Source organism: Dryobates pubescens, chromosome 13 (assembly GCF_014839835.1).
Source record: "Dryobates pubescens isolate bDryPub1 chromosome 13, bDryPub1.pri, whole genome shotgun sequence".
Lineage (NCBI taxonomy): Eukaryota > Metazoa > Chordata > Aves > Piciformes > Picidae > Dryobates > Dryobates pubescens.
In genome coordinates this window covers 22,640,201-22,708,862 of record NC_071624.1, presented here as the reverse complement: position 1 = coordinate 22,708,862, position 68,662 = coordinate 22,640,201, and the positions used below count along the sequence as shown (strand labels likewise).

General features: G+C 57.7%; 1 protein-coding gene across 2 annotated transcripts; it reads left to right on the top strand.

Moving 5' to 3' along the window:
• The first annotated feature begins 12,999 nt into the window (after positions 1-12,999).
• Positions 13,000-44,610, top strand: TMEM132E (transmembrane protein 132E). Of its 2 annotated transcripts, none has more exons than XM_054166582.1 (9): positions 13,000-13,079; positions 27,460-28,357; positions 29,562-29,702; positions 33,850-34,042; positions 34,846-34,989; positions 40,933-41,138; positions 42,008-42,287; positions 42,373-42,564; positions 43,550-44,610. In XM_054166582.1, the coding sequence occupies exons 1-9, from the start codon at positions 13,007-13,009 to the stop codon at positions 44,576-44,578; spliced, it is 3,156 nt and encodes a 1,051-aa protein (XP_054022557.1). In that variant the 5' UTR covers positions 13,000-13,006; the 3' UTR covers positions 44,579-44,610. The 2 variants fall into 2 exon arrangements, with proteins under 2 accessions (XP_054022557.1, XP_054022558.1); XM_054166583.1 differs by having other exon boundaries at positions 43,582-44,321.
• Positions 44,611-68,662: the final 24,052 nt, after the last annotated feature.

The following is a 68,662-nucleotide window of genomic DNA, read 5'->3' as shown; positions in this document are numbered from 1 at the left end:
GGTGGAAGGGGTAGAGAGATGGGGGAGGGATGGAGGGATGGGGTGGCTAGGCAGGGAGAGGGTGGAGAGGGATGGATGGATGAACAGGTAGATGAGAGGCAGGGAGAAGGGATGGAGGGAAGGATGGATGGATGGATGGATGGATGGATGGATGGATGGATGGATGGATGAATAGGGAGATGGAGAAGCAGGGAGAGGAGATGGAGGGATGGGGTGGCTAGGCAGGGAGAGGGTAGAGAGGGATGGATGGATGGATGGATGGATGGATGGATGGATGGATGGATGGGTAGATGGAGAGGCAGGGAGATGGTATGGAGGGATGGGGTGGCTAGGCAGGGAGAGGGTAGAGAGGGATGAAGGGATGGATGAACAGGTAGATGAGAGGCAGGGAGAAGGGATGGAGGGATGGAGGGATGGGGTGGCTGTCAGGAAGAGGGTAGAGAGGGATGGATGGGTGGGTGGATGAACAGGTAGATGGAGAGGCAGAGAGAGAATAGCCAGGGAAGGATGGCTGGACAGGCAGCAGCTGACTACCCCAGCAACCATCTCCAGAGTTAGATGGTCCTTGGCTCTCTCTGAATTGGCCATTTTCATGTTTCTTACAGTGGAATGGAAAGAAACATTTGCTCCATGGGGCTCCATGGGGCACACAGCCAGGGAGGGACTGGTGAAGAAGCCTCTCTTGCCACACTTCTCCTCCCCTGCACCTCACCATGGCTCTCCTCACTTCAGAAAGGGACCTTTCAAGGCTGAGGTGTGGATATGTCTGTGTCAATTTTCTGTCTTCTTCTTCCCAGTTCACAATGAAAACCATCACTGGGGTAACCACCCAGTGCCAGCCTTTGCTGCATCCCCTCAGGACTGGTTTTGCAGGGCCTGGATTGTTTCTCAGCTGCTCTTGGCGGGGAAGCACTTCCCTGGAAGGGATTGCTGGAGGCAGATGAAGCTGGCAAGGGGGGAGCAGGGGGATGCAGTGGGCACAGGGCCAAACATCCTGGCCAAATAGTCCTTCCCATGTCATTCCCAGTTTAACCCACCCTGGGAATGGCAAACCACCCCCCCAGGAGGCAGCTGCTAATGGGGCAGGCTGCTGAGGACCCACAGCTCCCCACATCAATGAGCCTGATTTGGGGCTGCCCAGGATGCTCTTGTACCACTCCCCCCTGGCAATAAGTCCAACTCCAGACCAACTTCTCCACTGCCCACAAATTGCCCAGGGCTGGCTCAAGCCTGGAGCATCTCAGCTGGGGAGACAGAGATAGGGGGGGGGGGGGGTGGAAAGTGGCTTGAATCCTGCCTCACAAGGCACTGGGCTGAGTGGAGTCAGTGTGTGCACCCTGGGGGGGCTTGGCCAGGAGCTATTTGATGTGATGGAGAGGACAGCAAGGCTGTGCTGGGGCTGTGGGAAGGCTGTGCCCCATGGTGAGCTCATCTCCACAGCACCATTAAGGGCTGCACAGCCCCCAGTCCTTCCTCCACTGTGGCTCTTATCTGATTAGTGACCAGAAGAAGAGGCCTAAAAGCCTGCAGAAAATCAAACTCCCTGAGCTGAGCCAAGCAAGGGGGTGACTGGGAAGCCAAAGCAAATGGGCTTTTCTCCTCCTCTTAAGTGCTTTTCCCTGTCTGTCTTTCTACCTTGGCCACAGAGGCAGGGAAGGGGGAGGGAGAAGAGGATGGGGGGATGAGTCGGCACAGATGGGTGTCCCCCTGGCAAGAGTGGGGGGATGCCAGTGGATCCCCATCCTGGCCACATGGCCACCACAGATCCTCCTGCACCCCTGCAGTGTCCCAGGCAGCACAACCTGGGGAGCAAGGCTGGGAAAGAAAGGATTCTGCATTGATTTTTCATGCTTTATGTATATATATATATATCCCTCTGTATAGGTGTGGTGAGGCAGTGAGGTGTGGTGAGGTCAAAGCAATCCAGTGTCCTATCCCTCCCATCTTTGGGAGCATCCACCTGAGCAGCTCCTCTTTTTTGGACACTGGGAAGCCCAACTATGGATTTACTAAGAAGTTACCCTAAGAAAACATTGAGGGATGTCCAGGCAGGGCTGAATCTGGCTTCCCACATCACCCCCAGGCAGCTTGGGGACACTTGCCCTGCCTCCTCCCTGCCTCCTCCCTGCCTCTTCCCTGCCTCCTCCCTGCCTCCTCCCTGCCTCAGGTCTAGAAATAAATGGTTGCAGCTCCAGAGCTGTAGAGAGATGATGAATGTCCCTCCTTGCCCCCACAAACCCCTGACCATCCCTTGGGGCTCATAAGAGAAATCAGCTGCAAACTCCTCAGCCCCACAGGAGGGAGCAGGGCCAGGGGCAAGGCTCTTCCTGCCTGACCCTGCCTGCAGCTCTGCCCCTCCTGATGAGTAAGGCCTGGATCAGCAATAGTGTAGCCAGAAGGACCAGGGAAGGGATCTTAGCCCTGTATTCAGCATTAGTGGGGTCACACCTTGAATCCTTGGTTTAGTTTTGGGCCCTTCACTCCAAGAAATGCATTGAAAGGCTGGAGCAGGTCCAGAGAAGGGCAATGAAGTCCAGCCTGTCACCCAACACCTCCTGACAACTAAACCATGGCTCCAGGTGCCACATCCAAGCCCCTCTTGAACACCTCCAGGGACAGGGACTCCACCAACTCCCTGGGCAGCACATCCCAAGGGCCAATCTCTCTTGCTGGGAAGAACTTTCTCCTCACCTCCAGCCTAAACCTCCCCTGGCACAGCTTGAGACTGTGTCCTCTTGTTCTGGTGCTGCTTGCCTGGGAGAAGAGACCAACCCCCAGCTGGCTACAACCTCCCTGCAGGGAGTTGGAGAGAGCAAGAAGGTCTCCCCTGAGCCTCCTCTTCTCTTCCCAGTGTCTGCCCATGTCTCGCTCCCCTGTTGTCTGTTGAGGGCTTGGTGTCTGACTTAGGTGCTGCAAATTCCCTCTCCCCTCCTCCAAAGTCACAACACAATGACAGGGGCTGGTCCTCACCCTGCTACTCCCCACAGCACCCAGCACCAGGTGCTTGAAGAATTGTCAGGGTTGGAAGGGACCTCAAGGCTCAGCCAGCTCCAACCCCCCTGCCATGGCCAGGGACACCTCACACCACAGCAGGTTGCTCACAGCCACCTCCAGCCTGGCTGCAAACACCTCCAGGCAGGAGGCTTCCACCACCTCCCTGGGCAGCCTGTGCCAGGCTCTCACCACCCTCCTGGGGAACAGCTTCTTCCTCACAGCCAATCTCAATCTCCCCATTTCTAGTTTTGATCCATCCCCCCAAGTCCTATCCCTCCCTGACACCCTCAAAAGTCCCTCCACAGCTTTCTTGGAGCCCCCTGCAGATCCTGGAAGGCCACAATTAGGTCTCCTGGGAGCCTTCTCTTCTCCAGCCTGCACAACCCCAACTTCCTCAGTCTGCCCTCACAGCAGGGCAGCTCCAGCCCTCTGCTCCTCCTCGTGGCCCTTCTCTGGACACCTTCCAGCACCTCCAGAGCCTTCCTGGCACAGAGACTCCAGAACTGGCCCCAGAGCTCCAGCTGTGGTCTCAGCAGAGTGACCTCAGTGTTACCTTCAGCACCCTGCTGCTCTCAGAGGAGCTGCTTTGGAACTCCCCCAAGTGGCTGCATCCTCCCCCAGATTTCCACTGCTTGTTTTGTTTTGGGGGGTTTGTGGGTGGGGGGAAACAGCAAACACAAAGCAAGCAAAGAAATGCTGCTTCTGGCCTCCCTGGCTGCCAAGAGAACCACCCCCTCCTAACGAGCTGCTGTAATTAGGCAGCTCAGCTCCCCAGCCCTGCAGAAGCTTGGGGTTGCTGTGGGGATGCTCTGCTCCCACTTCAGGTGGTTCCACACGCAGCAGATGCTCCTCAGGTGCACCCAAAGCACAGCCCAGCTCCAGTCACAGGGATTTATCCCACTGCTTCTGCCCTGCCAGGGAAACTCAAGCTTTGGCATTCTCCTTCCCTCCTCTCCCCACTCTCCTTTTCTCCCCCCACTTTTTATCTCTTTTTTCCTCCTCCCTCTTTCCTTTTTCCCCCCCTTTCCCCTTTATTTTCCCCATTTCCCCCCCCTTTTCCCCACTTTTCCCCACCATTTTTCACCTTTCTTTCTTCCCCCCCTTTTTCCCCCTTTCTCTCCTTTTTTTTCACTCCCCCCCCATTTCCCCACCAGTTTTTCCTCTTTCTTGTTTGCCACTTTCCCCCTTTCCCACTTTTATCCCTCTTTCCCCTACATTTTCCCATCTTTTTCCTTTCCCCCTCTTTCCCCCCATTTTTCATCCTTTTTCTCCTTCCCCCCACCTTTTCCCCCTTTCCCTCATCTCCCCCCATTTTTTTCTCCTGTTTCCCATCACTTCTCACCTTTTTTTCTTTTGTTCCCACTTTTCCCCTTCCCCCTCTTTTCCTTCCCTTCTCCCCCCTTTTTTCCTTCCCTTCTCCCCCCTTTTTTCCTTCCCTTCTCCCCCCCTTTTTCTTCCCTCCCCCCCTTTTTCTTCCCTTCCCCCCTTTTTCTTCCCTTTCCCCCACTTTTTCCTCCCTTTCCCCTTTCCCCCCCTTTTTTTACTTTTCCCCCACCTTTTCCCCCTTTCCTCCCATTCTCCCCCCACTTTTTTTCTCCCTTTTCCCATCATTTTTCACCTTTTTTCTTTTTATCCCACTTTTCCCCCTTCCCCCCTTTTTCCTCCTCTTTCCCCCCCTTTTCCTCCCCTTCCCCCTTTTTTTCTCCCCTTTCCCCCATTTTCCACCCTTTTCCCCTTTTTCTCCTTTCCCACCCTTTCTCCCCCACATTTTTCCTCCCCCATTTCCCATCACTTTTCACCTTTTTTTCTTTATTCCCACTTTTTCCCCTTCCCCCCCTTCCCCCCTTTCCACCTTTCCCTATATTTTTCACTTTTTTCCCCTTTTCCCCACCTTTTTCCCCTTTCCTCCCTTTCCCCCCACTTTTTTCTCACCCTTTCCCCATTATTTCCACCTTTTTTCTTTCTCCACCTTTTCCCTCTCCTCTCCTCTCCTCTCCTCTCCTCTCCTCTCCTCTCCTCTCCTCTCCTCTCCTCTCCTCTCCTCTCCTCTCCTCTCCTCTCCTCTCCTCTCCTCGAGTCTCCTCGAGTCTCCTCGAGTCTCCTCGAGTCTCCTCTCCTCTCCTCGAGTCTCCTCTCCTCGAGTCTCCTCTCCTCGAGTCTCCTCTCCTCGAGTCTCCTCTCCTCGAGTCTCCTCTCCTCTCCTCGAGTCTCCTCTCCTCTCCTCGAGTCTCCTCTCCTCGAGTCTCCTCTTTCCCCTCTTTTTTTCTTGTTTAATGTTATTTGTGTGTGTGTTCAGAAACACAGCCCCCCCCTCAAACGTGGGACTGGAGGAATGTCCCCTTGGGGGTACGAGTTTCTGAACGGGAGAAGGGCAAAGCCATCAGTGCTGGCCTGTGGCGATGCTCCTCCGTGGAGCCCGCAGGGGTTTCTCCTCCCGAGGCCATTCCACTCCCCGCATTCCTCTGCCTCCCCCTCCCCGGCACCTTTGCCAGGGCTGGCTTCCGAGCTCGGATCAAACACTGAAAGCCTCCAGACACAGCCCCCACATCAATAATTGAGCAGCATGCAGAAGTCGAGGCAGAGACAAATGCAAACAGTCAGACTGAAACGAGGCAGTTCCCCGTCGCCGGGCGGGAAGGGGCTGCCTGCCTCCCCTCGGATTTGCCCTTCCCTTCCTTTTGTGTGCTGGGGAAATAGTCAGCTTAATCCAATAAATACTGCAGCCAATGCCTAATCTGCCTCCATGCTGCGGGGGGCACCCCGAAGGCAAAAGAGTTTGCTGCTTCTGGGTACCACAGGGGCATGCCCAGGACCTGCAGCGTCTCGGGAGTGCCTCATCTCGGCCTGGCTCTTGCTTCTCTGACCCATTTTTCACTCTGCTAGCATCACCCCAGGAGGATGGAGCCCAAGCCATGGGGTGGGGACCAGTGAGGGCAACAGAGACAGGATGGAAGAGAAGGAAAAGAGCCATGGAGCAGGGACCAGTGAGGGCAACAGAGACAGGATGGAAGAGAAGGAAAAGAGCCAAGGAGCATGGACCAGTGAGGGCAACAGAGACAGGATGGAAGAGAAGGACAGAGCCATGGAGCTACCATCATAGAATGGTCCAGGCTGGAAGGGACCTCCAAAGGTCATCCATTCCAACCTCCCCACACTCACAGCATCACAGCATCATTGAATCATAGAATGGTCCAGGCTGGAAGGGACCTCCAAAGGACATCCAGTCCAACCTCCCCACACTCACAGCATCACAGCATCATTGAATCATAGAATGGTCCAGGCTGGAAGGGACCTCCAAAGGTCATCCATTCCAACCTCCCCACACTCACAGCATCACAGCATCATTGAATCATAGAATGGTCCAGGCTGGAAGGGACCTCCAAAGGACATCCAGTCCAACCTCCCCACACTCACAGCATCACAGCATCATTGAATCATAGAATGGTCCAGGCTAGAAGGGACCTCCAAAGGACATCCAGTCCAACCTCCCCACACTCACAGCTTCATAGAATCACAGAATCCTTGAATCACAGAATGAAAGAATCACTGAGTCATAGAATGACAGAATCACAGAGTCAGAGAATCATGGAATCATAGAATGGTTTGAGTTGGAAGGGACCTCCAAAAGTCCAACCCCTTCTGCAGTCAGCAGGAACATCCCCAACTAGCTCAGGTTGCCCAGAGCCCTGTTGAGCCTCACCTTGAATATCCCCAGGGAAGAAGCCTCAACCACCTCCCTGGGCAACCTGCTCCAGTGTTCCACCACCCTCATAGCGAAGAACTTCTTCCTGATATCCAGTCTAACTCTGCCCTTCTCCAGGTTGAAGCCATTGCCCCTCGCCCTGTCACTGCAGACCTTTGCAAGCAGTCTCTCTCCATCCTTCCTGTAGCCCCCTTCAGGTACTGGAAGGTCTCTGTTAGTTCTCCCCAGAGCCTCCTCTTCCCCAGGCTGAACACCCCCAGCCCCCTCAGCCTGTCCTCACAGCAGAGCTGCTCCAACCCCCCTGATCATTTTCATGGCCCTCCTCTGGACCCTCTCCATCAGCTCCACATCCTTCCTACACTGAGGCCTCCAGACCTTCACACAGCACTCCAACTCACAAGCCATGAATCCCTGAAGGAAACCAGCTGGACAATTAATTACAATAAAAGGCCTTTTTGTCCCCCCCCCTTCCCCCCTTTGCCTCTGAAATAACAACATTAAATGAATTTATGGCAATGATGGGATTTCTGTATTGATGTCAGTATCAGAACTACACAGGGGAAGGCAGAGGGTACAAATGTGTTCCAGGCACTGCTTTGAAGGGGAGGGAATTGATAGATATTTTTAATCATGTTGCAGGATCAGCCACTTGACTCCTGCCTGGAGCCGGCTGGGGCTGGGGAGCTCACAGCTCCAGCTGCTGGCAGGGAGAGCTGCTGGTGCCTGAGGAACTTCCCCATCTGCATTCATCCTTTTTGGAAAGGCTTGAGCTGAGGGTTTTGCTGTCCTAGAGTGTTTTCTTCCTGGTTTATAGGTGATTTACTTTCTTTGGAGGGTCCTTGGGGGTCCCAGTGTGAAGAATAACAGCTCAGAGTGCAGACTCCCAGCCCTGGCTCTCAGTTTTCTGTTTAAACCATCACTGGAGGTGTTTAGGAGACTGGATGAGGCACTTGGTGCCATGGTTTTGTTGATCAGATGGTGTTGGGTGATAGGTTGGACTGGATGATCTTGAAGGTCTTTTCCAACCTGGTTAATCCTTCCCTTCCCTTCCCTTCCCTTCCCTTCCCTTCCCTTCCCTTCCCTTCCCTTCCCTTCCCTTCCCTTCCCTTCCCTTCCCTTCCCTTCCCTTCCCTTCCCTTCCCTTCCCTTCCCTTCCCTTCCCTTCCCTTCCCTTCCCTTCCCTTCCCTTCCCTTCCCTTCCCTTCCCTTCCCTTCCCTTCCCTTCCCTTCCCTTCCCTTCCCTTCCCTTCCCTTCCCTTCCCTTCCCTTCCCCACAAGCCCCCTCTGCTGTCCCTGGCTCCACCTTATCATCCCAGCAAGCTCCTTCTATCACCCCTGGAGACAGGCAGCATCCCTCAGACAGCCCAGATGTGCCCTGGGGGACATTGTCCCTGCTCCTGTCTCAGTTTCCTCACGCAGACAAAAAGGGGGATCCCTGCTGGACCCCTTGCCCAGCACCTAGGGCTAGTTCTCCGCAGCCCCTCTGCCAATTGCCCACCTGCCTGGGCAGCCTGGCTCGGCTCCAGCACCTCCGCCACGGCTCCCACAGGGATTAGGGCGGGATTCGGCGATTAGCGCCTCCCGGGCACTGTTATCCCAGCTGTTATCCCGGCATTAGCGCTGTCCCAGGATTACAGGCAGGTGAAATGCAGGCCAGGGATTACCGGGAGAGGCTGGGCTGTCCTGGCACCGCGAGGTGTTCCTTCCCACAGGCGCTCTGGCTCGGGCTTGTTCCTGCAGTCAGGATTTATCCCCGGGGAAGGCAGTGGCTCCAAAGTGCCTCCAGCCTGAGGGGTTTGCATCAGGGAAGGGAAGGGAAGGGAAGGGAAGGGAAGGGAAGGGAAGGGAAGGGAAGGGAAGGGAAGGGAAGGGAAGGGAAGGGAAGGGAAGGGAAGGGAAGGGAAGGGAAGGGAAGGGAAGGGAAGGGAAGGGAAGGGAAGAGAAGGGAAGAGAAGAGAAGAGAAGAGAAGAGAAGAGAAGAGAAGAGAAGAGAAGAGAAGAGAAGAGAAGAGAAGAGAAGAGAAGAGAAGAGAAGAGAAGAGAAGAGAAGAGAAGAGAATTAACCAGGTTGGAAAAGACCTTCAAGATCATCCAGTCCAACCTATCACCCAACACCATCTGATCAACTAAACCATGGCACCAAGTGCCTCATCCAAGCTCTTCTTAAACACCTCCAGTGATGGTGACTCCACCACCTCCCTGGGCAGCACATCCCAACGGCCAATCTCTCTTTCTAGGAAGAACTTCTTCCTAGCATCCAGCCTAAACCTCCCCTGGCACAGCTTGAGAATGTGTCCTCTTGTTCTAGAAATCCTTCCCTGTGTAGAGGACCAAGGGGCTGTTGCAGTCAGAGCAGATACAGTGCCACAGGGAATGAAGCCAATGCCACCAGGGTGAGTGGTACATGTGGTGGGAGGTTGCCAGTGCCCAACAGTGTCACCAAGCTGCCTGGGGATCATGTATGAAGGCAGACCTGGGACTGCCTGGACATCCCTCAGTCTTTTTTGGGGTAACACCTTGGGAAATGTGGAGCCCAGGGAGGTGGTGGATTGCCCATCCCTGGAGGTGTTCAAACAAGGCTTGGATGTGGCACTTGGAGCCGTGGTTTAGTTGTCAGGAGGTGTTGGGTATTAGGTAATAGGTTGGACTTGATGATCTCTGAGGTTTTTTTCCAGCCTGGTTGGTTCTGTGATTCTATGAAACCCATCCCTGGGCTTTCCAGTGCTTCATACATCCAAAAGAAACAGGAGATGCTCAGGTGGGTCCCCATGAAGACAGACAGAAGCCTGTGCTGGTGTTGGATTTTGACCTTCCTTGCCTTGACTCCTGCTCAAATAAGAGGATTTGCTGTTATAAACCCTGGAGGTTCTGAAGGCCCAGGCTGGATGTGGCTGTGAGCAACCTGCTGCAGTGTGAGGTGCCCCTAGCCATGGCAGGGGGGTTGGAACTGGCTGATTCTTGAGGTCCCTTCCAACCCTGACAGTTCTCTGATTCTATGATTCTGCTCCTGACATCTCCCTGGTCCAAGGCAGCAACCTCCCAGCACAGCAGCTTTGGCCCTCACTCGGGAAGGAGAGCTCACAGCCTCCTGCTCTTGCCCTCCCCAGCCCCTCTGCCTGCCAAAGCCAGAGCCATAAATGAAACCCAGCTAGGGTAAAGATGCTCATTTCTGTTAACAGCTGAAAAGTATCCCCGTGGCGGTGCCAAGATCCCGCCAGAGGTGCTGCGGGAAGGCAGGAGGAACAGCACCCACACACTCTGCTTTAAAAAGCCTCCTTCCACCGGTGGGAAGAGGCTCCTGGGATGGGCCACAAAGCAGTGTGGCTCCCATCATCACCCCCCAGTGTCCCAAGGCTTGTTTTAGAGAGGGGAAACTGAGGCTCTGCCTCATTGCCCTCCAGGCGAGATGAGGGAGGATGAATCAGGGCCTGGCCACTGCCTCACTCTCTGCTGCTCTCCCATCCCTGGGGATTCAGGTCCGTGAGTCAGCCCTCCCCACCCCAAAGCAATCTGGAGATTGGCCTATAAATCATGGGATTTTTATGAGAGCAAGCAGCAGTCTCCTGGGCAGTGGTGTGGGGCCACTCACCACGGCAGCCAGGCCATTTCCAGTCACCAAAACCCACGCTCTGCTGCTCCTGCAGGGCTCTGGCTGGTGGGGGTTTGGGGCAGACCCCATCTCCCTCCTTTTCTTGACCCTGGTCCCCTTCTGCCACCCCCCAGCCTCATTTGCAAAGGCCTCCCAGCAGCACCCAGAGGAGCCAGAGGTGTGCAGGGGCTTGGCCCCGAGGCTGTCCTCCCACCTTGGCACCGCTGGGCTGCTGCTTCTTGGGGGCATCTTCAGCTTCTGTCGCTGCTCAAGGTCAATCCCATTAATTGCTGTGAATTATTTTGGCACTAATGGAGATGTCTTATGCACTTCCACTGTAAATGAGGCTGCCAGGATGAACACACCAGCCAATATTTCCTGGTGAAGGCAGACAGGGAGATATATGGCAGCAGAGCAGGGAGGGTGAAGGCACCTGGGGTGCTTGTGGGCTGCTGGAGGTGGGAAAAGCCAGCCTGGGGCTGGGGCAGCTGTGCCAGATGTGAGGCATTGCTCGCAGGGAGGGAACGTGTGGCCCATGGGGGGAATGGCTGTGATGGGATGTGGGTTCCCAGACATCAGCATCCCTGCTGGGCACCCTGCCTGGGGGGAGTGTGGCATTCCCAGGGCATGAGGGCAGCAGTGCTCCACAAAGCCACCTCTCCCATGGCTCTGTACAGGCAATGGCAAGGCCAAGGCACCAGGGACCCCTGCCAGCCATACTGAGGGCAACTCTGAGCCCTGTGGGACAGAGCCCCTGGCTGGGTGGTGTGGAGGGTACCAGGCAGCTCACAAGGGACAGGCATGAGGCAGTGCTTGATCCCCTGTTCCCAGGGGAGCACAGGGGGTCCCCAGCCACCTGCAGCCATGTGGGGGGGGATGCAGCCAGGTCCTGCCTGTGTGCATGGTGCTGCAGGGATGGAGTAACAAGGTTGAGACCCCCCCCAAGTTGGCACTAGCAGAGGGGAACGGGGAGGAAGAGGGCCCCAGGGCTACAGCAAATCTGGGGAAGGGACCCAACCCTTGCCCTCCCCATCCCGGGGGTGGCTGGGCATGTGCTCCCTGTGGTCTGCCCCTCCCTGCTCCCACCCCGCCGCCATCCTCGGGGTTCCTCAAGTCCCGTTTGTTTGTTATCCCCTTGCCTTGCAGCAGCGGGGTGCCTGGCAGGCAGCGGGGGGAGCAGGGCCGCGCAGCCTCCCCGGCGCACCTCGGGGCGCTGGGTGTGCGCTGGGAGCCTGCCGAGGAGGGGCGAGAAGCGAGGGAGGGGAGGAGGTAAGGGCTGCCTCGGATTGCACCCCCCGGCATCGCAGCTACCCCATCGCGGGGCTCCGCTCGGCCTCTCCCTCCCCGCCCGAAGAGGAGGAGGAGGATCAGGAGGAGGAGAAAGACCCCTCCCCCTGCCGCCCGCCCCTCGCTCCCCCCCATCGGAGCCCGATGCGGCTCCGGCCGGGCGAGCGGCCACGGGAGCGCCCGGCGGCGGGCAGGGCGGGGGGGGGTGGGGTGGGTGGGGGGCAAGGGGCACAACCCCCCAGATCTGCCGCTTTCCCCGAAGCTCCGGCATCCCTCCTTTAATTCTGTTTGCGAGCAGGAGGCGGGGTGGGGGTGGTGGTGGTGCACCCAGCCCTCTTTAATCCGAGGGGGGGTGTGTGGGGGGGAAGACAGGAGGGGGGCGGAGAGGAGGCGGAGACCCCCCTCTTTTGCACGCCCATGGCCGAATCCCCCTGCTTCCAGCCCCGCCGGGATGTGCAGCGGGTGAGCCCCGGCCCCGCTCCCCCCCAAACTTTGCCTTCGGATGCGGAGCCCCCTCCGCCGAGCTGCTCCAGCCGCTGATTAATTGCGTCTGCCTGGGATTAATTATTCACCCGCCTGCTTTGGGCTGTGGGTTTGTTACAGTTGGGTTTTGGTTTGGTTTGGTTTTTGTTGTTGTTGTTGTGGTGGTGGTGGTTGTTTTCCTGGGGGGAGCGCTTGAATTCAGCTGGGATTTTTGGTGCGTTTTGGGGCTTTTTTTTTTGTGTGCTTTTGGTTGTGGCTCTTTTTTTTCTCCCCCTTCTTCTTCATCTTCCCTTTTTCCCCCCTTCTGAAGACGGCGCTTGGAAATCTTGTTTTTATTCTTGTGTACTGGAAGGGGTGGGGGGGTAAGGAGCGGGGGGGGGTTGGCAACCTGCTAGCCCTGCAGCAGCATCCATCATCAGCGCAGCTTTTCTTCGCTTTTTTATCTTTCCGGGAGGGGGGTTACACGTGGTCTTCCCTCCCCCGGTTCCTGGGGAGGAAGAGGAGGAGGAAGAGGAGGGGAACCCGCCCCCGCTGGCTGGGCGCTCCCCGGTCGCCCTGCAGGCACCGGGGAGGGGGGGGGGGTGGGTTGTTGCGGCAGGTTTGGGGTGCGGGGTGGGGAGGGGTGGGGGGCCGGAGATGGGGCGCCCTGCTCGCTGAACTGGGGGGGGGGGGTTCGGCTTTGCCTCCTCCCCACCCCCCGCAACCTGGAGCTGAGCACCCCCCGTTCCCAAATTCCTTGGCTGGCTGCGGGTCCCGGCTCGCACGTGGTTGGATTTAGGGGATTTCTGCCTTTTGGTGGTGGTTTTTGTTTTTCATTTTTGGGTGCTCCGTTTGGATTACTTTTATTTATTTAATTATTTTTTTTTTGCCACGGGGGGTGGCTCCGAGCCTCCCCCCCCACACCCCCCACCACCTCCCACCCCGGCTTTCTGACTATCCCCCACCTTGCCATGGCCTCTCCGGAGAAGATGCGCCCTGGGCCGGCCGCGCTGCTCTGCTGCCTCTGCTCCCTGCTGCTCCCCGGTAAGTGCGGGCGGGGGTAGAGGGGGGGAATGTGTTGTATGCGATCTGTCTGACTGCACCCCCCAGCACCCCCCCTCCAGCCCCATGAGCCTACCCCCAGGGGCAGCTGCCTACCCCTCCGCGCTCGGCTGGGACACCGCCCGGCTCCCCCAGCCGCCGGCTCCCGCAGCCGCCGCCACCTCCCCGGGTCCTCTGTCGTCCCCCGTCCCCCCCCCGCCCCCGCCAACGAAATGGGTGCAGGTTGGAGTTTATTCCTGGCTCAGTGAGATGCCAGCTTGTGCCGCCAGCGCCTGCGGCGAGCTTGTCGCCGGGCAGCGAGCGAGGTGCCAGGGGGGCACATGAGGCGAGGGGGCGATCCGCTTCCCCCCCCCCCCCCCCTCCAGCTCCCCCCGGCTCTTGTCTCCGTGCTGCAGAGCTGCTTCAGCAGGAGGATCAGGGCATTTATCCGCTATTATCCCCTCGCTTATCCCCCAGACCTGCGTCCGGGCACTTTCCCAGCCTGTGCTGAGTTTACAGGGCAGGCGCTACCGAGGCGGCATCATTTTGGGGGGGGGGGGGGGGGGTTGGGGGGGGCGCAGCTTCTCGTCCCTCCGCTTCTTTTCTGATCCCCTCCACCGTGGGGTTGGGGGTGGCCGGCGATGCCCCTAGCTGGCTGCGGCCTGGGCGGCGGTGGGGGGGTTCCCCGCTGCCCTGCACCGAGTCGCATCCAGATCGCTGTCGTGCGATGCCTGCTGACAGCCCTGGGGACAGTGGCACCTGCTGCTGGAGGCTTTTTTTGTCGGCGGGCGAGGCCGGAGAGGGGTCACGCATCCTGTGGGGCGCGGGGCTGTTTTCCCTGGCTGTTTTTTTTTCCGAGGGGTTTCGTGTAAAACAAGCCCCCCCCCCCCCAACCCAGATGCTCCACTTAAAGCGGCTTTCCCCGGCAGCCGAGCAGGAAGCGGGGGGCTGCCTGCAGTCGGCGCGGGGGAGGCGGCGGCGGAGGCACTCGGACCCCCTCCTTCAGTCCAGCTCTGCTCGCGGCCTCATAGTGTCCCAGGGGCTGGGAGCTGTGCTGTCCAGCTCAGATCCCCCCCCCCCCCCCCGAAACTGGAGCGGTCTCTGATCCCTGCCCAGCTCCGTTTGGCACCGGCAGCTCGTAGTCAAGGTGCTCCTGAAGCTCGGACAGGGCTTTCCTGGGCATCTGCAGCCCACCCCCCCACCCCACCCCGAGGTTCTTTGGGGAGCTGCTCGCCCACAGTGGTGAAATGAGGAGGGGGGATGCTGGGAGCATCGCGGGGATGTGGCAGGGGCTTTTCACCCTTAAAACCCTCTGACTCCACAAGAGGAGCCGGAGCAGACATGCTCCGGGCTGGTGAGCCGCACAACCTAACGCAGACGCTGCCCCCCTGCCCCCCCAGGGCTGGCTGTTTCCCGTGGTACTGCCCAGGCAGGGCTTGGTGGGCACAGCTCCTCTCTGGGAGCGGCGGGGAGGTGGGTTTGCAGGCAGGGCTCGGGCCGCCGGTGGGGTAGAGCAATCTCCTCCTCCTCCTCCTCCTCCTCAGCTTGCCTGGGTGAGATTCATCCATCTCGGGCTGCGCGGCAGCTTTGCTGGCAGAGAGGCTGGGAAATATCCCTGTGCAAGTGAGCCACCAGGAACTGCTGCTGGTGCAGTGGCTGGGTACAGCCCCCCTCCGCCCGATCCTCATCTGGGTGTTTTTTAAGCCCCTGTGTTGCTGCAGGGGCATCGGCAGCCCCCCACGGCTCAGGCTTCTGCTTTATACCAGGCTGGGATCTAGGTTCCGGGCTGCGGGTGGGGTGCCATAGGTGGGAGGGGGTCCCTGTGGTGGCAGTGCCGGTGTGAAGCGGGTGAGGGGAGGGGGGCCCTGTGCTGTGGCTGGGGCTCACCACGCTGCTGCAGGAGGGTTCCTGGGCAGGCAAAGAGAGAGGAGCCTCTGGCAGGAGTTTTGAGGCTCCTTTCAGGATGTGCAGCTGCCCTCGCTGCCGCTTCGGCCTCTCCCGGACAAATAAACCTCTTGGAGGGAGCCGGAAAAGGAGTCTGTGAGCCTCGGATTCTCTCAGCCTTCCCTGCAAACCGCTGGGGTGGCAGCAGGGGTCAGCTGGCAGCGGAGCAGCTCCCTGCTTTCCTGCCTGGGGGTGTTTTATTCTCTTTTTCCCTCGCGTTTTTCGTTTGAGAATGATCCTCGGTGCCAGTCTCGACCCTGCCGCGCTCCCCTGCTGGCTCCCGGCAGCCCTGGGAGCCGCTTGGCTGCCAGCCCTGCATCAGCCGGTTCCAGAAAGGGTGGGATGGCCCCAGGGTGTCCCCAGGGCTTGCAGGAGGGACGGATGGACCCTGGGGCCACAGCACGGTGGAGGGTGCCAGCGGGGTGTGTGTGTGTGTGGCATGTGCTTGGCATGGTTGTGCTGGGAGCTGCCGGATGTGGCAATGGGGAGGGGATTTAGCCACCAGTTTGCAAAAGAGCTGGCACTGTCCATGGCCTTGAGCCTGGACACCTGCATCTTCTCTCTGCCCACGGAGCCTTGTCCCCATAGCATGCCTCAGTTTCCCCCTCCCAGAGGCGGTACTAGCCCAGAGGCAGTGGTCCAGGGATGCTGGGGCTGTTCACGTTCTGTCCTGGCTTGCAAGGCAGGCTTGGGGTCCTATGCTGGACCCTACAGCCTCAGCACCTCCATCCTGCTGTCGGTGGGAGTGGGGCTGTGCTACTCTCCTGTCTCCCACAGCTTGTTCCCTTCCGTGGGCACGTCCCAGGCTTGGGGCTGGGGGTGAAGAGTGGTGCTGTGGTCCGTGGCTCCATGCTTGGTGGTGGTGGCGGGGGTTTCAGAGCGGGGATGCAGCCCACCCTGCATCCCTGTTTCAGCTCAGAGCTTCTCGTGGCCGGGAGATTTTCAGACCAGCAGGTGGAGATGCGCAGTAACCTGCTGCGAGCCGGGGACGTACGCCCGGCGTTTGCTCACTTAACGACCGAACCGGGAATTGCACCCGGGCTTTGCTCCTTTAACCACCCCCCATCCTGCCCATGCCGATGGGATCTGAGCCTCCGAGGGTCCTTAGCTCCAGCCAGCAGCGGAGAGGGGGCAATAGAATCTTCCCTTGCCCTGGCAGGCAGGTGAGAGGGCAGGAGCTGGCCCGAGCTGGGTGAAACCTGGCTCAAGTTTTGCCTTTGGTGCTGCAGCAAAGGGGGTCGTGCCAGAGGAAACAGAAAGGGGTTTGACTCCAGGATGTCCTTGCGTGACCCCAGGGCTCACTCCACTTCCCTCCCAACCTCAATACCTTAAATCCCAGCAGGGTGTTTGTGCTGGGATGTGGGGGTGTGAAGTTGAACACCCCACCGGGAAATTGCCTTTTCCTCTCCCCCTTTTGTCCCCTTGTGGATGGAGAGGAGGATGGGGAACGGGGGGGAGGGGAGGAACGGGGAGGGGGGACGGGGGGGTGTCGATGCTGTCAGTGGTGGGCTGGAAATCCTCTGAGGGCTGATTTTGGCAAGCATCCATGGCAGGGTCTGGCCCTGGGGATTTCGAGGTGCATTGGGTGACTCAATAGCCTTGGCCAGGACCATCCCATTTGGGCTGGCACCTGTCTGTGTGTGTGCACCACGCCACACCCCGGGCCCAGCCCTGCTGCATTGCCAGGGGAAACTAAGGCAGGGCAGCAGGCAGCAGCAGCCCCCAGGCTGGGCATTGCTCAGCGATTTTTCCTTCCCAGAAACCTGCCTATTTTGGTGGATTTTTTTTCTTATGTGCTACACTTTACTCACCCCACCATGACTGGCTGCTGAGGTCCCTCCTTGCCCAACCTCCCTGCACCCTAAATAAAAAGAGGAGGAAAGGAAAAAACCAAGCCAGCCAAGTCCCTGCAGAGCATCCCTGGTGCTGCACCAGCATGTTCCAGCTCTGTTCCCTCCTGTAGCTCCCCAAGCTCGGGTAGGGAGGTGGGTGGCAGGACGTGGCCTTGTTCCAGGAGATGATGGGTGAGGGAAGGGTGCTTGCATGGCATAGCCTGGTTTATTTTCGTGGCATCTGCCTGGCCAAAATAGCCCTCGATGGGCGTGGGGAGGGAGGGAGGGATCCGCCAGCTGTCGGTGCCTGTCACTGCCGTCCTAGGAGCGTCTCATTCAGCTGGAAAAGGTCACTCTTGCTAATCTAATCAGTCTTTTAGTATTAAATACAAGGCTCTGCTAACGAGCAGCCCCCCCCGGGGTGGGACGCGTTGTGACAGGGCTGGGGACCCCCATCGGTGCCTCTGGGGACGGCGTCCTGCCCCGGGGAGCTTGTCCGTGCGCGACGCCGGAGGGAGAAGTGGTTCAGTGGTGTGAAGTCAGGCAGGTCCTGGCGCTCCTCACCAAGGGGAGAGGAGCTAGAAGCTCATCTTTGTCCTCCTCCCAATGCCCCCGAGTTGAGGACGCAGAGGCTGGGGGCTTTCCTAAGCTGTTACCTGAACCGTTGCTGCTCCCCGCTGGGCACAGCTCCCTCACTGCTGGCTGGGTGCTGGGCTGGCCTCCCGGGAGGATGCCCTAATCAAGGCAATTCACAATGGTGTGATGAAGCCTCTGTCTCCTGCTGGCAAGCATTTTCCCATTAATTGGACAATATTTGCCATCCTTCATTTTTCAATAGCCCTGCTACAAGCCCAGGGGGATGCTGTAGGTGGCTTTCCCTCGCTCGCAGTGCGCCGTCACCTCCCGAGCCCTGCAGGACTGAACGGGGCAGGTTTTGCCCTGATGAAGCCAGCTTGACTGGGCTGGGGTCTTCCCCAGGGCTGGCAAAGGCTGGGAATTAATTAATATTAAATGTATTTTATTTTTTCCTTGAAGGATAAGCTGTGTTTTCCCTCTGGAAATAAATCTGATTGAGAGCTCAGTGCCTCCTGCTGCTGCCGGCTCAGTGTGGCTGCCGGCTGCCCTCCTTCCCGTTACCAGCAGACAGGGATGGATCTGAGTTGTGTGGGGTTGCTGCTGTGGCTGCTTTGCTGGGTGAAGAAGTCCCCAGCCTGGTGAAGAAGTCCCCAGCCCTGCCTCTGGGGCTGCTGGGGTGTGGATTGGGGCTGACTCTGGACTCCAGCCCTGGTTGTTGGGGTCTGGGTCGATCTGGGGCTCCTTGGGTGCCTCTGGAATGGGATCCTGCTCCAGCTCTGCATGCAGCCTGACACATGTCATTGGGGGGGGACACACACACACATTAATCAGTGTCTAATCAGTCTGTAATGTGTCACTTGGCACAGCCTGGGCTGGCAGTGGCAGTGTGGGAGACGCAGCCTGGGGGATGTTCAGATTTGGAGGCAGTGGGGAGGATGTTCCTGCTCCTGGCCATGGTGGGAGGAGATGGGGAGAGGCAGCAGGGGGCACCTGAGCAGGATATGTCACTGCATTGTCTTTGGCCCAACACCATGATGCTAGGAGCTTCTTCCTTGGGAGCTGCTGTCCCTATTCCTTCTTCCCCAGCCCAGCCTTCAGGCTTCTCTCCTGTGGCCTTTCCTCTTACTTCTGGTTGCCCAGGGGTTTGGGTCTCTTTCTGGGGACCCATCCGTGCCCACCTAGTCCTGGGAGGCTGCTTTCAGCTTCTGGCATGGGAAGAATCCACCTTGGGTGGGAACCCAGCTCAGGACCTACCACAGCACGGGCTGGGATGTCAGGGGCTGCTGTCTTTATCCCGGGGCTCTTCCCCTGCCCTCTGAAAGGAAAGGGCTACCTCCCTGTGGATATTCATGGGCAGGCACTCCCTCAACCCTTCCTCCCCTCCCTTTTAATTAATTTCTTCGTTTTCCTTCTTCTTCTTCCTCTGCAAAGGCCCCTCCTGTCCCCAGCCTGGCCCTGGCTTTGATTTGTGGAAATTGCTCTAAAGTAGCTGCTGTGTAAAAGCCTTTCCTGCTCAGGGAATTTATGGCAGGCTGTGCCTCTGCACAGCACATCCCATTTAGGCCATATTTATTTATTCCTCTAGGTTCTGTGCTTCTTTTTGGTTTTTTTTGTTTTTTTTCCCTTTTCTTTCCTTTTTATGATTTGGGTTTTGCCCCTCCCTTGTAATAATTCCCTGAAGGAAATGCAGAGCTCAGCACCACAGCCTAGCGTGGTGCTGGGATGGTTCCCTTCTGCTCACTGCTGCCAGCCTGGGCAATACAGGCTGAGTGCTGGCCCAGGGCCACGGCCCACTGGCAGCTCTTGTTTGATTGCTTCTGCTGAGGAAGCTGGGCTGGGCCTTTTGGAGTGGGAGAAGTCTGAAGGACCTAGGAGAAAGGGGAATGTAGCAGTGCCCACCGGGTGTAAGCACAACCCTGTATTGGACATGAGTTTAGAACCCTCTCTGGAGCCAGCACTGCTGCTCACAGGAAAGCTCAATTCAGTTGTTCTGCAGGGGGTTGCTCTCTTCTCCCAGGCAGGCAACCAGCACCAGAACAAGAGGACACAGTCTCAAGCTGTGCCAGGGGAAGTTTAGGCTGGAGGTGAGGAGAAAGTTCTTCACTGAGGGAGTTGTCAGCCATTGGGATGTGCTGCCCAGGGAGGTGGTGGAGTCACCATCTCTGGAGGTGTTCAAGGGGGGATTGGATGTGGCACTTGGTGCCATGGTTTAGCCATGAGGTCTGTGGTGACAGGTTGGACTTGATGATCTTTGAGGTCTCTTCCAACCTGGGTGATTCTGTGAATTCTTACCCCAGGCTGCTCTGGGGAAACCTTGGACCAGTTTTAACCTCTCAGGCTGAGTGTTGCAGTCCTTCCCAGCCCTGCAATGTGGCCATTGGCAGAGCTGGGGGCTGGGAGTACCCTGGGTCCCTCTCGTCCCTCCCTCGTGGCTGCAGCCATCTCCCTGTCGTGTGCTGGGGAAGGCAATTCTGCAATCTCTGCTCATTATTCACTTAATTGAGTCCCAGCTAGCTAGGGCTGGAGATGGAGGCTCTTGGTGCATTGGAGGGGGAGGAGAGCTGCTCGTATTTATGTCACCCCAAACTGATTTCCATGGCTCTGGCTGCTGGGGAAATGTTTTGGAGGGTCCCCCCAGGGACCTGCTTGTACTTTGTGGTTTTGCTTGTGGTTCATTACTGGGTGGGTTTTGCCCCAGCTGCATGGAGGGGCAGAGTGGAGGGGGGGCTCATGTTGGAGCTGATTGAGGTTTTGGGTGGAGGTGTGGAGTTTCTGGTTCCCCCTTTTGTTGGGGTGTTTTTTTTAGGGTGTTTGGAGGGGCTGACCCCACTTGGGTGGGAGTGTACCATGGCAGGGATCAGTGCTATGGGGTGGGGAGGGAAAGGGATGGGTGAAATCACAGGGGTTGGAAGGGACCCAAAGAGATCATCCAGTCCAACCCCCCTGCCAGAGCAGGAGCAGAGAATCCAGCACAGGTCACACAGGAACACATCCAGATGGGGCTGGAAAGGCTCCAGAGAGGAGACTCCACAAACCTCTCTGGGCAGCCTGCTCCAGGGCTCTGGGAGCCTCACAGGGAAGAAAGTTCCTCCTCCTGTTGAGGTGGAACCTTCTGTGCTGCAGCTTACATTGCTCCTTGTCCTAGGAGACATTGTGTGAGCCTGACCCTTCCCCTGGGAGCCAGGGCCACCTCTTGCTGGATCATCCAGCTGTTGGGGCATCCAGGTATGGAAGCTCCAGGTGTGGCACATCTCTGGCATTTGCCAGCTATGTTTCCTTTTGGTGCTAAGCCCTGGTGGCTGTGGGGGCAAAACCTGGACCACCAGATTTTGGGGCTCTGAAGCTTCAGACAAGGGTCTGTGGGATGCTCAGGTGAGCAGGCTGGCTTTATTTCAGCACTGGTTAGGCCACACCTTGAGTCCTGTGTCCAGTTCTGGGCCCCTCAATTCAAGAAGGACATTGAGAGACTTGAAGGTGTCCAGAGAAGGGCAATGAGGCTGGGGAGGGGTCTGGAGCACAGCCCTGTGAGGAGAGGCTGAGGGAGCTGGAGTTGCTTAGCCTGGAGGAGAGGAGGCTCAGGGGAGACCTTCTTCTTCTCTCCAACTCCCTGAAGGGAGGTTGTAGCCAGGAGGGAGTTGGTCTCTTCTCCCAGGCACCCAGCACCAGAACAAGAGGACACAGTCTCAAGCTGTACCAGGGGAGGGTTAGGCTGGAGGTGAGGAGGAAGTTCTTCCCAGCAAGAGAGATTGGCCATTGGGATGTGCTGCCCAGGGAGGTGGTGGAGTCCCCATCCCTGGAGGTGTTCAAGAGGGGGATTGGATGTGGCACTTGGTGCCATGGTTTAGTTGTCAGGAGGTGTTGGGTGACAGCTTGGACTTGATGATCTCTGAGGTCTTTTCCAGCCTGTTTGATTCTATGGATCTATGATTTTATGCTGGCTTGAACTGAAACAGTGGTGGAGACATCTGTGCTGGTGGCCTGGTGGGGAACATCTGGGCTGGGCTTCTTCTTTGGGGGCTGTGGGGTTTTGCTGTGGTCTCCTGGCTCTTGGTGTTTGGAGCAGATCCATCACCCTATTGTCTCATCTGAGTGCTTACCACATGGAGGCAGTGGCATGTCCTGCCCTCATCTCCCTGATTCAGGGGCAGGGTCATTGCCTTGCCACGCTGCTTTGGGGCTGGATCTGGGCAGGGTGGCAGCATGAGCAGCCTGGACATTGCAGCCAGCCCTGTGACTGGAAGAAGCATCAGCCCCTGCTTAATGTTTGTGGAGATGTGGTTGCTGTGCCCCTGTGGTTTGCAGAGTCCCAGGACCTCTGTCCAGGGTCTTGGGCCTCTCATGAAATCCCCCTGGGCTTTTCATCCCATGGCCAGGAATCCTGGGGACCAGTGACCACTGAAAGCCTTCCAAAGGGGTCTCTGAGCTGAACTTGGTAGTGAGTGTGGAGCTCTCTGCTAGGGACCATGGCATAGCTCTCTGCTAGGGACCATGGCATAGCTCTCTGCCACACCCCTGCCATCCCTCCTCGTGGATTCAGTGAGGGTTTTATCATCATGCCAACTCAAGCCACTGCTTCATGGACAGCTCTCCTGACTTGCTCCTAGGTGGGACCACCATGGCAGCCCAGCTGTGATGGACTGGCTTTGGCCATGGCACATGGTGGTGGCCTGGCAGGAGCCACAGGAGCTGGGGCTCCTGTCTCACGTCAGCAGGATTGTCAGAGCTGGGCTGGTCTGTTGGATGCACCAAGCCTCCTCCAGTGCTGCCTGTTACCAGCAAGAGGTTTTCACCCTCCTGACATGACCTCAAATATCCCCTCCCTCTTTCCTAGTGCTTTTCCCTGCTCTTCCCCTGTTAAGTGGGGATATACGTGCTGGGAGCCCCCGCTGCATCCCATGGGATAAGCTGGGATAAGCATCCCCCCTGCAGCGTGGCTCAAGCGATCCCTATGGCAGGCAGCTGGGGCTGAGCTGCAGCTCAGTGCTGGCTTTGGTGTTGGAGAAGGAGGAGGAGGCTTGGGATGGTAGCTGGGAGCAGGGGTGAGGCTGCAGTGGGAGCAGGGGCTGTGCTGCTTTCCCCCTGTGCCCTGTTTGCTGGGGGTCCAGGGCAAGAAGGGAAGGTGAAGGAGCTGATGTCCCCTGCTGGCCTCTTTTCCCTTGTGTCCATCTGTCTTGTCTGACCTCAGCATTCCCCAGTAGGAGTGTGGCAGGTGGTGACTCCATGCAGTGGAGGCCTTGACAAGGGGACCCATGTGGGGAAACTGAGGCAGTGGCTTGTCCTGGCCTTACCTCCCTAGTTCAGGGGTAAGATCATCACCTTGTCACCCTGATGTGTGGCTGGGTCTGGGGAGAATGGAGGGGAAGAGTGAGACACTTTTGGTGCTGCAGACCCCCAGAAGCAGCCAGACCCCTTGATCTGGGGGGGGGAGGCTCACCTTGATTTTAAGGAAGGACTGGAGGGTGCTGCCACTGTCCCTGTGTGCCCCTACTCAGCGTGGGGAGAGCTCAGCCCATCTGGCCACATGGCTGTGGCTGGCACGGGGCACATCTGGCCAGGCAGATGTGGGGGGCTCAGGGAGGGGGCTGCTGGCAGTTGTGTGTTTCCATCTCTGTCTCTTGCCCTGCTCTCCCCACCGTGGGCCGCAGGTGGCTCCCCACAGGCTGCTGTGAGGTGGGAAGGAGGAGGCACAGAGAGTTCTGCCCCATCCTGCTGGGGTGGCTCTCGGTCTGGGAGGGTCCAGGCAGCCCCCAGGACAGCGGGAGCCTGGCCAGGCAGAGAGAGCTGCTTTTTGCTGGCGGTGCTGAGCTGGGAGCGTGGAAGGACCATATGGTCCCCTCTGCGCCAGCCTAATAAACCCAGGAATGCAGGTCAGGCGCTGCAAATCCCGTTAACTGCAGCCCCATGCAGGGCACAGCCACTGACCAGGGCTTAACCCTCCTGTCCCCCCCAAACCCAGCCAGAGGTGGGGGCATGAGAGCCACCTTCCCTCCCAGGAGCTCCCAGAAACCAGGGCAGGGGCTGGCTACAGTGGTGTGGGGCAGGAATCTCCTGAGCTCTTTTGCTTGTCCTTCCTGCCTGCCTGGCTTCTGAGCCTCTGTGCTGTGCATCCTTCCACCCATTGCCTCTTCTCCCTCTTCCTACTGCTATTCTCTTCTTGTCCAGCCATTTCTCATCTGTGTGTCTCCCATCCATCCATTCATCCATCCATCCATCCATCCATCCATCCATCCACCCACCCACCCTCTCTGCTGGTTCCTCTATCCTTACCCACTCTTTTTTTCTTGCCACCCAGCCAGCATCCATGCAGCCACACATCCTCCTTCTCTCCCTACCCTTTGTCCTTCCAGGCTGCAGAGATTTGGGCTGGACTGGGCTGTGGTCCACCCTCCTGCCCCTCACCCCCCTAGGCTGGATGTCACCGAGTTAGACCCTCTCTGGGCAGGATTAGTTTGTGGCCAAGGAGTGGAGGCGCCGGCGCTGTCCCCCTTCTGGTGACAGATGACAGCATCATTTCCATGCACGCTGTCTGTGGAAGGAAAGAGCTGCTCTGGCTGCTGGCAGTCCTCCTGTGCTGAATTAATTGTGACCATCACCAGTCTCTCCATGCCAGCTCAGCCCTGTTCCCGACCAGCATGGCCAAGGTGTAGGTCCGTGCGTGGGTTTGGCGCTGGGGCTGGAGCTGGAGCTGCTGTGGTGGCTTACCCGAGCTGAGCGGGGTGCCAGCCTGGCTGCAGGGGCAGAGGAGCTTTGCCTCCCCTCCACACAACCCTTCTTGGCAATCTGAGAAGCCCCACGGCAAGGAGGAAGGAGCCAGTTGCTGGCAGGGGGTTCGAGCTGGGGGGTCTCTGCCACGAGCTGGGGCTGGGTGCCAGATGGAAGACAAAACCCCAGCAGGTTCTGCCCTCTCAGTGTGAGGGGTGGCAGGGGCTGCCCCTTTGCCAGCAGGAGGCTGAGTGCTCGCTGGGGCGGCACAGAAGCCGGCACAGAGGCTCTCCCTTCCTCCCCCTCAAGGGACAGGAGGTGACACCAGGTGCTTTGCACCATCCTGAGGAGGGGGTTTCCCTCAGGGCAGTGCCAGGCATTGAGCTGGGTGGCTGTGGGGGGGGTTAGGTTGTCTTTGTGAAATGACCTGATCCTTGCCCACACCCCAGAGGTTCTTCTCAGGGCTAAGACCTTGATGCTGTTTCCATGAGTCAGTTAAATGTCATCTCTTGCCCTGGCTGCCCCCAGCCCTGCTTTGGGCCTGCTGCTCCCTCACCCAAGCTTCTGGGCTCGTGTTGCTCCACTGCTGCATCCTTCATCACAGCTAATCTCATGCCTGGGGAAGTATCTGCTGCCTGAGGACGGAGGGAGCAGCCCTGGCCGGGCACAAACCTTGACGTTGAGTGGCAGAAAGCAACCTTCGCGAGGTTCTCCCCAGGGGCTCAGCACCTCTCCTGCAGCTCCAGGCTGTGTGGGAGGTGGGAAAACAGAGGGGGCGGGCAGGCTGGGCGCGGTGGGGAGCAGGGTTAGTGAGTCACTGCCAGGGCTGTGCCCACGGCGGTGCCAACCCGGTGGCCTCCGCGGCGGTGCCAGCAGCGTGTCCCTTGGCTCCGGGGGAATTCTCTGCCTGGCTCTCAGGCGCATTTGCTCCCAGGCGGTGGAGCTGTGGGCGCTGCCTGTTCCCCTCTCGAGCACTAATCCCTTTATGAGCCCTGTAAGCTGCTTAACGTGCCCGCGGCAGCGAGCTCCCCAGGTGGGCTGCGGGGTCCCCTTGCCCCTTCAGCCCTGGGGGCCTGGCCGAGGCTCCCCTCCCGCCTAGGGAAAGCCCTGGGGTCCCAGCAGGCTGTTGTGGAGGGGGCTGAGCCGTTCCCCGAGCCGAGCTGTCACCCATGTCTTTGGCTGCCGTTTGCGGTGGCTAATTTGGGCTCTCCTGCTCGGGAGCCACCTGGGAGCAGTTGCAATCAGCCAGGCGTGGGGAGTGCCAGGGGCTGGCGGAGAGCTGACTGGGGCTGGGGCCCAGGTCTCCTGGGAATCACTGGCAGCTGCTGGTGGAAGCAAAGACCTTGAGATGCCTTCCAGCCTCCCCTGGCTGCCAGCAGAGCGTGTGCCATGGGCCCAGCTCCACGCTGGCTGCCCGAGCAGCCAGGCTTTCCCAGGCTTTTTCTCTGCTTGCTGGCTCTGGCTGTGGGGTGATGGCTCCTCCTGAGGGGCTGGGGCAGCTCAGGGCCCTGGCAGCATGTGGCATCTCCACGCTGCCTGGCAGGGGCTGCCTGCTCTGCTGGAACGGTGCTTATGCAGTTTTGTAAAGCAAAGTAGGCAAAACAAAGGGCAGAAGGGACCTCTGAAGGGCAAAAGGGGTCTCTGAAGGGCAAAAGGGGTCTCTGAGGGGCTGTCAGACCTGAGTGCTGCTGGGGTGTGCACAAGGTGGCACCAACATCATCTCCATTGCTTCCCTACCAAGTCTTGCCCGTGCCTGGAAAAATGTAGGCTGAGGCAGCTTTGGTGCACAGGGATGGCACAGTGTGGGTGGCACCCCTGGTGGGGGGGTGACAGGCTGGTGGTGACATCACCCTGAGAAGCAGCCTGCAAGGACAGAGCAGTTTTGGGGTGAAGGAGCCTGTTTGGTCAACTTCCCGCGTGATCTGGGAGCTGAACGCAGGAGGGAAAGCCCTGACTGGAGAGATCTGATGGGATCTGCCAGCAAAAAATTAGCCTGGCCCTGCCTCATCTTTGATAATGAGCCTCTGGAGAAACTGTCTGCTGGAGGTAGCCACTTGTGCCCTGTTTCTACGAGTAGCTCCACGCTCTTTGAGTTGGTGCCTTGGCATGGCTCCTGGGTTGGGTAAGCAGAGCTATGGGCTCCCCAGGGACAGTACAGGGCAGAGTGGAGTCCCCATCCCTGGAGGTGTTCAAGAAGGGATTGGATGTGGCACCTGGGGCCATGGTTTAGTTGTCAGGAGGTGCTGGGTGACAGGTTGGACTTGATGATCTCTGAGGTCTTTTCCAACCTTATTGATTCTGTGATCATACTCTGGCCCAGCCCTGGGCAGCACCTTCAGCTTCCCTCCTCACTGCACAGCCCAAGCCACGCTGAGAGTGGGTTTGGTGAGGCTGGAGCCACTCTGGGAAGCACAATAATGCCTGAGGTCCCAAGGAGGTCTTCTGCATTCTTGGTTTGCAGGAGAGAAACCCAGCCAGGCTTCTGTTGCTCTTGTGAAAGGCCTGGGGACTGAAGCAGCAGCTTCTCCCTGCCACAGTGCTGGACTGCACCTGCCTGGGTCTGCTCTCCCTGCCCTGGGGCTCACAGAAACATTCAGGCTGGAAAAGACCCTCAGGATCACCAAGTCCAACCATTAACCCTGCTCTACAAGTCACCCCTAAACCATAGCCCCAAGCCCCACATCCAAACCACCTTTAAACACATCCAGGACTGGCGACTCAATCACCTCCCTGGGTGGCATATTCCAGTGCCTGACCACTCTTGCTGTTGAAAAATGTTTCCTAATGTCCAGTCTAAAATTACCAACACCTTGAGGCCACTGCCTCTTGTTCTATCACTAATTACCTGTGAGGAGAGACCAGCACCAACCTCTTTACAACCTCCTTTCAGGTAGTTGTAAAGAGTAATGAGGTCTCCCCTCAGCCTTCTCTTTTCCAAGCTGAACAGCCCCAGGTCCTTCAGTTGCTCTACATTAGATTTATTCCCCGGGCCCTTCACAGCTTTGTTGGCCTCCTCTGCTCTGGCTCCAGCACCTCCACATCTCTCTTGTATTGAGGTGCCCAAAACTGGACACAACGCTTGAGCCGAGTGCAAGGCAGGGCTGAGCACGAGGGGGAGCTGACTAAAAGGGGGGGCTGAGTACAGGGAGGGAGCTGGGCACAAGGAGGGAGCTGAGTAAAAGGGGGAGAGCTGAGCACAAGGGGGGAGCTGAGTAAAAGGTGGGGCTGAGGACAGGGAGGGAGCTGAGCAAAAGGGGGAGCTGAGCAAAAGCGGGGAGCTGAGCGCAAGGACGCCCTGCACTAACCCGCACTCCGCATTCCCTTCGCAGCCCACGCCAAGGGCCCAGCCCCGAGCCCTGCGCCCACCGAGCCCCCCGGTGCCATCACGCTGCCCGTGAGCTACCGCTTGTCCAACACCCGCTTGGCCTTCTTCCTTAAGGAGCTGGGAGCCAGCCCGGCGGGCAACGGCAGCGCCCCGCTGCAGCGCGCCGAGCCCTTCGTCGTCTTCCAGACCAAGGAGCTGCCCGTCCTCAACGTCACCCTGGGGCCCTTCAGCACGGGGCTGGTGCTGCCCAAGGAGCAGCTGCAGCCCTCCAGCACCCTGGAGGTGCCCGACCGCCTGACGGTGAACTGGAAGGTGCGCGCCTTCATCGTCCAGCCGCGGCTGGTGGCCAGCCAGCCCGTGGTCCAAGTGCTCTTCTACGTGGCCGGCCGGGACTGGGACGACTTCGAGGTGGCCGACAGGCTGCCCTGCGTGCGGCTCCACGCCTTCCGCGACGCCCGGGAGGTCAGGAGCTCCTGCCGCCTGCGGGGGTCCCTGGCCATGTGCCTGGTGCAGGCTGAGCTGCCCCGCGCCTGGTTCGGCCCCCCGGCGGCGCCGCCGGGCAGGCGGAAGGGCCAGGAGAGCCTGGAGGCGCCGGGAGAAAGCCAGCAAGCCGAGCTCTACTACACCCTGCACCCTCCCGACGGGGCCGGCCAGTGCCTTGGGGAGGCGGCGCCCCGCCGGGGGCCGGGGGCGGCCCGGACGGAGGGTCCCACCCAGCACCCGCTGCTGCGCATCGGCAGCGTCAGCCTCCTGCAGCCCCCGCCCGGGCAGCCCATGCAGGAGCACCGCCTGGACGGCAACGTCTTCATCCGCTTGCCCGACAAACCCCTCAAGCCCGGGGAGGTGCTGAGCATCCTCCTCTACCTGATGTCCAACTCCACCGTGGAGCACTTCACCCTCAGGCAAGGTCCCAGGGCTGGCCGCGCTCCCAGGAGCAGCTGCAGTGTTTGGGGGGTGGTTGTTTCAGCTGGGCTGTGCCAAGGCACTGTGGTGGGTTGAAAATTCTCCCCCCCAACGTTAAATTTGCCAGACCAGCTCAGCTGGAAGCTTGGGGGGCAGATTTTCACAGGCACTGTGGGCAGAATGGAGAGGATGAGGATGGTGTGTGGCATTCATCCCCATGAGGGTGGTGAGACACTGGCACAGGTTGCCCAGGGAGGTGGTGGAAGCCTCATCCCTGGAGGTTTTGAGGGCTGGGCTGGATGTGGCTCTTAGCAACCTGCTGTAGTGTGAGGTGTCCCTGCTCATGGAACCAGATGATCCTTGAGGTCCCTTCCAACTCTTACAATTCTATGATTCTATTAATGGGACCTGCTGGGGGCTGGGCTGGGTCTGCAGGGCTGTGGGAGGGTGAGGAAGGCCAGAGGAGTAGCCAGCACGTGGTTTTGGAATGCTTTAGGGCTTTGCAGTGGGAGATTCTTGGAGGGGAGAGCAGCCCATCCAGGTTTTTTCATCTCTGCATTGCCACTGTGGACTGCTGCCTTTGCCCTCCCAGTTGCACTGGCATTAGGACCCCAACAACAGATGTGGGTTTGATGGCAGACACTGTGGGGACAAGGTGCCATGTGGCCACGGGGCTACAGTGAAGTGAGGACAACCTCCCTGAATCCCTCTCCTCCTGCCCCAGAGCAGCAGGATGGGGCAATGAGCAGGAGATGCTCAGCACCCCAGTACCTGGGTGTGCACTGGGGTGTTGCATGTCCCTAAGTGCAGGGGAGGGCAAGTCCCTGCCACGTATCTTTGAAGGGCATTTGCAAGTGTCCCTGGGCAGCAGCGAGCCCCTGGCACGGGGGGGGACAGCACTTGAGGCTGTCCTGCCCCTCACCCCAGGGACATCCATCCCCACAGGGATGGTACTGTGCAGGGGGATCAGTGCTGGGGCTGGGGGCTCCAACTCCAGCTGGAGGGGTGGTGGGTGGACAGAGTAAAGTCCCATGATAAGGAGGGGCAGGGGTGGGACTCAATCCCATGGCTGCTGCAGGCAGCTTGGGTGATGCTTCTGACAGCCGGGAGGGACTGGGAGCAAAAAAGTGCCGCTGAGCCTGGGGCAGGGGGACCAGAGGTGCCTGAGTGTGAAGGCCTGGCCCTTACTGTCCCTCTCCACAGGGTGAAGGCCAAGAAGGGTGTCAACCTGCTCAGCACCAAGTCGAGGAGCGGGCAGTGGCTGGTGAGCTCGGAGCTGCTGACGGGCGGCAAGCATTCCACCGCCACCATCGATGTGGCCAGGGTGGATGGTGCTGGGCCCAGGTAAGGGAGCCTCCCCCATCCCCACCATTCCTGGGGGCCTTGTGGAAGGTGCTGAAGGTGGGGGAAATGCTGGGGTTTGGCTCGAAGCAGCTCTGCCTCCATCCCCACTCCGGATGCCTGGGTTGGCTGCGCTGCCATGTGGGTGCTGGTAGGGGAAACGGAGGCACAGCGTGGCACAGACTTGGGACTTGGAGGCACTGAAGGGGAATGATCCAATTTGGGGTCAAACTCTCGGTCCATCTGAGGCTGGGTTGATCCCGCATTTGTCATGGGAAGGGGCTGCATTGTGTGTGAGGCTTTTAACCTTGGCTGGCAGCGTGCAGCTGGCTACAGGGCAGGTGAAGGTGGATTTCGTGGCTGGAGGAGGGCAGACTGGAGGGCAGGTGTGAGGCTGTGTTTTCAGGTGGGATCTGCTCCATGGTCAATGCTGGCAAGCAAGCTGAGACTCAAGCAGTGTCCTCCTAAGGGACTGATACTATTCAGCTGCTGCATCCCTGGCTCTGAGCTGGGATCTCCTGGCTGTGGTGGGTGCTGGTGGGCACACGTGGTGGATTTTGGGGCTGAAGTGTGAAGCTGGGGAGGTTCCTTGAGTTTGGGGTGAACAATATTTGCATTTTTTAAAGGAGTTTTAATACCATGAAAGGCAGCAGATCTTTGCTGGTAACCCTCTGGGAAGGAGGCAGGGCAGTCCCTAGGGAAGGTCCCATCTGGACCCTAAGGTGATGGATGAGGGTCGGAACCACAGCAGCATCTGAGACAGCCACTTCTGCCTTGCTGGACAGGACAGTGCCCTTACCTGGGGCTCCAAGAAGGGCTTGGGTTGGTTGAGGAGAGTCAAAGGAACAGAAATGAGAATGATCTAAGGAGTGAGGACCTACAAGGCCAAGCTGAAAACCCCAGAGGCTGCAGAGTCTGGTGAAGGAGAGACATGGAACTGTGAGCACACGGAGGATGCCAGGGCGAGCAGCAGCTTGGCTCCTTGCATCCACACGGGCAGGACTCAGCAAGCAGGGGCAGGGGATGGGCACAGTGCCAGAAGCACCCAAAGGAAAGCCTGCAGTGCTGGGAAGCAGGTGCTCCTCTGTTCCTGGGCTCTGGTATCTCCATCACTGAGTCTTTACAGGAAGGGAGACGAGGCTTGTTGATGCGGTGCAAGCGATTTGATGTGGTCAAACCAGTCCTGACCTCCCTGAGCCTCTGCCCTCCCCTGCAAAACTGGGGATGAGCTCTGGCAGAAAGGAGATCCTCAGCTCTGCCTGCTTTGGCTGTGAGCTCCAAAGCTGCCTGCAGAAAACCCCTCCAAAGGGCTGCCCTGGAGGGCTGATTTTCCCTTTACCCCACACCCTTGCTCCCCGATGCAAAAACGCAACCTCAGCACCCGAGCCCTCAACCCTGTGGCTGACATTGAGGTGTCCCTGGGGCCACCAGCCCCCTCTCTCCCTCCTCCTCCCCCCCCCCCCCCCATCCTCTGCACATCCATGCAGGTGCCAGGGCTGCCAGCAGTGAGATGCTCTCCTCCTTCCCCCTCTCGCCGTCTGCCGCCGCTTCAAATCAGCCTCGGAAAGGTTAGAGACGGAGGATGAATTTAAAGTGATTACAATCACCTTTTAGACAAACAACTCCATCAAATATTAACAGAATGGAAAGGATGAATGACTCAAAGCTGTGTTGCCCTCCAGGCTGAGCAGCTAGAGGAGTTTGCTTTGCCCAGGGCTCTGGGGGGCTTCCCGCAGCGCTGGCTGTGCAGGGAGGCAGTGAGAGCCCTGAGCTGTGGGGCGGTAATGGCCAATTCAGAATGTTCTGCACCCCAGCAGCTGGATCCTAAGTTATTCCCCAAGTCTGGGCAGCCCAGCTCTTGCCTCTGCTGTGGCTGAGAGCAGGTGATGCTCAGGGAGGGCAGAAGATGATGGCTGGCCCCCGGCAGGGCTCCTGGGACGCTTCGGAGCACCCCGTGGTGCGGAGTCCCAGCGCTGAACCACCCCTGGCACGGAGCCACAGCTCTGGTTCACTTTTGGGCATGGCTCTTTCTGGCTGTGTTTAATCCTTTGCACTGGAAGAGGCAGTGAGCAGCCATACCCCCTCCTTCAGAGTGAGTGGCAATTCCCCTTGCACCCCCACAGCTGTTTTGGGGGGCACAGAGTCCCAGCAGGACCCCATGCACAGCAGCTGTGCTGCCACGGCAGTTCCTGCTGCGGGAGCAGGATTTGCTGCAGCCCTGCTTTCTTGCTCTCCTCTTTCCCTGCTCCCTTTCCCTCTTTAGATGTTTATCAGAGAGAAACCTAACTGTATCCTGCCCCACCACCCCCCCACCAGATGGATGAGACCTTCTCAGCAGGTGCTACACTGCCCTAAGGGTGGAGCTGGCCCTGGGGTCCCCTTCTGCAGGGGTTCCACCTTTCCTCCTCCTGCTCTGCAGGGCCTTTTGCTGGCTTAGTGGCTTGTAGGGGCTCTTAGGTGTCCCTTGGGGATGTTCTGGGAGCAATGGAGAAGTCTGACCTGAGTCCTCCCAAGAGGTTTGCAAGTTGGACAAAGAGGTGGGAGGCAAGGATCACATATGGAGAGGTTTGCTCACAGGGGTAGGGCATAATGATTTTCACTGCTGCTGTCACTATGTCCAAGCTGTGATGCAGAGGACAAGGGACACCACCTGCTGAGTTCCATTGTCCCCTTAGACACAACCCCAGGTGCCAGGTTTGGCAGTGCACAGCCTCCTGTCCTGCCCCGCTAATGCCACAGGGTTTGCTCCCTCTCTGTTAGCTCTGGGTCATGCTGTCCTCAGCAGTGACGTGAAATGTGTGGGGTTTTGATGAGCTGATGCAGGCCAGGATGCCATTGGCCTTCTTGGCCCCCTGGGCACACTGCTGGCTCATGTTCAGCTGCTGTCAACCAGTACCCCCAGGTCCCTTTCTGCCTGGCTGCTCTTCAGCCACTCTGTCCCCAGCCTGTAGCTGGGGCTGTTATCCCCTCTTTGGTCCTGTCTGCCTCCCAGCTGAGCTGCAGCTCAGTGTTGTCCCATCTGCTGTCTGTGTTTGAGCCTCTTCTTCTGTGTGATCCCCTTGAAGTGGGATGGAAAGTTGGTGCTGGACTCTTGTGCTGGGACTTATTTGCCAACCCAGAGCATGCTGCTGTCCTGGGTGTGGGACCCTTGGGGTTTGAGCTGCAGGAGATAAGCCTGCAGGCAGGAGCAGCCTGGGGTTGCCAGTCTTGCAGATGACACCAAGCTGGGGGCTGGAGTTGAGCTATTAGAGGGTTGGAGAGCTCTGCAGAGCGACCTTGCCAGGCTGGACAGATGGGCAGAGTCCAAGGGCAGGAGATTGAACACATCTAAGTGCCAGGTGCTGCACATTGGCCACAACAACCCCAGGCAGTGCTACAGGCTGGGGGCAGAGTGGCTGAGAGCAGCCAGGCAGAGAGGAACCTGGGGGTACTGGTTGATAGTAGACTGAACATGAGCCAGCAGTGTGCCCAGATGGCCAAGAAGGCCAAGGGCATCCTGGCCTGCATCAGGAAGAGTGTGGCCAGCAGGAGCAGGGAAGTCATTGTGCCCTGTGCTCAGCACTGGTTAGGCCACACCTTGAGTCCTGTGTCCAGTTCTGGGCTCCTCAGGTTAGGAAAGATGTTGAGCTGCTGGAAGGTGTCCAGAGAAGGGCAAGAAAGCTGGGGAGGGGTCTGGAGCACAGCCCTGGGAGGAGAGGCTGAGGGAGCTGGGGTTGCTTAGCCTGCAGAAGAGGAGGCTCAGGGGAGACCTTCTTGCTCTCTCCAACTCCCTGAAGGGAGGTTGTAGCCAGGTGGGGGTTGGTCTCTTCTCCCAGGCACCCAGCACTAGAAGAAGAGGACACAGTCTCAAGCTGTGCCAGGGGAGGTTTAGGCTGGAGGCGAGGAGAAAGTTCTTCACTGAGAGAGTCATTCATCATTGGGATGTGCTGCCCAGGGAGGTGGTGGAGTCCCCATCCCTGGAGGTGTTCAAGAGGGGCTTGGATGTGGCACTTGGTGCCATGGTCTAGCCATGAGGTCTGTGGTGCCAGCTTGGACTTGATGATCTCTGAGGTCTCTTCCAACCTTGGCGATTCTGTGCTCCTGGGGGGAGGTTGTCTGTGGGGCTTGGGGGCACCCAGCTCATCGCCAGCCTCTCCTGTCCTCTGCCCAGGGATGAGGACTTCTCCTCTGAGATCATGCAGCTGGATTTCGAGATGGAGAACTTCACCAGCCAGTCTGTGACGCGCAGGATCATGTGGCACATCGACTACCGGGGCCGCAACCCCCCGCCCGACCTGGAGAAGGTGGTGACAGAGCTGACAGTCATCCAGAGGGACATCAGGGCCATTGTGCCCCTGGCCATGGTGAGCACCTTCCTGCCCCTCTGCTGTCAGGCTAGGGCAGGGTTGGGTCTCCCCCGCCCTGAGGGATCTCCTGCCAGCCCCACCTGGAGAGGAGACTGCGAGGGGATTGAATAAAGTCATCCAGTTCACCCTTCATCCCTCCTTGATCCATCCCCAGGTCAGGAGGGACAGGGATCTGCGGGAGAGAGGCCAAGCCAGGGCTGCCAGGATGCCTGAGGGACTGCAGCACTGCCTGGGGAGGAGAGGCTGAGAGCCCTGGGGCTGTTCAGTCTGGAGAGGAGAAGGCTGAGAGGGGATTGAATAAATGTCTATCAATATCTGAGGGCTGGGGGGCAGGAGGGAGGGGACAGGGACAGGCTCTGCTCAGTTGCTCCCTGGGATTGGATATGGTGCAATGGATGGAAACTGCAGCACAGGAGGTTCCACCTCAACACAAGGAGGAACTGCTTCCCTGTGAGGCTCCCAGAGCCCTGGAGCAGGCTGCCCAGAGAGGTTGTGGAGTCTCCTTCTCTGGAGCCTTCCCAGCCCTGTCTGGATGTGTTCCTGTGTGAGCTGTGCTGGATTCTCTCCTCCTGCTCTGGCAGGGATGTTGGACTGGAAGATCTTCAGAGCTCCCTTCCAAACCCCTAACCTCCTGTGAGCTGGGATCTGCCCCACAGCACCTCTAGATCCATACGTCCCAACCACCTCTGCACACACTTCTCTGCCTCAGGGCTGGAGCAGGAGAGGGGCCAGCCTGGATCTGACCCCAGGGGGAGAGGCTGCCCTCTAAGGTGATGGTCCCCTTTGCACCTTGTTCCCAGGACACAGAAATCATCAACACAGCCATCCTGACAGGGCGGACCGTGGCCATTCCCGTCAAGGTCATCGCCATCGAGCTGAGCGGCGGCGTCATGGATGTCTCAACCATGGTTGAGTGCAAGTCCAACAATGAAGACATCATCAAGGTGAGTGCTGGGAGGGAGCTCTTGTGGCCCTAGTGCAGGGCTGAGCTTCCCCCAGGGGAGCTGACTCCCAGCAGTGGTGTAGGTTGGAGAAGAGGAGGCTCAGGGGAGACCTTCTTGCTCTCTCCAACTCCCTGCAGGGAGGTTGTAGACAGGTGGGGGTTGGGCTCTTCTCCCAGGCAAGCTGCACCAGAACAAGAGGACACAGCCTCAAGCTGTGCCAGGGGAGGTTTAGGCTGAAGGTGAGGAGAAAGTTCTTCACTGAGAGAGTTGTTAGCCATTGGGATGTGCTGCCCAGGGAGGTGGTGGAGTCCCCATCCCTGGAGGTGTTCAAGAGGGGATTGGATGTGGCACTTGGAGCCATGGTTTAGTTGTCAGGAGGTGTTGGGTGCCAGGTTGGACTTGATGATCTCTGAGGTCTTTCCCAACCTTATTGATTCTATGATTCTATGGAGCTGCATGGTTGAGACCCCACCCCGTCACAGAGCCATAGAATGGCTTGAGTTGGAAGGGACCTTAAAGATCATCTGGTTGCACTCCCCTGCCATGGGCAGGGACACCTCCCACTAGGCCAGGTTGCTCAAGGCCTCATCCAGCCTGGTCCTAAATGCTTCCAGGGAGGAGGTGTCCACAACTTCTGTTCCAGTCTCACCACCCTCATGGGGAAGGATTTCTTCCTTCTGTCCAATCTAAATCTACCTTGCTCATCCCAAGCATCATCCCCTCAGTGGCCTCAGTTCACATGTGTCTCTCTCTGGGATCTGCCAGGAGGCCAAGACACTTTGCCACAGTCTCTGGAAAGGCCACAGGATGCTGCAGGGTGGTGCAGGCTGGCACCAGGCAGCAGCAGTAGCTTAGTGCTGGTGCAGTGAAGCCTTGTCCCCGTGCAGGGTGAGCTGCACCTTCCCTTCAGCAGCTTCCCGTGTGCCTCTGGCTGAGGTTTATGTCCTGTCTGGGCTGGGGTCTGGCCCCAAAGTGTGGGGAGATGAGCTGGACAGCTAGGGACAGTGGAAGGGAAAGGAGATCTGAGGCAGCAGCAGCAGCAGCAGAAGTCACTCCCCCTGTATCCACCCCAGCTGCCAAGGCAGTGCTCACTGCTCACCTCCAGCCCTGCTGTTTCCATCCTCACCCCCACTCACCCAAAGCCTTTTCCCCAATCACTGCTACCTCCCCATCTATCCCCCTGCCCATTTCATTCTATCCCATCTTCCATCCATCCACCTCTGGACCACATTACCTTCTCCCAGGCATCTCCTGCCCCTCTCTCTTCATGCCCTCATCCAGCCCACCCCATCCACGTCTCCGCTCACCAGGCAGAGGCCAGGAGCCACGCCAGGGCTCTGGGCTCTCCAGTGTCCCCTAGGCTGGGACCTCCCCCTTCTCCCCTTCTTTGCTAGCCACCACTGACTGCTCTGCCAGCCAAGCCAGGGCTGGTGGGCAGAGCCCTGGCCCAGCTGGGACTCGCTGTCCCTGGCAGCCCCTGGGTGTGTGGGTGGGTGCCAGCCCAGTGTGACAATCCCAAGCTCTTGGCTAGGACTGGGATGGGTGCAGCCCACAGCACCAGCTCTTATTTATGGCCACCAGTCCTCCACAGTGTGATAAAACACTGGAGCAATAATACACTTCAGGATGGACTCCAAGACACTTAAACTGTTTAATGTGCTGCCTTTCTGCTCATAAATCTATTTACAGGCTGTCTCCAGACCTGGAGGTGGGGGGTGGGGAGTGGGGAGCAGGCACAGGCACATGAGCAGGGATGAATAATGCATGGAGCAGCCCTCCAGCCCCAGCTGCCTCCTGCTTGCCCCTCAGAGCCCCTGCAGCCTCTTGCTGAGTTGGTTTGTGTTTGTGCTTGGGGCTTTGCTTCTGAGGGAGCTCTTGGTTACCTGCTGAGGCTGGGGAGGGGGATGGTGGTGTGAGGGCTGTAAACCTGTGCCATAAATCAGAGCCCACAAGTGGGGTGTGCTGTGGTACTCTGAATGCTTTCACATGGAGCTGGGGGCAGGTGAGCTGCTTCTGAAGGGTGGGGGAGACCCTGGGGAGAGGTTGCCCAGGGAAGTTGTGGATGTGCCCTGCCTGGAGGTGTTCAAGGCCATGAGCAGCCTGGTGTGTAGTGGAGGTGTCCCTGTCCATGGCAGGGGGTTGGAACTGGATGGTTTTTAAGGTCCCCTCCAACCCAAAGCATTCTGTGATTCTGGTTCCCAAGTTGCCTGTGGTTCAGTTTTGGTTGCTCTGGTGTGTAGCATGGAGGCAATGTGCCTTGGAGCTGGTGGAAACAGGGGAGGTGCCAGGGCCACCCATGAAGGGTAGGAGAGCACAGGTGGGAGCTGTCATTCTCCTCCCCTTCTGTGGTGACACAGGGAGGCTGCTGATGCTCAGCCCAGAGAGGAGGACCTCAACACTCAAGGCAGTGGAGGAGCAATCTAAGTGCCAGGTTCTACACTTTGGCCACAACAACCCCAGGCAGTGCTACAGGCTGGGGTCAGGGTGGCTGGAGAGCAGCCAGGCAGAGAGGGACCTGGGGGTAATGGCTGACAGCAGCTGAACATGAGCCAGCAGTGTGCCCAGGTGGCCAAGAAGGCCAAGGGCATCCTGGCCTGCATCAGGAAGAGTGTGGCCAGCAGGAGCAGGGAAGTCATTGTGCCCTGTGCTCAGCACTGCTTAGGCCACACCTTGAGTCCTGTGTCCAGTTCTGGGCTCCTCAGATTAGGAAAGATGTTGAGATGCTGGAAGGTGTCCAGAGAAGGGCAAGAAAGCTGGGGAGGGGTCTGGAGCACAGCCCTGGGAGGAGAGGCTGAGGGAGCTGGGGTTGCTTAGCCTGGAGAAGAGGAGGCTCAGGGGAGACCTTCTTGCTCTCTCCAACTCCCTGAAGGGAGGTTGTAGCCAGGTGGGGGTTGGTCTCTTCTCCCAGGCACCCAGCACCAGAACAAGAGGACACAGTCTCAAGCTGTGCCAGGGGAGGTTTAGGCTGGAGGTGAGGAGAAAGTTCTTCCCAGCAAGAGAGATTGGCCCTTGGGATGTGCTGCCCAGGGAGGTGGTGGAGTCCCCATCCCTGGAGGTGTTCAAGAGGGGCCTGGATGAGGCACTTGGTGCTATGGTTTAGTTGATCAGATGGTGTTGGGTGGTAGGTTGGACTTGATGATCTCAAAGGTCTTTTCCAACCTGGTTAATTCTATTCTATTCTATTCTACTCTACTCTACTCTACTCTACCCTAATCTCCCTGTCTGCTCACATGATGGCCGTGGTGAGGGACAGACAGGGATCTGAAGAGCCACCTCTGCTGCCAGCAACCATGGGGGATGCTCAACCTCACCTGCCATGTGAACCTTTCTTGTGAGCCTACCACCCACATCTCCCTGAGGACCCACCAGGGGCAAGTCCCAGCTCACCATAACTGAGCCGCAGAGACCTTGGTCACCCACAGCCACCTCCACGAGCTCTGGCTGGCTAACATGGGGTGCCACCAGCCACGGTGGCTCTTCCCTCTCCCAAGGGCCTTGGGAAAGAGGTGTCCCCTTGATCCCAGGCTGGGGGCTGTGCCAGGTGGGGAGCTCCTAGCCACGGAAATGGAGGCGGTGGTGCTTGGCTGGGAGCCCAGGCAGACCTCAGCCTCTCGCTTCCTGCCACCTTGCTGAAATGCAGGAAGGCTCTCCAGACAAGGATGCACTTCATTTGAAAGCTGATCTGCAGTCACTCCATCACCAGGACAGGCCTGATGTGCTGGGATTATTTTTTTGGTGGTGGTGTTGTGGCAGTTTCCACCCCCCCACCCCCCTTCCCTCCCCCCAGCTGCAAAGCAAGTGGTCCCCAGAAGAAGATGCCAGGGGGATTGATGGTAATGCAAGCAGCAGCCCATCATATTTATTGTGATGAATGGCACAACATCCACAGCACTCCTGGGCTGGAGGACTCGCCCAGCAGCTCATCTTTATTCAGACACCACCCTGCCAGAGATGAGATTGTCCTTTCAGACTTGCTGAGCTGGTATCTCTGATGGGAGGACAAGGAACAAACCCTCCTGTGTTAGGCTCTCCTCCCGTGCCTGGGGAGCAGAGACTTCCCAAGGAGCTCAGGGCTTGGCCTCTGCCTCCTCCACTGTCCCCAGGGACCACAAATGCTTCGGGGTGGTTTCCTGCAGCCAAAATGCAGAGCACAGACCATCATGGAATGGTCTGGGTTGGAAGAGACCTCCACAGCTCACCCAGGCCAACCCCCTCTGCGGTCAGCAGGGTCATTCTCAACTAGATCAGGTTGCTCAGAGCCCTGTTGAGCCTCACCTTGAATATCTCCAGGGCTGGGGCCTCAACCACCTCCCTGGGCAACCTGTTCCAGTGTTCCACCACCCTCATGGTAAAGAACCTATTCCTAGCACCCAGTCTGAATCTGCCCTTCTTTAGTTTGAAGCCATTGCTCCTGGGTCCTGCCACTGCAGACCTTTGCAAACAGTCTCTCTCCATCCTTCTTGTAGCCCCTCTCAGGTACTGGAAAGTCTCTATTAGGTCTCCCTGGAGCCTCCTCTTCTCCAGGCTGAACAGCCCCAGCTCCTTCAGCCTTGTCAGGTCCTGCTCATGGGTTCAGAAATACAAAGTTCCTGTGGCTGAATGACCACAGGTGGCCAAAGATAAGATGGGGACAGAGACAGTGATGCTCTCACCTCCACTGTCAGCTACTGAGCAGCATGGACTTGACTCCTTCTCAGCCAGCAGAGAGTCCATATGAGAGAGCAGCTTGCTAGAAATCAGCAAGAGGTTGGAGGCTCCCCAGCCTGGTTGTCTCTTCCCACTCTTGCTGGGAAGGAGAAGGTGCTGTTGGCTCTCACAGCCCAAGATGAAACAGGGGCTGTGCTGCAGTGACCTCCTCTTAGGTCCAATGGGTCAGTGCTGAGTGGCCCCACTCTGTTTCACAGAGAATTTAGAGTGGTCAGGCATTGGAATTTGCTGCCCAGGGAGGTGGTTGAGTCCCCAGCCCTGGGTGTGTTTAAAGATGGTTTGGATGTGGTGCTTGGGACTATGGTTTAGGGGTGAACCTTGCAGGGGAGGGTCAATGGTTGGACTTGGTGATCCTGAGGCTCTTTCCCAGCCTGAATCTTTCTGTGATTCTGTGAATTTAATGAGTGGGACTGAAAAGAGAGCCAGAAGAGGAATGTGAGGGTTCAGGTGGGCTCTGGGAAGCTCTTCCTGGGGCTAGCAGGAGGGATGGGGACAAGGCACCAGGCTGGTCTGTGCTTGGTGCTTGTGCTTATAGAAGAGATTCTGGGGCAGCTGTCCAGGAGGAGCAATTTGCAGCCTCTCTGACTTACCCATGGGTGCCTCTCAAGTGCAGTAAGGAGGTGCAGCAGGCAGGGATTCCTTGCAGGGGCCAAGGGAGCACCAAACAAAGGGCTGGGCAGAGGAGCTGGACCTGAGGGAGATACCTGGTATGGCCATGGTGGGGGTCAGACCTCTGAGCAGGCCCCTTTGGGGTGCTTGGTTGCATGGTTTAGTTGATCAGATGGTGTTGGATGATAGGTTGATGATCTTGAAGGTCTCTTCCAACCTGGTCTGGTCTCTTCTCCCCCCCTTCCCTTCCCTTCCCTTCCCTTCCCTTCCCTTCCCTTCCCTTCCCTTCCCTTCCCTTCCCTTCCCTTCCCTTCCCTTCCCTTCCCTTCCCTTCCCTTCCCTTCCCTTCCCTTCCCTTCCCTTCCCTTCCCTTCCCTTCCCTTCCCTTCCCTTCCCTTCCCTTCCCTTCCCTTCCCTTCCCTTCCCTTCCCTTCCCTTCCCTTCCCTTCCCTTCCCTTCCCTTCCCTTCCCTTCCCAGAGCATCCCAGCTCCTGGACCACATTTAACCAGCATCTGCTTCTCTGGCACCCCCCCATCCTCTGGGCAGCCTCCTGCCAGGATCTGTGTGGGTGGTGTGTCTGTGGGAGCGTGGCAATGCCTTCATCCCCCCCCTTCATCCTCCCCCAGGTCTCCAGCAGCTGTGACTACGTCTTCGTCAGCGGGAAGGAGTCGCAGGGCTCCATGAGCGCCCGGGTCACCTTCACCTACGAGCACCTCTCTGCCCCCCTGGAGATGACAGTGTGGGTGCCCAAACTGCCCCTGCACATCGAGCTCTCAGATGCCCGCCTGAGCCAAGTGAAGGGCTGGAGGGTGCCCATCCTGCCGGACAGGAGGTGGGTGCCGTGGGGCCGCCACGCCGGAGGCCTGTCCAGCCTGTCCAGCCACCAGGCGGAGCTGGTGGCTGTGGGTCCAGTTGCCTCCGTCAGATACTTGGTGGAGGGAGCTTTAGGGCTGGTGCAGCCAGAGTCACCCCAAGGGGCCTCAGTGGAAAGGTGAGAGAGATCCTGGGCCCAGGTTGGAGGTTTGTGTGGGACGAGGGAGAGTTCATGATGAGCCAGCCAGGTGGGGGACATCCAACCTTTGCAGTGGTCAGAACTTCCCTGGATGAGGCCAGGGGCAGCCAGGCTGCAGGTTAGCAAGCAAGCTGGCCTTGCTTTGAGGTCTCCAGGTGTATCATGCAGCCAGGCTGCAGGCTAACAAGCAAGCTGGCCTTGCTTTGAGGTCTCCAGGTGTATCATGCAACCAGGCTGCAGGCTAACAAGCAAGCTGGCCTTGCTTTGAGGTCTCCAGGTGTATCATGCAGCCAGGCTGCAGGTTAGCAAGCAAGCTGGCCTTGCTTTGAGGTTTCCAGGTGTAAAATGCAACCATGCTGCAGGTTAACAAGCAAGCTGGCCTTGCTTTGAGGTCTCCAGGTGTATCATGCAACCATGCTGCAGGCTAACAAGCAAGCTGGCCTTGCTTTGAGGTCTCCAGGTGTACAATGCAACCAAGGGTACCTTGTCCTACCTCGTTAGGGGGCAGAGGCGACCTCATTACCACATGCTGCTAAAGCCCTCAGAGACCTCATGGTCAACAGGTGTCTCTTGGTCACCATCCTGGGGTGACCTTGCCCAGTCACCCCTCTCCTTTCCTGTGGGGTCTGAAGAGGCATGGCAGGGGGGGCAGTTTGTTGGCACTGTCCACCCACTGCCCCGTCCCACAGGTCGGTGCGGGACAGCGAGCACGAGGAGGACGAAGAGGAGCGGAAGCAGAACCGGGGCTGTGCCCTGCAGTACCAGCATGCCACCCTGCAGGTCTTCACCCAGTTCCACACCACGGCAGCAGAGGGCACAGGGCAGGTGGTCACCATGCTGGGGCCTGACTGGCTGGTGGAGGTCACCGACCTGGTCAGCGACTTCATGCGTGTGGACGAGCCGCGGGTGGCACACCTGGTGGACAGCTTCACGCTGGCTGGCAGGGAGCCTGGCACCACCCTCTTCAAGGTACCCCCTGCTTGCCTTTTGCCCCCCTCTCTGCCCACTTGGCTGGGGGGTGGCAGGCGGTGATGGAAGCCCTGGTCCCCTGCAGGTGGTGTCCCCGCTCGTGGAGGCGGTGCTGGGGGAGACGCTGGTGACAGTGGCAGAGGAGAAGGTCAGCATCACAGACCTGAAGGCCCAGGTGGTCTCCAGCCTCTCACTGTCCCTCCACCCCAGCCCTGGCAACAGCCACACCATCATAGCCCGGACATCTGTGCAGCAGACACTCAGCTTCTTCAAGCAGGTGAGGCCAGGGGGCTGCATTCAGGCTTTTGGGGGGGGCAGTGGGGAAGGCAGGGTGGGGTGAGGGCTCCATCTGCAATGCCCTCCTCCCAGATCCTGCCCACCACGGCACCTGCTGTCCTTCAGACCCCCTGGTGATGCCAGGTACCCCAGAAACATGCAGACAGACCTATGAACCAGCTTGGGGACAAGACCATTACCATGGGGACGAAGGGGGTGCAAAAAATCCTCTACAGTTCCCAGCTCTGGTAGCCACATCTGGCACCTCTGGGGCTGGGAGTTGGGGTGAGCCTGGGCAGCCATGGGGAATACTGAGGGAAGAACAGCAGAAAGGCAAAAGCCAGGTGATGGCTGGAAAGAGCAAGGTCACAGCTCACAGGATGTCAGGGGTTGGATGGGACCCCTGGAGATCTTCCAGTCCAACCCCCCTGCCAGAGCAGGAGCAGAGAATCCAGCACAGGTCACACAGGAACACATCCAGATGGGGCTGGGAAGGCTCCAGAGAAGGAGACTCCACAACCTCTCTGGGCAGCCTGCTCCAGGGCTCTGGGAGCCTCACAGGGAAGAAGTTCCTCCTTGTGTTGAGGTGGAACCTCCTGTGCTGCAGCTTCCATCCATTGCTCCTGGTCCTGTCCCATGGTGCAGCTGAGCAGAACCTGTCCCCCCACTATCCTGACCCCCAGCCCCCAGCTACTTATAACCATGTATTAAATCCCCTCTCAGCCTTCTCCCCTCCAGACTGAACACCCTCAGGTCCCTCAGCCTCTCCTCCCCAGGCAGTGCTGCAGTCCCTCAATCATCCTGGTAGCCCTCCCTTGGCCTCTCTCCAGCAGATCCCTGTCCCTCCTGAACTGGGGATGGATCATGGAGGGATAAAGAGTGAACTGAATGCAGAGGAGGAGGAGGAGGGATGGAGGGACGGACAACTGGGCGCAGGTGAGACTGGCCTGATGCTGGGCAACTGGGTGCCTGTGTTGGTCCTGCAGGAAGCGATCCTGAGCCTGTGGATTTCCTACAGCGACGGCACCACGGCTCCCCTCTCCCTCTACGACCCCAAGGACTACAACCTGGTGGTGAGCAGCCTGGACGAGAAGGTGGTGTCGGTGAGCCAGGACCGGGCGTTCCCCTTGGTGGTGGCGGAGAGCGAGGGGGCGGGGGAGCTGCTGCGGGCCGAGCTGGTCATCTGCGAGAGCTGCCAGAAGACCAAGCGCAAGAGCGTGCTCTTCACGGCCCTGGCCAGCGTCAGGGTCCACTTCGGCTCCGAGGAGGACCCCACCTACGACTACGAGCACCTGCCCAGCAAGCCGGGGCTGGGGGAGGCGGGGGCCAGCACCACCCTGCGGGCAGAGGTGGAGAGGAAAGCGGAGCCGGGCGGGGACGGGCAGGCGGCCGGCGCCTCTCACCCCACCGAGGACTTCCCCACCATCCCCACCGGCTTCGTCCAGGTGACCAGGGGGCTGACGGACCTGGAGATCGGGATGTACGCCCTGCTGGGCGTCTTCTGCCTGGCCATCTTGGTCTTCCTCATCAACTGCATCGTCTTTGTGCTGAAGTACCGGCACAAGCGCATCCCCCCCGAGGGCCAGACCAACACGGACCACTCCCACCACTGGGTCTTCCTGGGCAACGGGCAGCCCTTGCGGGCTCACAATGACCTCTCCCCGCAGCCCGAGAGCCCCGGCAACCCCCTGGAGAACGTGCAGACCTGCTGCCACGGGGACCACCACAGCAGCGGCAGCTCGCAGACCAGCGTGCAGAGCCAGGTGCACGGCCGCGGGGACGGCTCCTCGGGGGGCTCCACGCGGGACCAGAGCGAGGACCCCCTCAACTCGCCCACCTCCAAGCGGAAGCGGGTGAAGTTCACCACCTTCGCCACCCTGCCCTCCGACGAGCTGGCCTACAACTCCATCCCCATCGCCGACGAGGAGGACCTGGAGTGGGTCTGCCAGGACATGGGGCTGCAGGACCCCGAGGAGCTTCACAACTACATCTGCAGGATCAAGGAGATCGCTTGACGCGGGGCCGGAGGGGCCGGGGGGAGGGCCGGGGGCTGCCGCGCCGAGCCACGCCACGCCACGCCACGCCACGCCGGGGCTTGCTTCCCCTGGGGCTGCAGACCCACCTTTGGCTCTTATCTTGCACATCCCCTCTTCTGCACATCTCACACCCCCACCTCCACCCCACTCCCATCGGAAGGCGCCCCCCGGGGGGGTCCTCTCCTTGCCCTTCGCTGTCAGAGGTGTTCCCAGGGGAGGCATCGGCACACCTGTGCCCCCCCCCCCCCCCCCCCACCCAGCCCCCTGGGAGGAGTTGGGGGGCAGAGATGAAGGGGGTCAAGCACCTTGGTGTGTGCACTGTTTGGCTGGTGGGGAAGGGGGCAGGAGGGGTGCTGCAGGTTCTGCCGTGCAGGGGATGGAAGAAGGGAGAGGTCCCAACCCCTCCAGGAGCCCAGTGGGGAGGAGGTGGGTAGGGACTTCCCAAAGGTGCTCCCTCCCCTCCCCCTGCCTTGGCTACACTGGGTTGCACAATTTTGGAGGTGGGTGCTGGTTGCTGGTTCAGGGATTTGCCACCCCATGGGTGTTGGGGGACTCCCTCACCCAGAGCCCGCTGCCCCCACGCTCTGGGTCACGCTGGGTGAGGCAGGAGGGGAGGGGAGGGTGGCTGCCTAAGAGCTGGAGCCCTGTGGCCGTGATCCTGGGGCACCAATGTCCCCATGACATGCTGTGTCCCAGCCCTAAGCGTTGGGATTGCCCTGCTCCCCCTGAGCTGGGCACTGTGGGGTGGTGACACTAATGTTTGCCACAGGAGCATCCCCTGGGGCTGCCTCTGCCCCCCCCGGCAGGAGCAGCTGAGGGGTGGTCAGCAGCCTGTAAGCCTGCCCTTGCCTGCCCCTCTGCTCCCAGCTGACGCTGGGCTGAGACCCCCTCCAGGGCAAACCTCTGGTTACTGGGACGTGGCTCTGGGACTGGGGCTGGGGCAGGGGCTTCCCACAGCTTTGGAACCAAGCCTGGGTGGGGACCACCCACCCAGCACCAGCCCTGGCTCTAGCCTCCCAGTGCCAGCCCAGCGGGGATGCCCGGAGCCAGGCTCAGCCTCCCTGGTGCCTTCCGACTGCCATAACCCGACGCTTCCCTGGTCACCTCACGCTGGCAGCAGCTCCTGGACACTCCTACCTGCCTGAGAGACCCCCACCCTGGCATGGGGCCACCCCCTTATCCCAGGGCAGAGGATGGGGGTGCCAGGGCTGGAGGGTTGGAGGGGGGGTGGCTGGATCCTGGGCTGTGCAGTCGTAGCCCTGGGCACCGAGCGTGTGGGGATGGATCCCCCTGGCATCAGCCACTGGAGGGGGGAGGTGGAGGCTGGCAACAGAAGATTTCTGGATCAGAAGTTACCCACCACTGTGTCTCTCTTTTTTTTTTTTTGTTTTGTTTTTTTTTTTTCCTTTTTTTTTTCTCTTTTAATTTTTTTTTGGTTGTTTTTCTTAAATAAAAAACCAGAAAAGAGAAAAGGAAACGAAAAAGCTGAAGCCAAAAGGCTGTGAGGTGCTGGATCTCCACTTTGCTGCCTGGGGTGGGTGCTCCCAATGGTATGGGGGGTGGGGGTCACAGTCCTGGTGAGTGTTGGGGGGTGCTGCTGGGGGCTGCACACACAGCCAGGGGCCTGGAGGCACAGCTCAGCTCTGCTCCCCACTTCGGGCTCAAAGCTGTGGATTTGGGGCTCCCCTCCTGCAAAATCCTCCCTTCTTGAGCAACCTGCTCAAGGGCTGGTGGGAATCGTGGCTTGGATCAGGAAGAGTGTGGCCAGCAGGAGCAGGGAGGTCATTGTGCCCTGTGCTCAGCACTGCTCAGGCCACACCTGGAGTCCTGTGTCCAGTTCTGGGCTCCTCAGTTTAAGAAGGACATTGAGAGACTTGAAGGTGTCCAGAGAAGGGCAAGAAAGCTGGGGAGGGGTCTGGAGCACAGCCCTGTGAGGAGAGGCTGAGGGAGCTGGGGTTGCTTAGCCTGCAGAAGAGGAGGCTCAGGGGAGACCTTCTTGCTCTCTGCAACTACCTGAAGGGAGGTTGGAGCCAGGTGGGGGTTGGTCTCTTCTCCCAGGCAAGCAGCACCAGAAGAAGAGGACACAGTCTCAAGCTGTGCCAGGGGAGGTTTAGGCTGGAGGTGAGGAGAAAGTTCTTCCCAGCAAGAGAGATTGGCCACTGGGATGTGCTGCCCAGGGAGGTGGTGGAGTCCCCATCCCTGGAGGTGTTCAAGAGGGGATTGGATGTGGCACTTGGTGCCATGGTTTAGTCCTGAGGTGTTGGGTGAGAGGTTGGACTTGATGATTTCTGAGGTCTGTTCCAAACTTGGTGATTCTGTGATTCTGTGGGGAAGGAATTAGAGCCTTGTAAATCCAGGAAGGAGGACAGAGAGAGAGGGTCACCATCCCTGGAGGTGCTTAGGAAGAGCCTGGCTGAGGCACTTGGTGCCATGGTTTAGTTGATCAGATGGTGCTGGGTGAGAGGTTGGACTTGATGATCTCTGAGGTCTTTTCCAACCTGGTTAATTCTGTATTCTGTGTTCAGGGGTCAGGCAATGCACCCACCCCCCCCACCCTACCTGACCCCCTCTTACCTGTGTTTCCCTGGTGGCAGCAGCCTGTGGTGGTGCCCAGGAGCCTCCTGAAAGAGTTGATCAGAGTTTGTGGCTGTGAACATTTCTCCCCTGAGTGGCCTTAAAACTTACCTGAGAGCTCTGTGCTGATTTTATACCAACATATATCCATAGCTGGGGGTGTTAGAGGGGGTTGGGGAGGGCTGAGATGTGCTCAGAGGGCAGGCAGAGGATGAGGGTGGGTGGTTTGGCATTCCTGTGCCCTCTTATCTGCGGGACTCAGGCCTGGCTGAAGGAGCCACTGAGCTGAGAGAGGCTGGGAGCAGGAAAATTGATACAGATGACTTCCCTGCTTGGAGCTGCCAAACCTCCATGGGGAATTAGCATACATGAATATTTGTTGAGAATAGGAAAGGAAGAAAGAAAAGGAGGAGGAAAGGCAAGAGAAGTGTACAATAAAACTGTCTAACTGTGATTTAGACTCAGCAGCAGCTCACTCCTGCTCCCTGAGCACGTCCCAGGGGCTGCCAGGGTGCAAGGGACACAGGGGTCAGGGGACAGGGAGCTGGCTCAGGCTCGGTGTGATGTGTCCCCCACGGCTGAGACTCCCCCAGGTTTTGCTCTCCTCCTCCTGCCTGCTTTCTGCCAGCCCCCTGAGGGGTGCTGGCTGCTTGCCCACCACCTCCTCCCAGCACTGCCTGGCCCTATTCTGGCCCAGGGTCTGACACCCAGCAGCAGCAGTAGTTTTCCAGCCCATCACTTCCAGTTCTGGCTGGTGGATCTGGATCAGGTCTCCAAGAGCCCTTGAGAAGGCAGCAGCCATGGACCAGGGAAGCCTGAGCTGTTTGTGGGGCTGCTGATGCTCTCATGCTCACACTCCCCACAGCTCCTGTCCTACCAGTGGCTCTGGCCACCCAGTTCCCTCATCCAGGTGCTTCAGCCCTGGCAGCTCTGCTGCATGCCCACAGGTGCTGTGGGTGCTGCAGGGCTGGACAGGGATGCAGCAGGGAGGCCCAGAGACCTGATCTGGGTGGATTTACTTGAAGAGGTCAAACCCATAGATGGGGTTGAAGAGCTCAAACCCATCTCTGTATCATAGAATCAATAAGGTTGGAAAAGACCTCAGAGATCATCAAGTCCAAGCTGTCACCCAACACCTCCTGACAACTAAACCATGGCTCTAAGTGCCACAGCCAAGCCCCTCTTGAACACCTCCAGGGATGGGGACTCCACCACCTCCCTGGGCAGCACATTCCAATGGCCATTCTCTCTTGCTGGGAAGAACTTCACATCCAGCCCAAACCTCCCCTGGCACAGCTTGAGACTGTGTCCTCTTGTTCTGGGGCTGCTTGCCTGGGAGAAGAGACCAACCCCCACCTGGCTACAACCTCCCTTCAGGGAGTTGGGGAGAGCAAGAAGGTCTCCCCTGAGCCTCCTCTTCTCCAGGCTAAGCAACCCCAGCTCCCTCAGCCTCTCCTCACAGGGCTGTGCTCCAGACCCCTCCTCAGCTTTGTTGCCCTTCTCTGGACACCTTCCAGCATCTCAATGTCCTTCTTAAACTGAGTGGCCAGGGGAGGTTCAGGCTGGAGGTTAGGAAGAAATTCTACACAGAGAGAGCAATTGCCCATTGGGATGTGCTGCCCAGGGAGGTGGTGGAGTCACCATCACTGGAGGTGTTTAGGAGGAGACTTGATGGGGTGCTTGGTGCCATGGTTTAGTTGATCAGATGGTGCTGGATGATAGGTTGGACTGGATGATCTTGAAGATCTCTTCCAATCTGGTTTATTCCATTCCATTCCATTCCATTCCATTCCATTCCATTCCATTCCATTCCATTCCATTCCATTCCATTCCATTCCATTCCATTCCATTTTCCTCATTGGGAATGGTCTGCTGGGACATGGAAATGAAGGTTGAAAAAGAGATCCTAGAGAGCAGTTGAAGGTGGTGCAGCTGAGGCTGCAGCCCACCCTTGTGCTGGGAGCTGGTGGCACTCACTGGCACCTGGCAGCCATCTAGTCCCCAACCAGCACCTTCCCCCCACTCCTTGCTTCAGACCCCATTCACCAGGACCCCCAGCCCCCCAAACAGCCAAATCTCACAGGAGAGAGGGGAAAAAATAAGGCAACATAATTAAAAGCAGCCTTTCCTGCAGCCCCCACTCCCTGCTGCCATCTCTTTGCTCTCTCCTGTTGAGGTTGGCTCTCCTATCTGCTCCCAGCAGACAGGGACCAATTTGCATCTTAATCTTAGTTGGGGAGAGCAAGAAGGTCTCCCCTGAGCCTCCTCTTCTGCAGGCTAAGCAACCCCAGCTCCCTCAGCCTCTCCTCCCAGGGCTGTGCTCCAGACCCCTCCCCAGCTTTGTTGCCCTTCTCTGGACACCTTCCAGCATCTCAACATCTTTCCTAACCTGAGGAGCCCAGAGCTGGACACAGGACTCCAGGTGTGGCCTCAGCAATGCTGAGCACAGGGCACAATGACCTCCTTGCTCCTGCTGGCCACACTGTTCCTGATGCAGGCCAGGATGCCCTTGGCCTTCTTGGCCCCCTGGGCACACTGCTGCCTCACATTCAGCCTTACTGTCAACCACTGTCCACAGGTCCCCCTCTGCCTGGCTGCTCTCAGCCACTCTGACCCCATCCTGTAGCTCTTAGAGCTGCACTAAAATCCTTCCTCAGCCCAACTGTGCTCCCAGCTCCAGCTCCAGTTTTGTCAGCATTCTTCCCCAGGGAGCTGATGTGCCAGCACAGCAGGACAGGGTGCTGGGCCATCTCATTTCAGCTCTCCTGTCACCTAGGAAGGTTGGCCCAGGTGATCCTTGGTGTCCCTTCCCACCTGGCACTCCGGGATCCTGTGCCACCTTTGCCTGCCCTGACCTTGCAGGGGCTCAGGCCCTGTCCTGGTTGAAAGTGGTGGGAGCCCAGCCTGGAAGGGGTGGGGGGGAGGGCACACAAGGAGTAATTGGAGGCAGCATAGATCATAGGATCAAATCCAATTAGCCAGGGGTTAAGCACTCCACTGATGAAAGCCAAGGGTTCAAAGTGCTGAGCCAGCAAACAGCTCTGGTGCTGATCAATGCCCTGTAAACAACAGTGCTCCTTCCTGGGAGCCCCTTGCTCTCTGTTTCAGCAGCAAAAGACTCCTTCTGGTGAGCTGATTAATAAACATCACTGCAGCTTGGGTCTGGGGTGGAGGGGGAAGTGTGGAGGCACCACCCTGGGGCACAGAGTTAAGCCAAACAAAGAGTTTGGTGGCTGGGTGAGGAGGATGCTCTGAGCTCTGGCTGTGGAGGAGAGGGGCAAAGGCTGCTCCCAGATCAGTGTAATCCAGGCACCAGCTTGTGGAGGCCTCAGGGGAACTCAAGAGAGGGCACCTGAGCTGGGAAACACGGACAAGCAGCCAGTGTGGGCAGCAATCATTGCCTCTGCAAGGTCCATGGGCAAGGTCTGAGTGCCCCTGGGCTCTGGTAGGGGCTACTAAGGGCTGCTCCTCTTCTTCAACATCTCCTTCAATGGCCTGGCTGAAGGGATGGAGGCTCCCCTCAGCCAGCTGGATGGTGGCACCAACCTGGGAGGGGTGGCTGACACCCCCTCAGGCTGTGCTGCCTTCTGGTGTGACCTGGCCAGGCTGCAGAGCTGGGCAGAGGGAACCTCATGGTGAGCCAAGGGCAAGGGCAGGGTCCTGGCCTGGGGAGGAACAACCTCCTGCAGCAGCACAGCTGAGGGGGGACCTGCTGGGAAGCAGCTCCAAGGAGAAGGAGCTGGGAGTGCAGCAATGTGCCCTGGTGGCCAAGTTCTGGAGGTGTGAGGAGCTGAAAGCTACCCAAGTGAATACTCCCCAGAGGGGAAAAAGGGAGGGGGGAGGGGGCATCAAGGACCATGGTGGGGTCACCCTGAGTGTCCCAGGCTGAGTGCAGGGGCTTGAGGCTGAGCATGCCCTGCCCAAATCGGTCTGTGCCCAGCCTGCTGTGTGACTCCAGCCCCACAGGGCACATCTGGGGGTCAGACACGTAGGTAGGGCTGGCTGGGGGCAGAGACGCAGCTGGGGGGCTGGGGATGGCATCCCTGTGGCTGCTCCAGGAGTGACAGGGGTGTCCCATCCCAGGAGTTTGCTCTAAGGCTCTTGGGTTTGTCCCTGCTCCATCTGATTGCCTGTGGATGAAACAGGGGAGAGGGAGAGGGAGAGGGAGAGGGAGAGGGAGAGGGAGAGGGAGAGGGAGAGGGAGAGGGAGAGGGAGAGGGAGAGGGAGAGGGAGAGGGGAGGTTCGGAGGGGAGGGGAGAGGAGGGGAGAGGAGACTTGAGGAGAGGAGAGGAGAGGAGAGGAGAGGAGAGGAGAGGAGAGGAGAGGAGAGGAGATTCGAGGAGAGGAGATTCGAGGAGATTCGAGGAGAGGAGATTCGAGGAGAGGAGATTCGAGGAGAGGAGAGGAGATTCGAGGAGAGGAGATTCGAGGAGAGGAGAGGAGAGGAGATTCGAGGAGAGGAGATTCGAGGAGAGGAGATTCGAGGAGAGGAGATTCGAGGAGAGGAGATTCGAGGAGAGGAGATTCGAGGAGAGGAGATTCGAGGAGAGGAGAGGAGATTCGAGGAGAGGAGATTCGAGGAGAGGAGATTCGAGGAGATTCGAGGAGATTCGAGGAGAGGAGATTCGAGGAGAGGAGATTCGAGGAGAGGAGATTCGAGGAGAGGAGAGGAGAGGAGATTCGAGGAGAGGAGAGGAGAGGAGATTCGAGGAGATTCGAGGAGAGGAGAGGAGAGGAGATTCGAGGAGAGGAGAGGAGAGGAGAGGAGATTCGAGGAGAGGAGAGGAGAGGAGATTCGAGGAGAGGAGAGGAGATTCGAGGAGAGGAGAGGAGAGGAGATTCGAGGAGAGGAGAGGAGATTCGAGGAGAGGAGAGGAGATTCGAGGAGAGGAGATTCGAGGAGAGGAGATTCGAGGAGAGGAGAGGAGAGGAGATTCGAGGAGAGGAGAGGAGATTCGAGGAGAGGAGAGGAGATTCGAGGAGAGGAGAGGAGAGGAGAGGAGATTCGAGGAGAGGAGAGGAGAGGAGAGGAGATTCGAGGAGAGGAGAGGAGAGGAGATTCGAGGAGAGGAGAGGAGATTCGAGGAGATTCGAGGAGAGGAGAGGAGAGGAGAGGAGAGGAGAGGAGAGGAGAGGAGAGGAGAGGAGAGGAGAGGAGAGGAGAGGAGAGGAGAGGAGAGGAGAGGAGAGGAGAGGAGAGGAGAGGAGAGGAGAGGAGAGGAGAGGAGAGGAGAGGAGAGGAGAGGAGAGGAGAGGAGAGGAGGCTCTTCCTCCTCCTGGCTCCTAACTCACAAACCATCTCTGACCTCTGAGAGATGTGTAATGCAGCGTGGGACAGATCCTGGCTGGCTGTGGGGAGCTCCAACCATTCCCCTTTGTTATTTTCCTTCTCCTGCCCCTTCCCCCCTGACTCCCAGCAGCGTGTGAGCTGCAGCAAGGTAACAGCTTCAGCTGCTTCAAATTGCTTATTGAGGACTCTGTGGTAAATCAATGGTTTGAAATGGGATCACAGAACAGCAATCTGAGTAAGAGTGGAACACAAGCAATAAATGGAGTGGGCTGGCAGCAGGGAGAGGCAATGCAGCCAGGCTGGAAGCTGGAGGTGGCTGTGAGCAACCTGCTGGAGTGTGAGGTGTCCCTGGCCATGGCAGGGGGGTTGGAACTGCCTGAGCCTTGAGGTCACTTCAAACCCTGACAGCTCTATGGTTCTATGAATCAGGCTTTGCTGCCAGTGTGGCATGTGGCAGACAGGATCTGTCTGACCCACCTGAAAACCTTCCTGGGTGAAGCCAAGCGAGGGCTGAGCTTGCAGGAGTGAGCTCCTCTTGCTCCTCTGTCTTGGGTGCCTACAGTAAAAGTTGGAGCAGCTCTTCAGCACCATGCCTGGGACAGGAGCCACAATGCTGCTCTGCCACATGTGGCTCATGGAAGGTCCTGCAGCAAGGGCCTGAGCCTTCTTGCACAGGGCAGGGAAAATGAGGCATAAGTGCCTCCCAAGCTCTCCCCACAGGCTCACAGGAGGTCAGGGGTTGGAAAGGGACCTCTGGAGATCATCCAGTCCAACCCCCTGATGGAGCAGGAGCAGAGAATCCAGCACAGGTCACACAGGAACACATCCAGACAGGGCTGGGAAGGCTCCAGAGAAGGAGACTCCACAACCTCTCTGGGCAGCCTGCTCCAGGGCTCTGGGAGCCTCACAGGGAAGAAGTTCCTCCTCATGCAGAGGTAGAACCTCCTGTGCTGGAGTTTCTATCCATTGCTCCTTGGCCTATCCCAGGGTGCAACTGAGCAGAGCCTGTCCCCTCCCTCCTGCCCCCCAGCCCTCAGATATTGAGAGACATTGATCAGATCCCATCTCTGTCTTCTCCTCTCCAGCCTGAACAGCCCCAGGGCTCTCAGCCTCTCCTCCCCAGGCAGTGCTGCAGTCCCTTCAGCATCCTTGCAGCCCTCCCTTGGACTCTCTCCAGCAGATCCCTGTTCCCCCTCAACTGAGGAGCCCAGAGCTAGATGCAATATTCCAGATGTGGCCTCACCAGGGCAGAGCAGAGGGGGAGGAGAACCTCCCTGGCTCTGCTGGCCACACTCCTCTGAATGCAGCCCAGGACCCCCTTGGCCTTCTTGGCCACCAGGGCACATTGCTGTCCCATGCAGAACTTGTTGTCCCACTGGGCTCTGTGGCTATGAAGAGGACTAAAATCCCCCATGCAGCCATGAGGGTCCCTGGGCATGATTCATGTCCCACATCGTGTCTGCAGACAGGGTGCAGGCAAGGTCAAATTCCCACCTGAGCCATTACTCATCCCCTCCAAACTTCATCTCTGGGTGAAAGCCCTCCCAGTGCTCCCAGAGCAAGCAGCTTGTTGGTCTCCACTGAGGAACACACAATCATAGAATCAACAAGGTTGGAAAAGACCTCAGAGATCATCAAGTCCAACCTGCCACCCACCACCTCCTGACAACTAAACCATGGCTCCAATCCCCTCTTGAACACCTCCAGGGATGGGGACTCCACCACCTCCCTGGGCAGCACATCCCAAGGGCCAACAACTCTCTCTGGGAAGAACTTTCTCCTCACCTCCAGCCTCAACCTCCCCTGGCACAGCTCGAGACTGTGTCCTCTTGTTCTGGTGCTGCTCACATGAGTTAGCAGGGCCCTAAACAGCCAATTCTTGGCTGCTGTGGAGTGCTCAGGTTCTCCCTGTGAGCAGAAATGCTGTCACTTAGCAACCTCCCCAGACTGGAGGATGTGAAGGGAGGTGGTGAGGGGTGGGGGGAGGATTTTTGTCTTCTGCTGGGGGCTCCAACTTGGCTCAGGCCTGGAATTTCTCTCTGTCTCCCCCTCTGTGTCTGCAAGGCATGGCAAAATGAAGATGCAGACAACCAAAAGCACCCCCAGGCACGTCAGCAAGTGGATGAATGAATCCTCTCCCCTTCAGCTGGCTTTTTTTTCCCCCACTCTCCTCCTTGATTAATGAATTTCATTTCCTGCATTAACCACAGCAAATGGTCCCTGCCTTAAGTGCAGGACAGAGATGCAATGGGTGGAGGGATGGAGGGATGGAAGAGAGGGGATAGTGTAGATGGGCTTTCAGTTGGCAGGGTGCTGCTCACAATGCTCTGCCTGGCAGCAAACAAATCAGCTGGATGGGAATCCCACATGCCTCAAAGGAGTCCTGCAGAAGCACAGGACCAGTTTTCTGCTGCTCTTTGTGGTGGTTTCCCATCATTGTCACCCAAAGTGACCTGCCTGGGGGCTGTGGGGCAGGCTGTGGATGAACTCTGCCTGGATTTCAGCAAGGCCTTTGCCACCATCCCCCACAGCAAACTCCTGGCCATGCTGGCAGCCCCTGGCTTGGACAGCAGCACTCTGAGCTGGGTTAGGAACTGGCTGGAGGCTGAGCCCAGAGAGTGGTGGTGAATGGTGCCACAGCCAGCTGGCAGCCAGGCACCAGTGGTGTCCCCCAGGGCTCAGTGCTGGGCCCCAGCCTGTTCAATATCTTCATTGATGATCTGGATGAGGGGATTGAGTCCATCAGCAGTAAGTTTGCAGATGACAGCAAGCTGGGGGCAGGAGTTGATCTGTTAGAGGGCAGGAGAGCTCTGCAGAGGGACCTTGCCAGGCTGGGCAGATGGGCAGAGGCCAAAGGCATCAGCTACAAACATGGATCAACAGAGAGAGAGCTACACAGCTACAGCCAGCAGGAGCAGGGAAGTCATTGTGCCCTGTGCTCAGCACTGGTTTGGCCACACCTTGAGTCCAGTTCTGGAGCCTCTGTTCCAGGAAGGATCTGCAGGTGCTGGAAGGTGTCCAGTGAAGGGCCATGAGGAGGAGCAGAGGGCTGGAGCTGAGCTCCTCTGAGGACAGACTGAGGGAGTTGGGGTGTCTGGGGAGGAGAGGGCTCAGAGGAGACCTTCCAGTGTCTGAAGGAGGCTATAAGAAAGCTGGGGAGGGACTTTTGAGGGTGTCAGGGAGGGATAGGACTGGGGGGGATGGAGCAGAACTAGAAGTGGGGAGATTGAGATTGGATGTGAGGAAGAAGTTGTTCCCCAGGAGGGTGGTGAGAGCCTGGCACAGGTTGCCCAGGGAGGTGGTGGAAGCCTCCTGCCTGGAGGTGTTTGCAGCCAGGCTGGAGGTGGCTGTGAGCAACCTGCTGCAGTGTGAGGTGTCCCTGGGCATGGCAGGGGGGTTGGCACTGGCTGAGCCTTGAGGTCCCTTCCAACCCTGACAGTTCCATGATTCTATGATCAGGTCCTGCACAGCCCCTTGGGGTTTGTGGTCCCTGCCCCAGCTTGAGGAGTCCCAGCACAGGGACAGAGCTGGACATGGAGGGGACATGGCTGGAGGCATCTTAAGGGGAATACAAGAGGCATATGCAGGGCTGGGTCCAGGGCAAAGGAGCCCTGAGAGCTGTGTCCAGTGGAGAGGAATCCAAAGGCACAGGGAAATGATGGAGATGTTAGTGGGGGGTGGAGGAAGGAGAAGGGGATGGAGAGGCTGACCTCAGTGGAGGCAAAGTGCTGGGTTTCACCTTCCTCTCCCTGTAGCAGGAAGGAGTTGGACGCTTTAAGGAGGTCAGTTGGTCTGTAGATCATTGCTTAGAGGCAGGATCAGGGGGGATAAGGCTCCTCTGGGAGGTGGGAGGCACTGGGATGCAGGGCTGTTCATCCCTGCCTCTGCCTCCTCCCCAGAGCTGGTTTTGTGCAGCCTCCCAAGCCACATTAAGATGCAAATTGGTCCCTGTCTGCTGGGAGCAGATAGGAGAGCCAACCTTGAGGTCCCTTCCAGCCCTAACAGCTCTATGACTCCAGCACAACCCCAGTGGGAGATGGCACAGCCCCACTCCAAGGAAGTGTCTGAAGCACAGCCCCTGCTGCTGCTGCAGACCACTCATTATAGACAGCAAGCAGAATGCCACAGGCCTTCCAAGACAGCTGGAGCAGCACCACCACTGAGCACCACATTCTTGATCATTAATTGTTGGTCCTTTATTAGAGGCAATGTGCAATTAGCTGTGTTTGAAAAGCTCTCTGCAGGGCTGGCTGCAGCAAGCTTGGCCCACCCTGAAGAGGAGTTAAGCACCTGCTTAACTTTAAGGAGGTCTTTTTGCCTCCCTGCCTCCACGTGAAGCATCCACCTAACCCTGCTGCTTATCCTGCCCTTGGTTTATTGACTGATTTACCTAACAATGCAAGGCAGCATTTCTGACAGCTTGAGCTTCAAAGACCTGGCCAGGCATAATTCTTGTGGACAGGCTCAGAGGCAAAACCTACCTCAGTTATAAACTGCCCTTAGAAAGCCATCAGCTGTGTGGCTTTCCTGAGGTGGCAGCCCATGAAGCTCTCTGTGGGCACTGCATGTGCCACCTCCTGCAGGATTGCAGGATCACAGCTCAAAGGACGTTAGGAGTTGGAAGGGACCTCTGGAGATCTTCAAATCCAACCCCCCTGCCAGAGCAGGAGCAGAGAATCCAGCACAGGTCACACAGGAACACATCCAGATGGGGCTGGAAAGGCTCCAGAGAAGGAGACTGCACAACCTCTCTGGGCAGCCTGCTCCAGGGCTCTGGGAGCCTCGTAGTTGATGTAGAACCTCCTGTGATGCAGTTTCCAGACATCATCAAGTCCAACCTATTCCCTAATACCTAACTAAACCATGGCTCTAAGTGCCACATCCAAGCCTTTTTTGAACACCTCCAGGGATGGGGACTCCACCACCTCCCTGGGCAGCACATCCCAATGGCCAATTCCTCTTTCTGGGAAGAACTTTCTCCTCACCTCCAGCCTAAACCTCCCCTGGCACAGCTTGAGACTGTGTCCTCTTGTTCTGGTGCTGGTGCCTGGGAGAAGAGACCAACCCCCACCTGGCTACAGCCTCCTTTCAGGTAGCTGTAGAGAGCAATAAAGTCTCCCCTGAGCCTCCCATTCTCCATGGATGTTAGGAAGAAATTCTTCTCAGCAAGAGAGATTGGCCATTGGGATGTGCTGCCCAGGGAGGTGGTGGAGTCACCATCCCTGGAGGTGTTTAGGAAGAGCCTGGATGAGGCACTTGGTGCCATGGTTTAGTTGATTAGATGGTGTTGGGTGAGAGGTTGGACTTGATGATCTCTGAGGTCTTTTCCAACCTGGCTAATTCTATTCTATTCTAGTCTCGTCTAGTCTTCCTATCCTATCCTATCCTATCCTATCCTATCCTATCCTATCCTATCCTATCCTATCCTATCCTATCCTATCCCAGGCTAAGCAACCCCAGCTCCCTCAGCCTCTCCTCCCAGGGCTGTGCTCCAGACCCCTCCCCAGCTTTCTTGCCCTTCTCTGGACACCTTCAAGTCTCTCAACGTCCTTCTTAAACTGAGGAGCCCAGAACTGGACCCAGGACTCAAGGTAGGGCTGTGCTCCAGACCTTTAAACGAAACAAGACTTCTGCACCCTCCCCTCCCCCTCCCATCGCCCCTCCCTCCCCACACACCTCCTCCTGCCTCCTCTCTACCCCTTCCCTGGGGGCTACATCACATCCCCCAGCCCCAGCCGGCGCGGAGCATCCCGACCCGGCTCAGCCCCGCCGGACCTCGACTTGCCGGCCAGGATGAGCTCGGCTGCGCTGGCTCCGGCCCGCCCTGGCACCTCTAATTATGATTAATGGGCCCTGACGGTTATCTGGCTGACCGCGACTGCAGGCCCTGGCCAGCGCTGGGGCCGCGGGTGCCCGACCCTCGCCGGCCTGCGGGGGCCAGCGCTGACACCAAGGATCCATCACGGCGGCTGCGGCGCTGCCCGGCGGCGGCGGCGGCAGGGAAGGGAGGGCGCAGGGAGCAGAGGGAGGGATGGCTTTGCTCTGCAGGGGGTGGATTTTCCCCCTGGGGGGACGGGAGGAAACGTGCCAAAAAGATCCTTAAGCCTCTTCGGTTAACTGCGTTGCGCCTCCTCCGGGCTCGCCAAAGGGAGGGAGGGGACGGGGCGGCGGGGGTGGGGGGCGGGGGGCTTTTGACTGCAAAGTTCAAGGCCAAAATACTGAGTGATCAATGTCAGTACAGCCTCCAAACCTTCTCACTCCCCCCCGGCCACTGGAATCTGGCTGTCAGAGGCCTTAAACATCCACTTTCCCCTTTCCAAGGAGGGGCAGATGGCAGGAGCAGGACGCAGCCTCCCAGCCCACGTCCAAGGGACTCACACTCCAAGCCCCCTCCCCAGGCAGAGCGCAAAACAATCTGGCCCCTCAAGACCCTCCATTGCCCCAAGCCTACAAAGGACACACGGTGGTGGAGCTGCTTTGTGCCTGGCTCTGACAGGCAGGCTTGGGGAGTGAGATACCCAAGTGCCCATCCCATCCTGTCCTCTCCTGTCCTCTCCTGTCCCATCCCCAGCTTGCACCACCCCTCCTGCTGGGGGAAGGGAAGGGAAGGGAGAGGGGAAGGTTTGGGAAGGGAAGGTTTGGGAAGGGAAGGTTTGGGAAGGGAAGGTTTGGGAAGGTTTGGGAAGGTTTGGGAAGGTTTGGGAAGGGAAGGGAAGGGAAGGGAAGGGAAGGGAAGGGGCAGTCAAGGAGGGATTTAAAACAACATCAGCCAGTTTCTACTTACATCATGGTGTCAGCTTCCAAGGAGAAGGAAGTGGCTGGGGAAGGGGAGCCTGGACCTGGGTGGGATAAGACTGAGCCACTTGTGCTAGGGAGACAGCCTGAAGCAGCCCCAGGGAGAACTGGTGGGGGTTAACCAGATGTAGGAGGCTCTGCTGGCCTCCCCACCGTGATTTCAGCTTTGCCTAGATGCCTGGGGGCAAATATGGGCCACGGACTGGCTGACTGCAGCTGAGTTTCAGGGTGGCCATGGCGCTAGCAAGAGGCTGCTGTGGTACCCAGAAGGGCTCTAATGGTCTGGGGATGGCAGCTCTCTGCTCTCTGGTGCTGCAGCTCGTTTTGGAGAGAGCTTCTGGCTTTGTAATGAAGCACAAGGTTGTGCTGGACTTGAGCAGCCAGCCACAGCCATGGCAATATGCTAATACATGCTGATTGAAATTAGCTGGAAGCTGGGAAGAAGGATCCCAGAATGTATTAATTAGAGTGATTAGGAGGTGTTTCAAGAATGGAGATGGAAAGCAGAAGCTATAAGGACAAAAGGTATTTGAGGAGGGAGAGCCTTTGAAGCTCTGTCCAGGGGGATTTGCCTGGATTCCCACACCCAGGCTGATCCTTTCCCCAGGGCCTGCTGCAGCCCCTTGCCTGTGACTCCCCCCTGAGCCCAGGCCTCTGGGCATGCTCCCAGCTCCCAACTCTGAGCAGCCACAGCCCTGCACTGCATTTGTGGAGGTGTGATGGGGAGTGGGAATTACCAGCCCAGCTCTTCTCCCCAAGCAATTTGGCACTGCAAAACCCCTGTCTGCTTGTAAAGACATCAGCAGCTCCTGCACTCACCTCCTGCCCCAGCCCAAGTGCTGCTGCTTTGGGAGCAGCCTGCAGGGGTTGGCTGCCAGCAGGGCAGGAACAAGCTTCCCCTGGAGGAGAAGAGGCTTTCAAAGTGAATCTTAAATCAGCAAGCTGACAGGCAGCCCTGGCTGGCTTCCTTCTTGCTCTCTTTTCCTTCTTGATGTTATTTTACCCCAAATATTCCCAGTTGCCATTTCCTCCATCACCCTCCCCTTCACCTACCCCCCTCCCTCCAACTTCCCAAACCACACAGTGTGCATCAAACTCATTCTTCAGCCTTCATCCCGGGACTGAAGCTTCCTCTCTGCTGCAGGAACCTCCCCACTGCCTTCCCCAGAAGATGGCAGCTCATGGAGGAGAGGGAGGAGCTGCAGCTCTGCCATCAAGACTGTGAGCATCACCCTGGGGTAGAACAGACCTGGGCTCCCCGCTGGGCACAGCACCATCACCGAGTTCTGTGCCTGGGTGAGATGCTCCAGAGTGCTCTAAAACAGCATCTCTGGGCTCCTTTGACACAGCTGAGTGAGGAGATGGTGCTCAGCAGTGCTCACTTGCCCAGTAAGGACTATCTTGCCCTTTGCTGAAGGTTTGCTGATCATCCCTAAGCAGAGCTCTCTATCTTTCAGCAGATTGCTAACCTAGTTGGTGCAGATCCCCCTGCACAATGCTGCAGGACAGTGACAGTCCCAGAATCAGGCTGAGATCACACCTCTGCTCAGTGCCAGCCCAGCTCCATTGCCAGTCAGAGTGCCTGGATGGACAGGGAGCTGGGGTTGTTCAGCCTGCAGAAGAGGAGGCTCAGGGGAGACCTCATTGCTCTCTCCAACTCCCTGAAGGGAGGTTGTAGCCAGGTGGGGGTTGGTCTCTTCTCCCAGGCACCCAGCACTAGAACAAGAGGACACAGTCTCAAGCTTCTCTCCATTCCATCCAAACACCTTCCCTCCATCCATTCACACTCCTTCCTCTCCATCCCTTCACACCCCTTCACAGTCACAAGCTGCACCAGGGGAAGTTTAGGCTGGAGGTGAGGAGAAAGTTCTTCCCAGCAAGAGAGATTGGCCCTTGGAATGTGCTGCCCAGGGAGGTGGTGGAGTCCTCATTCCTGGAGGTGTTGAAGAGGGGATTGGATGTGGCACTTGCAGCCATGGTTTAGTTGTCAGGAGGTGTTGGGTGACAGCCTCTGGGGCTGCGATCTGATGGTCTAGGGCTGAGCTCCTGTCCTGGGGGGGTGATTCCCTAAACTCAGCCAGGAGCCACTGCAGGGCCCTTATGGGGAGCAGGAAAAGGGCCCAAGAAGGTCCTGGGCTTCCATCCCAGGGGAGTCAGGGGTGTGTGGCAAGCAGAGGCTGGATGGCTGCTGGGCTAGGGGCTGAGCAGAGGGCAGAGCTGCTCCTGGAGGCGGAGAGCTCAGTCATCTGTCAGGCATCCCAGCACAGGCTCTGCAGCAAGACTTTAATAGACTGCTGCTTAGCACAAGAATGCATTGTATTTCTTTTTTCCCAGTGCACATTCATTATTCACACACTTATTTCCCCCTGGATTAGGGATTCTGCCTGAGCTCTGCCCCTCCTGCCTTCTTTCCACCGCGTTGCTTCTGGGACCTCCTGATGCTTTACAGCGCTGTCACCTGCAAACAGCTTCCTGTTCAATCACCAAACCCAATAATACAGCTCAGTGGAGATGTCAGGGCTAAGGGTGGCTCTTCCCTCCTGCAGTCCCTCAGCTGCAGCAGCCCAGCTGCTGGCACTGAAGCAGCCTTGCATGCAAGGAGTCTGGAGGCTCCAGCACCACCTCCTGCACGGAGCCTCCACCGCTGCGGGGGAATTGATTCACACGATCACAGAAGTGTCAGGGTTGGAAGGGAGGCTTGGGCTGGATGTTAGAAAGAAGTTCTTCCCAGCCAGAGAGATTGGCCATTGGGATGTGCTGCTCAGGGAGGTGGTGGAGTCACCATCCCTGGAGGGGTTTAAAAGGAGACTGGATGAGGTGCTCGGTGCCATGGTTTAGTTGATTAGATGCTGTTGGGAGGGCACAGTCCCCAGCTGAGCCAGGGGAGGTTTGGGCTGGATGTTAGTCTCCAGAGAAGGAGACTCCACAACCTCTCAGGGAAATCTGTTCATAGAATCATAGAATTGTTAGGGTTGGGAGGGTTATTATGGTGGGGAAGGACCTCAAGGATCAGCCAGTACCAACCCCCCTGCCATGGCCAGGGACACCTCACACTACAGCAGGTTGCTCACAGCCACGTCCAGCCTGGCTGCAAACACCTCCAGGCATGAGGCTTCCACCACCTCCCTGGGCAGCCTGTGCCAGGCTCTCACCACCCTCCTGGGCAACAACTTCTTCCTCACATCCAATCTCAATCTTCCCATTTCTAGTTTTGCTTCATCCCCCCCCCCCCCCCAGTCCTATCCCTCCCTGACACCCTCAAAAGTCCCTCCCCAGCTTTCTTGGAGCCCCCTGCAGATCCTGGAAGGTCACAATTAGGTCTCCTTGGAGCCTTCTCTTCTCCACACTGAATAACCCCAACTCCCTCAGTCTGTCCTCAGAGCAGAGCAGCTCCAGCCCTCTGCTCATCCTCATGCTCTTTCTCTGGACACCTTCCAGCATGAATCTTGTGGCTGCAGCATCCAAAGTCCACAGACAGAGTTTGCTGTATGAGGAGAGAGAAGGAAAGAGAAGGTTTGGGAAGGTTTGGGAAGAGAAGAGAAGAGAAGAGAAGAGAAGAGAAGAGAAGAGAAGAGAAGAGAAGAGAAGAGAAGAGAAGAGAAGAGAAGAGAAGAGAAGAGAAGAGAAGAGAAGAGAAGAGAAGAGAAGAGAAGAGAAGAGAAGAGACTCAAGGAGAGGAGAGGAGAATTAACCAGGTTGGAAAAGACCTTTGAGATCATCCAGTCCAACCTCTCACCCAACACCATCTGATCAGTGAAACCATTGCACCGAGTGCCTCATCCAGTCTCCTCTTAAACCCCTCCAGTGATGGTGACTCCACCACCACATCCCAATGTGATGTCTGTCCCATGCATCAGCCCTGCTGCTTTATCTCAGGTGCAAAAGGGACTTGAAAAATCCTCCCCAAACTTGCCTCCCACCACAGTGTGTCACAAGGCACAGCAAAATCCAAACCCCATTTGACTTGTGCTGGGCTGCATGGTCTGTGAGTAGTTTTGAATGCCTCAGACCTGGGATGACCCTGAGCACACTGACTAGCTGCTCATTAAGCAGGGACATCTGTGGAGCAGGTGAGTGCAGGTGCAGTGGGATGAGCAACATCTGCTTGGAGGCAGAGAGCTTCACTTGCAAACTGCCTGCGCACAGCACCTGCAGGCATGGCACCGTGGGAACCCCATCCCCAGCAGCTCTGAATGTGCAGCCTCTTGGCATGCTAAAGTGAAGAGTGCTCCCTCTGTGCCCAGCACTCACCTACAGTTGCAGGGTGACAGCCTCCCAGGATGCTAGGGGTTGGAAGAGACCTCTGGAGATCCTCCAGTCCAACCCCCCTGCCGGAGCAGGAGCAGAGAATCCAGCACAGGTCACACAGGAACACATCCAGACGGGGCTGGAAAGGCTCCAGAGAAGGAGACTCCACAACCTCTCTGGGCAGCCTGCTCCAGGGCTCTGGGAGCCTCACAGGGAAGAAGTTCCTCCTCAGGTTGAGGTGGAACCTCCTGGGCTGGAGTTTCTATCCATTGGCCCTTGTCCTATCCCAGAGTGCAAGTGAGCAGAGCCTGTCCCTGTCCCCTCCCTCCTGACCCCCAGCCTTCAGATATTGATAGACATTGATCAGATCCCTCTCAGGCTTCTCCTCTCCAGACTGAACAGCCCCAGGGCTCTCTGCCTCTCCTCCCCAGGCAGTGCTGCAGTCCCTTCAGCATCCTTGCAGCCCTCCCTTGGACTCTCTCCAGCAGATCCCTGTCCCTCCTGAACTGGGGAGCCCAGAGCTAGATGCAATATTCCAGGTGAGGTCTCACCAGGGCAGAGCAGAGCGGGAGGAGAACCTCCCTGGCTCTGCTGGCTACACTCCTCTGAATGCAGCCCAGGACCCCCTTGGCCTTCTTGTCCCCCAGGGCACATTGCTGCCCCCTGCAGCACTTGCTGCCCACCAGCACTCCCAGCTCCTTCTCCTTGGGGCTGCTCTCCAGCAGCTCACCTCCCAGCCTGTCCTGCTGCAGTTTCTTCTTCCTTCCCAAGGGCACATCCAAACACTCCTGCCCACGAAGCTTCCCTGCCACACCTTCCCCACCTCCACAGACACTCTGCTGGCAAAGCACCCTTGGCCCTTGTGCTCTATTTCTGAGCTGGATCTTGCCTGGGTTTGTCCTGATGCTGTTTATTCTTCCCTCCCAGCTGCAGGACTCTGCACTTGTCCTTGTTGACCCTCATTAGGTTCCTCTGTGCTCAGCTCTCAGCCTGTCCAAGCCTCTGCTGACTCCTACCCTGCTCTGCTAGCAAAGCACCCAAGGCCCTGGTGCTGTATGTCTGAGCTGGATCTCGCCTGGGTTTGGCATGCTGGTGTTCTGTGGAGGATGCTGAGTTGCTTGCACTGCTTTCCTTCCCTGGGAGAGGGAGGTTGCACCCGAGAAAGAGGAGGCTCATGTTTGCATGCATGCCTCCCAGGGCTGGGGGAAGCAGCACAAACCTTCTGCAAGCTGTGAAGGGCTCCACGAGGAGCAGAGGCTTTTGGCTCTTTGGTTCAGTTTTGCCTCTGAAATGGCTTCCAGCTCTTCAAATAGCTGCACACAGGGCTCAGGGCTGGACTCTCAGACAGGGAAGAGCAGCTCAGCACCTTCATCCCAACCACCTCCCTTCCCGGTTTGCTCAGCTTCAGCCTTGCAACCCAGACAGGGAGGATGGGCTGAGAAAAATGAAGCCTCCAGGGGCTCAGGGAAAGAGTTTCCCTTGCAGTTGCTTTATCAGCCTCTCTGTAGGGGCCAAGCAGCCCATACAAAGTGTCCTCCTCTCCATGTAAGCACACATTGGTCCTCGTCTTGCACCTTCTCATTGGGTGCCCCAGTCCCAGGCAGGACATCCAGCTCTTGCTTTCATCCCCAGGCACAGCCTTACCAAGGACCAGTTCGTGGCTCAGGTGCCCCCAGGGTCCTGCCCTGCTCTCATCCTGCACCCTACTCACAACCTTCATAGAATCAGTTGTCAGGGTTGGAAGGGAGCTCAAGGCTCAGCCAGTTCCAACCCCCCTGCCATGGCCAGGGACACCTCACACTGCAGCAGGTTGCTCACAGCCACCTCCAGCCTGGCTGCAAACACCTCCAGGCAGGAGGCTTCCACCACCTCCCTGGGCAACCTGTTTTCTCTTCAAAAAAACCTCCTGAGCCATGAGCTGGGATGGATCCAGCCAGGAAGGGGTCCCTGTCTTGGCACTACTCACCCCAGCACAGCCCTGGCTTCCCTGCAAGGATGCTATCCTCACCCCAGACTCCTCTCCCCCACTACCTTTAGCCAGTGCATTATTCTGCCCACATCCCTGCACTCTCTCCCTGCCTTCACCAAGAGTCATGAATAAGGCATAAAAGAACACTGAAAGGGAGAGAAAACATTTAATCTTTTATTCTTGTTTGGTGCAGAGTCCAGATGGATCCAGCCACTCAGGATCCCTCCTCCTCCTCCAGCCCCAGCTGGCAGCTCCTGCCCTCCCTGGCACTCGCAGACAGAGGCAGGAGGGTGTCATAGGCTGCATGTTGATCCCCTGGGGTTAACCTTACAGAGCAGAAGGTGCTGTGGTTCTGGGGGTTATTTTTTTGGTTATGTGTTTATTTATTGGGGTTTTTTTCCCTGCAGATGAGGGTGCAGTTTGTGGGGGCTGCAGGTGTGCAGGCTGGAGAAGAGGAGGTTTGGGGGAGACCTCATTGGCTCTCTACAGCTCCCTGAAGGGAGGTTGGAGTAAGGAGGGGACAGCCTCTTCTCCTTGGTGGCAAGGGACAGGAGCAGAGGAAATGGTTCCAAGCTGTACCAGGGGAGGTTCAGGCTGGAGTGAAAGGGCTCTCAAACATTAGAACAGGCTGCCCAGGGCAATGGTGGAGTCACCATCCCTGGGGGTGCTCAAGCAGCCTGAGGAACTGGCACTTAGGGACATGGTTTAGTGTGGACCTTTCAGTGCAGGGCCAGGGGTGAGCTTTGAGGTCTCTTCCAACCAGATACATTCTGTGACTCTGTGATTCTGACTCTGTGATTTTGTGACTCTGTGACTGTGACTCTGTGACTGTGATTCTGTGACTGTGACTCTGGGACTGTGATTCTGATACTGTGATTCTGTGTCTCCATGACTGTGATTCTGTGACTGTGACTCTGGGACTGTGATTCTGAGACTGTGATTCTGTGTCTCCATGACTGTGATTCTGTGACTGTGACTCTGGGACTGTGATTCTGAGACTGTGATTCTGTGTCTCCATGACTGTGATTCTGTGACTGTGACTCTGTGTATCTGACTGAGACTCTGACTCTATGACTCTGATTCTGTGACTCTGACTGTGACTCTGTGACTCTGTGACTGATTCTGTGACTGTGACTCTGTGACTCTGTGACTGATTCTGTGACTGTGACTCTGTGACTCTGTGACTGATTCTGTGACTGTGACTCTGTGACTCTGTGACTGATTCTGTGACTCTGTGACTCTGTGACTGATTTTGTGACTGTGACTCTGTGACTCTGTGACTGATTCTGTGACTCTGTGACTCTGTGACTGATTTTGTGACTGTGACTCTGTGACTCTGTGACTGATTCTGTGACTGTGACTCTGTGACTCTGTGACTGATTTTGTGACTGTGACTCTGTGACTCTGTGACTGATTCTGTGACTGTGACTCTGTGACTCTGTGACTGATTTTGTGACTGTGACTCTGTGACTCTGTGACTGTGATTCTGTGACTGTGACTCTGTGACTCTGTGACTGATTTTGTGACTGTGACTCTGTGACTCTGTGACTGTGATTCTGTGACTGTGACTCTGTGATTCTGTGATTCTGTGACTGTCTCTGATTCTGTGACTATGATTCTGTGACTCTGTGACTGTGACTCTGTGTCTCTGTGACTGTGACTCTGATTCTGTGACTGTGACTGATTCTGTGACTGTGATTCTGTGACTGTGACTCTGTGACTGTGACTGTGACTCTGATTCTGTGACTGTGATTCTGTGACTGTGACTCTGTGGCTCTGTGACTGTGACTCTGATTCTATGACTATGATTCTGTGACTCTCTGACTGTGACTCTGTGACTGTGACTCTGACTCTGTGATTCTGTGACTGTGATTCTGTGACTTTGTGACTATGATTCTGTGACTCTGTGACTGTGACTCTGTGTCTCTGTGACTGTGACTCTGATTCTGTGACTGTGACTGATTCTGTGACTGTGATTCTGTGACTGTGACTCTGTGACTGTGACTGTGACTCTGATTCTGTGACTGTGATTCTGTGACTGTGACTCTGTGGCTCTGTGACTGTGACTCTGATTCTGTGACTGTGATTCTGTGACTGTGACTCTGTGGCTCTGTGACTGTGACTGTGATTCTGTGACTGTGACTCTGTGGCTCTGTGACTGTGACTCTGATTCTATGACTATGATTCTGTGACTCTCTGACTGTGACTCTGTGACTGTGACTCTGACTCTGTGATTCTGTGACTGTGATTCTGTGACTTTGTGACTATGATTCTGTGACTCTGTGACTGTGACTGTGACTCTGTGGCTCAGACTCTGTGACTCTGAAGTTCTGTGACTCAGATTCTGTGACTCTGTGATTGAGGTTCTGTGACTGAGGTTCTGTGATTCTGTGACTTTGTGACTGTGACTCTGTGACTGTGACTGTGATTCTGTGACTGTGACTCTGTGACTGTGACTGTGATTCTGTGACTGTGACTCTGTGACTGTGATTCTGTGAGTGGGGGCAATGGTGCATGCCAGGGAGCAGATGGAGCTGCTGGTTTGTGAGCCCTCAAAGCAGAAGTGATCTCAGTCCCCAGAAGCACTGAGCTCTGCACCCCACCAAGTTGTCTGGGGAAAAGAAGAAGAAATTATCCTGCAGCTAAGACCCCTTTAACCCTTCAGCCTGGAATCCCAAGGCAGAGAACATCTGGGCAAGAGGAGACTGAGGGGAGACCTCATTGCTCTCTCCAACTCTCCTACAGGAGGTGCAAGTGAGGTGGAGGTTGGAGTGAGCTGGGGGTTGGTCTCTTCTCTCTAGTCTCAGATGATAGAAGGAGAAGACTTGGCCTGAAATTGTGCCAGGGGAGGGTTAGGTTGGAGAGGAGGAAAATGCCTTTGCTGCAAGAGTGGTCAGGGACTGGCACAGGCTGCCCAGGGAGGTGGTGGAGTGCCCATCCCTGGAGCTGTTCCAAGAAACCTGTGGCCCTGGCACTTGGGCATGTGGTTTGGTGGCCATGGTGGTGTTGGGCTGATCATTGCACTCCATGATTTCAGAGGCTTTTATCCAACCAAAACAAATCTATCATTCTACCTCCTACCATGATGTTCACCCTGGGCTTCCAGCTCAGCATAAAATTCAGGGCTGGATTTGGTCAGAAGCTTTCCCTGGGTGACTCAAACCCATGGCATTCATGGTGGGCATC

What these genes read in the sequence shown, in the direction of transcription:
- TMEM132E (XM_054166582.1), top strand. Translation starts at nt 13,007, where the DNA reads ATGGCCTCTCCGGAGAAGATGCGCCCTGGGCCGGCCGCGCTGCTCTGC. An exon ending in CCATTGTGCCCCTGGCCATG is followed by an intron (nt 34,043 to 34,845) that starts GTGAGCACCTTC and finishes CCTTGTTCCCAG; the next exon opens with GACACAGAAATCATCAACAC. An exon ending in CACTCAGCTTCTTCAAGCAG is followed by an intron (nt 42,565 to 43,549) that starts GTGAGGCCAGGG and finishes TTGGTCCTGCAG; the next exon opens with GAAGCGATCCTGAGCCTGTG.